This window comes from Lepeophtheirus salmonis, chromosome Z (genome assembly GCF_016086655.4).
Source record: "Lepeophtheirus salmonis chromosome Z, UVic_Lsal_1.4, whole genome shotgun sequence".
Classification (NCBI taxonomy): Eukaryota; Metazoa; Arthropoda; class Copepoda; order Siphonostomatoida; family Caligidae; genus Lepeophtheirus; species Lepeophtheirus salmonis.
Genome location: NC_092584.1, coordinates 16,228,712 through 16,300,800, shown reverse-complemented (window position 1 = coordinate 16,300,800; position 72,089 = coordinate 16,228,712). Strand labels below are relative to the sequence as shown.

The 72,089-nt window shown below is 31.7% G+C and overlaps 2 protein-coding genes and 2 long non-coding RNA genes across 4 annotated transcripts in view; 3 read left to right on the top strand and 1 right to left on the bottom strand.

Moving 5' to 3' along the window:
- Window positions 1-26,280: 26,280 nt before the first annotated feature.
- LOC121131329 (uncharacterized) lies at window positions 26,281-33,200 on the bottom strand. The gene is made up of 3 exons (XM_040726808.2): window positions 33,195-33,200; window positions 32,406-33,128; window positions 26,281-26,301 (listed from the first exon to the last, which is right to left on the bottom strand). The coding sequence occupies exons 1-3, from the start codon at window positions 33,198-33,200 to the stop codon at window positions 26,281-26,283; spliced, it is 750 nt and encodes a 249-aa protein (XP_040582742.2).
- A 13,990-nt stretch (window positions 33,201-47,190) lies between these two features.
- Window positions 47,191-47,983, top strand: LOC121131327 (uncharacterized). The gene is made up of 3 exons (XR_005869024.2): window positions 47,191-47,272; window positions 47,333-47,624; window positions 47,677-47,983. It is a non-coding gene; the product is annotated as an uncharacterized lncRNA (long non-coding RNA).
- A 997-nt stretch (window positions 47,984-48,980) lies between these two features.
- Window positions 48,981-52,407, top strand: LOC121131328 (uncharacterized). The gene is made up of 6 exons (XR_005869025.2): window positions 48,981-49,071; window positions 49,142-49,360; window positions 49,420-49,812; window positions 49,878-51,829; window positions 51,901-52,131; window positions 52,195-52,407. It is a non-coding gene; the product is annotated as an uncharacterized lncRNA (long non-coding RNA).
- Window positions 52,408-70,391: 17,984 nt separating this feature from the next.
- Window positions 70,392-72,089, top strand: part of LOC121131326 (protein timeless) — a 3,130-nt gene continuing 1,432 nt past the window's right edge. The window contains exons 1-2 of the mRNA XM_040726807.2: window positions 70,392-70,529; window positions 71,775-72,028. Coding sequence (XP_040582741.2) covers window positions 71,775-72,028 — 254 coding nt within the window. The 5' untranslated portion in view covers window positions 70,392-70,529. The remainder of the gene's footprint in view (window positions 70,530-71,774; window positions 72,029-72,089) is intronic.

Genomic DNA, 72,089 nt, shown 5'->3' with positions numbered 1-72,089 from the left:
AACATCGCACTCGTTCCCTATCGATGATAAAAAAAATACATCTGGGACGGTTCATTCTCCTATAAGGAGTAGAGTACAATCAAAGGTTTCCGAATCCTCAACTCAGGCATAATAGTCTTAGTTTGTATTTCTAAATCTATCAGTATGAATATCTCTGAATCAAAAACAGACCAGAATCACGGATTTTTATTTGGATTTTTATCCAATGATTTTAAATCGAATATGTGTATTAAAAGAATACTTTTTTAAACACTAGAGGTGGAAAAGATAAGAAATCGAGGCATGCATTAATGACCTATTTTCTGTCTTTGGATCCAGATTATTTGTCTTCAGGACATAAAATCAAAAGTTTCATCTTCTTGCAATCCAAATTATCCTCTCTGCCTTCCAAAAAAAGTTGCATACCTTTTTTACTGGAGGAGATAACGACAATAAAAATGTTTTGACTCTAATCACAAAAAAAAAAGTTTAATATGTTATTTTGTTAAAGGGTTACTCCGGCAAGAGGGATTGGAATAAAATATGTATGAGCATGAATGGAGTGACTTTTTCTGTAATTAATGCATTCGTACAAACGAGCTATCTACTCCTTTTTTCCAATATATTATCAATATTCAAATGAAAGACCCGTTTCTCTTCATATTGATTTGGGACTTGAACGTTGACCTTGATGGGTTGACAAATCAATATCCAAATTCAAAAGTCTTGGGCGAGCTTTATGTGGGGGTTAAATTAGTGGACATCTTTTAAAAAAAAAGGCACTGTCCGGAAGATAAAGTATCCTGGCAAGGAAAAAAAAATCTTATCGGATTGACCTGCCGTTAATGTCCTACAACCTTAAAAAAATGTAGACAGAGCAATGTATATACTTGAGAATAGCAGAAATAGCCAAGAAGGAGATGTGAGTGATTCAGACAGAAGACTTAAAAATTTGCCACAACAAAAAAAAAATACTCAGCTCCCGGTATAAAAAAGATTATTATTAATGGCAAAGTAATTACAAAGCCTAAAGATAATTTGATTATTTTTTCATTCGGGTTTTCAATCAATAGTCAAAATTGAGAAGGTTTTTTCCCCTAAAAGACGTGGAATGATAACGTCTATTCAGTGGGAAATATTAAGAATTTCGTCATGATAATATTAAGAATTTCGTCATGGAAAAGCTTAAAGCTAACAAGGTGGTTTCCCTAAATTGAGTTTCTGGAGAGCTTTTTAACATGTGCCCAGATGAACTACGCTTGTTCTGTATAGAATGGTTTGTAAGATGGAAAACACGCGTAGAATGCCTTGATCATTCTCAAAAGGAAGAACAGCTTTGATTCCTATAAAAGGAAATGGGGCAGACTTCAATCACTAGAGGCCTATTTACATATTGAATACCTCTCAGAGAGTTTTATCTGGAGTTTTGTCTTTGTAAATGGAGCCCATATTAAATAAAATATTGGAATGACTCAAAAAGGCTTTTCAAGAAAAGGAAAATTAATTTTGCTTTATTAAACTCTAAGGTACATATTAATTGATGGAAAGCTTACATCCAATGAGCCAATATACCCTTACAAACGAACTTATATAAATTTTTATGGGATCCGCTACTAGATATATCAACCCTCCTTGAAAATCACAAATGCTGATGACACGTCCTGGATCCTGGCTACAAAATAGGTGAAATTCTATCCATTGGTATCACTCGAACAGGAAATCTAATAAAGTCAATCCTCAGAAGCTTTAGGATTTATAATCCGGACTCTTGATTGCTAGTATTTATATTGGTTTCAAAAATAACTTTTATAGATCTTATTTATTGAGGATGTTTTTTATTATTATTGATAGGCTTCATTTTTTTTTAAATTTAAACCAATGACACTTAACTTCCTTACACTAGAGTACACTGGTTTTTTTTTTTTTTTATTTGGACTTTTCAAAAGTTCTTATATGAAGCAATAACTTTTAAACGATAATGTTTATTTATGTATATTTATTAACGTGATTGCTTTGTACATACATGTAAGAACTGTTAATAATAAAGAAAATTAACAACTATCCCTTAGGAGAGAGAAACTTTATTGAAGAATCTTAATCATTCTTTAATAGAAATAGTAAAAGATCTTGACTTTTCATGGAGCTCTGTTTCTGTATATCACATTCTCACATCACTAATTTTCCTTATTAAACAGAAAAAAGGCCAGAAACCATATGTTAGTTAGCCAAATAAGTTAACCACACCAACTTCTTTTACGTTCTCCTTCAATATTACCATCATATTTCTTTCTTCACAGTGTTTACAGAATATTTTAATTCAATATTGAATAATAATATTTAGGTGTCGTTAAAGAATTACAAAAAAATTAGATTTGAAGGAGATGAATAAATATCTTTGATGAAGCTTTTTCTTTTGATTTCAGTGAAGCCAATAGTTTCAATTTTTATTTTATAAAACAAAGTAATTTGATTTCTTCGACAGAAAATCCGCCTCTCCAAGTCAATATTGTTGACAATTTTTTTTTTTGTTTTTTTTTGCAATGACGTATGTCGTATGTTTATTTGATCTTTTCACATTATGAACACAAAGAAACAGAAAGGGAAAAGTTAGATAATGTTTATTTACAAATATCGATAAACCACTTGAATGAGGATTTTTTACTCCCATTGACATGTAACTTTGAAAAAGAAATTGATCAATGTAATATTGTGCATTCCCCTTTATTCTATAAATAATCTATTAACGCATTTCAGGTATATTACCTACACTTACTTTGATCAATTATCAAAATATTGATTTTTTTTTTTAAATGTGGATTTCATGTTGATGAGCATCAAGGCTTGTACATTGAATATTCCTAAGTACAACTACAAGAATGTCATCTATATTTATAATTATATAGATTTATATTTATGTGATAATATAAATGTAATGATCGGGAATCATTTCTTCTACTGCATATGGGCACTTTTCTACTTAGATCCAGTAAACATCAAAAACTACTCCTTCATTAAAAAATTACCATATAACAGACTCTATTTTTCAACATGGAAGGTAAAGTTTCATAAGATCATATTCCATTACTATTAAAACGTTACCTGCTGAAAAAATTCCAGTAATAGATAGCTTCTTGAATGAGATCAAATTAATAACTTTAAGTTACATGGGGGATTTCAAAGGAAAAAATGGTGTAACGTATGACTTTTACGACAATATTGATAAAACAATCATTAGCATCATGGTTACACTATTCAACAAAATGTAACATAGAGGTACATCTTAGTCTACTATAATATAACATTATATTTCCATGTCCTTTGATAGAAACAACTAGGCAGGGGTTTCAATAGGATGTAAGCTGGAGGGGCTGTAGCCTCCCCAAATTAAAATAATGTTGCTTTTTACCAAAGATGTAATATTTCCATTTTTTTTTAAATTTAATTTTCTGAAAACAGCTACAGATTTTTAAAATTTTTTCAAAATATTTAATTTTTTGAAAAATACTACGGATTTAAAAGAAATTGTAGTTCACAATTCAAAAAACGAATTATTGCACTAATGGAAAAAGGGAGAACTCATATTGAATGTGAATTAAAAAAAGGAATTAGGAAGAGGATTAGCGAGTTACTCTTAGTATGGATCTCCATCATGGTTGAAGAAGGAACACATTTATAATTATAATAGTCAAAGGGATGAACGAACTTTTCAAGTTTTGTTACATCCTGGAGTTATTTAAAGCATTAATAAAATAATTCAAAATAAAAGGTATAACAAAGGTACGCCCCATAATATTTAATATTTGTGATTATTCCTTGTCATGGCTTGACTCTATATTTTACATACATAAGTTTAAGGAGAGTTCTTCATGTTGGCCTTTTAACCCTAAACAAGGGAAAAAACTTCCTCATTACTTCTGGTACTCCCTCATAATAGATATATTAATGTTAGTATCATTAATTGATTAGTTCAATACATAATTGTTGAAAAAAATTTATATTGCTATTCACAAATATTAAATTTTTTCGCTAATTTCGCCTAAAAATGTTTTCATCTTGACCATAACATTTTCTAGAAAAAACATAATTATTTAATTAGGGGCTTGGGCGGAATCAATAAACGCTCCAGCCTACCTCGTACGGACGCCCTTGGACATATAAAGGCTTGTTCTGTTAAAATTTGACACGGTTAAGTCAATCCAACTCAGAATAATTGAAGCACACTTTTTTGACCACATTCGAATGATAGAATGACATTATTATGTGACGTAATTTGGATGAAACTTATGAGTTGATTTCGATGCCCCTGAATTATTTTAGGGCAAAGACGGTTTTGGAACTGGATCCAAAGTACAAGATACACTATAAGTAAATAATCTAAAAAGATCTGATACCCGAATCGGCTTTAGGTACCCAAACTTTTACTGATATTAAAAAGCTTATAATATTGCTACATTAAATCCTAGAAAAAAATATTCATAATCTATATCGAACATAGATGTATTATATATTGATTTGTGATTATGGTAATATCTACATAAAAGTTTGCTTCGCCTGGTTATTTCACACTGCGTTGCCTCATGCACGAACCCATAAATATACACTTTATTTGGCTGTCAGCTGTAGATGTTTTTTCCTCTTCTCTTTTTAATAGTGTTCTTAATTAATCGGAATCAATAATTGGAGAAGAGTCTTTTTTTGTGGAATCGGAATGAGTTTTGGGAAAATCATATTTAATTTGCGATACTGAGTCTTATTTAAAACAAAGTATTTAACTATTTATTACATTTAAAATATTATGAAGAAAATAAGCCCCCTCCAAATTAAGGAATTTTTGCTTTTTTATAAAAAAAAAATTAATATCGTTATTTTGTTTCCAAAAACTTTAAATTTTCAAATTTTTTTCCCAAAAAACTATTTTTCTGTGAATATCCAAGTATTTTTGAATTTTTTATCCGAAACGTTAATATTTGATTTTTTTTTTTTTCAAGAGATGGGATTTTTTAAATTTTTTCCAAAAATTTATGTTATATAAAAAGCTGTAGATTTAAAAAAAATTTAAATATAACATTTTGTCTATTAAAAATTTTTTTTTACAAAAAAAATCCAAAAACCCAAAAAAGAATCCTGTTGACGTCCTAATTGCAAAATAGTATTTTTAAATTATTATTTGAAATATTAAAGAATTGGAATTAGATTTTTTTTATCATCCTATCACTAATATTGATTTGTTCCATACAATTATGTCTTTTTATGCTGTGAACAATTAACAACTATTATTGAATAATAATTCCACAATTGGAAAAATTGGTAAATTATCAACTGATTTTGAACCTTTTGCCTGTATCATTTCCTTTTAATATTTGTGTGGTCTGTCAACATGAAAACAATCATAAACACATATCACTTATTTACTTTCAATACATCCCTAAATTTCATAAATATATTTGAGTCAACTATAGATATTCAATAATTTTTGCTACAGTTTAGAAATTTTATTTCAAATCAAATCTATCAATTTCTCATTTCTATATTCTGACAATTGGTTTTAGGTACTTTAAGTGAAAGGGGTTAAGAAGAATGATTTGTCGATATAAATTGAAGATAATTCGTCAAAGAATACAAATGTACTTTATGCTCAATTTCGAGAAAAACACTCAAGGTGACATTTCAAGGGTATTCATAGGGCTGCCCCCAAATTACTGAATTTTTCCTTACAAACATAACATTCCCCAAAGGATAACACCATTTTTTCAAACTGGCACATACATAATCTCCGTTGCAACTAGCCAATTACATTGCTCTACCCACGGAATTCTATACACATCGAAGACTCTCGCTATTAACGTTCCCTTTTAGGTTAGGTGCTTTATTTTTTGATTTAGTTTATTATATTTTTCTTATACACAACAATGAAATTTGGTATTATTATTCATTTCTATAATTTGGATTGAATCCATGATTATTGACTCCATATCACGGAATATCCTAAGAATCGTGAAGCCAATATTTTGTAGACTGGAATTAAAGTAAGTTAGTAATAAAATTGATGTAATTTGATTAAATTGACTCAATAATTACTTTTTTAAACGATTATATTAATGATAATAAATAATAGAAGAGATTTGGTCGTAGTTAAATAATATATATTGATTAATATACTTATTGAATTTGAAATCATGTTTCGGATCTTTTTTCTTAATGTGCACTAAATACTCGTCACATTGGATCTAAAAAAGAACCAAAGGCCCCTGCTGTGTCTTTATACTCGTCCCTTATGTTGAAAGCTTAAAAAGTGCATGGCTTAGAGCAATTCCTAGGCCAGTTGGTGGAGTCAAGCACCTTCTATTAATTTACGAGTTTGCTATCTTCATTTTCAAGACGATGATTTTGTCAGAGAAATTCAAGATTGAGCTCTGGAAGAGTAAAAGAACAACAGTTAAAATCGGTGGATCTTATCTCCTGTAATAGAGGAGTCCTTTATTGTGCAGATGCCCTTCATATCAAGGTATGCGATAGTGACTTCTGATCTCGTGAATATTTGCATCTGTAGTCAAGAATAGAAATGTAATTTCTTACATGAACAATCCACTTTTGTCCTTTGAAAATCTTATATTAATTGGAGGAGAGTTCTGAAAATTAAGTCCATATTAATCGAATTATTCCATATTAAGTAACAAACCAAGCACGCATGATATAGAGCATCAAAGGTGACCCCTCCCCACCAACCAATTAAAGCAAGTTGTGGCCCGGTATAGTTTAGCTATCTCTCTGATACCTGTCTTTTTGATAAGGAAACAAAAATTAAACTATGTAATGAATTCGAACCAGAGACAAAATAGGTAATCAAATTTGAAAAACAAAAATATACCAACAAGGCAACTACTCGAATAGAAGGGGCCCTAATCACTTCTCCGTTAGTAATTATCATTATACATGATGTATTAATCATAATGGAAAATACTCATGGATTCACGAAAAACCATAATATGAGACACAAACAAATATCCATTATTACTACAACAGAAAAAAACATCATTTAAGGCTTTTTATAGTAATAAATATTCCATATTTTAAGTTCAAAAATCATACGGAACATGAATTTCAATCAAAAATAAACAATAACAATATTTATGCCTTATTTATTTATAAATTAAGGTGAAATATCTTTTAGGAAAAATGTCCAAAGGCTAAATGGGCTAAGACAAAATAACATGAGCTAAAATTATTCTAAGTCAAAATTACCGATTGCCAAATTTTATGTCTAATAAGAAAGCTTTTAATAGTCAACAAAATTCAAGCAAAGAAGTTGTTAACTGATAATTCTTATTCTTTAACTCGTGTTAAAGTTGAATTGTGAGATATGCAAAACCTACGATTTCTTTAAATTAAATGAACAAATTTGTAACATTATATTTTTTCCGTGAATGGACTTTTACCTAAAACCTTTTTGCTAAAGGATAATTTGCCGAATAAAATTTTACTGAATTTACATTTTTTTTTCTCTTTTCCCCAGCAAAGTTTTCATTTCATGAATATTTGCGTTTACTATAATAAAAAACCCATAATTAAACATTATGGTTCAAAATTAATATCCTTAAAATATAATTTCATTATTCATAACAAAAACTAAGTAAAATGCTCATTGAAAAAAAATAAAAAAAAACTAATTTAAACTTCAATAATACAACATAATTAATCTATAATTAATTAAACACTATAATCTAAAATTATCATCCTTAAATGTAATCTCATTATTCATAAGAAAAATTAAGTAAAATGCTCAATGAAAAAAGTAAAAACGATCAAAACTTCAATAATATAGAATAACATAGAACATCCTCTAACGCAGTAAGTGGTATGACTGCCCCTAAGGGGCGTTAAGGAGACAAATGGGGACAGTCAGAAATCTTCTACTCCAGGCATTAATGAAAATTTAGAGTGCAATTATTTATTTAGTAAACGACACTTAGTCGTATTTAACAAAACTACGAACTCAAATTTTATTTTATTTTCTGAAGTAGCTCAATTTACAAGTTGATATCATCCATGCTTCAATATCTTTTTATAAATTAGTAGAGTTAAGTTATGAAGCTGACCTTTGGTTCGGTTTCTGAATTACCTTTTAAGAATGTTAGGTTATATTTTTTACCGTTATTATGTCTCAGAACTCATCGAAGAAAAAAGTGTAGACAGTAATCTGTGGAATGTTTGAAATTTGCCTTTGTTACTTTTCCTTAGAATGTTCAAAAGCCAATGTGTCTCATTTGTGAGACAAAAGTCTCTAACAAGGCGATGAAGCCATCAAGCCTCACTGCACACTTATATAAAATGCATTCAGAAAAAGAGAACAATGATTTGCTCTTACTTACAAGCTTTAAAACACAATTTAAAGTGGAGGAGATCCATTGTTTCACTTATGACGAAACAAGAACAAAAAGTTGATGATAAACTCGTTTGTTGTTTGTTCTTACAATATTGCCAAACTAATTGGTAAATCAGGCAAGCTACATTTAATTGGAGAGCAGCTTCTTTAACCTGTTGTAAGAGAAGTCTTGCGCACTTTAGTTCTTCTCATACTATTTTTAAATCTATTCCTCTTGGTGATGATACGGTTGGAAAAATAATTTCATGAAATGGCTCAAGATATTGAAAAATGTTTGTGTGACATTCTGAAAAAACAAAGGTTTGGCTTGCAGCTGGATGAATTTACGCTACCAGGCAAAGAAGCACTGCTCTTAGGGTACAGTCATTTTATTAAAAACAATAAAGTAGTGCAAGAATTACTGTTTGCTAAGAAATTGGATACATTCAGTCGAGGGTGTCTATTTCTAAAGTTGTTGAAGAATTTTTTAAAGAAAATGACATACCTATGAAAAACATCATTGCGTATGGTGCTCCATCATTAATAGGAAAGTATATGGATGTTCTTTCTTATTTGAAAAAGGTAGTACTTGATTTTTTTACTATACATTGTGTAATTCATCGGCAGCATTTCGTTGCCAAAAACTTGAGTTGTCGTCTTCATAATTATCTCAGTATTGTTGTTAAATCGGTAAATAAGGTCAAGAGCCCACTCCTAAATTCTTGAATATTTTGTTAATTGTGTGGCGATAGTTTGACCGTCTTCTTCTACTTACTGAAGTTAAATGGTTATCTAAAAGAAACTGTTTAAAACGGTTTTAATTTTTTTTCGACACAGTCGTGCAATTTTTACGGGAAAAGAAATGCAGTGATTTGAGTGATGGTCTCTTGGCATGCAAAACAGATATTCCGGATCTAAATGATTTATTCTGCAAATTTAATTATATAAATTTGCAATAACAAGAAGATAATATAAGCCTAATTAAGGCAAAATATAAGGTCTATACTTTCATAAAAAACTGTGTTTCTTCCGAGAAAACATTGGTCGTCAGAATATGTCTTATTTCCATGTCTTAAACTACTAACTGATGTCACTAACACTACTATAGATGATGATCTCTTGATATATTGTCATCATTTCAAATCTCTGCAGAAAGACAAGATTGAAAGATACCAAGATTTCCTAAATAAGGAAATACCAGACTGGGGCTAAATTCATCCTTTGATGTTTGTTAAAGTGACACTAATTTTGTAATTCAAGAAGATTTAATTGCTGTAAGAAACGATTTTGAATTGAAGCCTCTCTTCAATAAATCGTACACTGATTTTTGGTTGCAGAAATTGGAATTCCTGATAGATATCCAAACTTGTGGGAGGCCATTAAACTTTATTTCCTTGCTTGCCCATCCTCTTACATGGCTGAAAGGGGATTTAGTGCAGTTTCTATACTTTTTACAAACCAAAGATATTCCCTGTAAATTGTAAAAAGGGGAGGTTTGAGACTACTTCTAAGCAGCATAGACTCTAAAGTGAGTGAACTACTTAGAAAATACTAGTGACATTCATCCCATGAGAAATTTCAAATAAAAACTAATTTTCTTAAACACTTTTTAGTACAGCATTAAAATTCATTTATATGTATATATCTGACAATTTGTAATATACAGTTGTGTAATCATGAGGGTGATGAAAAATCATTCAATTATTCTCCCTATTTTTGGCTACAAAAATAATCTCTGACCTCTATCCATTATTATTGAACAAAACTGAAGATATATTTTATTGCTATTCCAACATCATATTTGGTAGAACGGGCCTTTAGTGGAGTTGTTTTGATTCTTTCAAAGCAAAGGATCAAATTTGGAATTATCGAACGTAACGTATCAATATACGTCTTCTTATTATTGAGTTTCAACCTACTGCGGAGAAACTAATATCCCAACACCAAGTGCACCAACCACATAAGTAGGAATTGTGAATACCTACTGATAATTTATTTTCCAAATTATATTTAATGTGTAGTTTTCATTTTGGAAGAAATGTGTTTATGGGGGGGAGGGTACAAAAAGTGTATATGGAAGCCAGGACAATTAAACCTATCTGAAAAAGTTTGAGAACCCCTGCTCTAAAGAATAACATCATTCACTAATGTGCCCTTGATATTGACGACGAATAATTAACTGAAAAGTATTTTCATACAAATTGGAAATCTGTGCAAAGTATTTTTATTAAATCGGATGTATAATTCTACGTAGCCCCATCGTATGGAGGTATTTTCAAAGAAAATGTAGCGTATCTTGCAACAACGGCTATAATTATAGATCTTATGTCATTAAGATTAACAACCTTGTATACCCGGTATATGTTCTGTCCTTTAAATGACTTATAATTACTAAGACACCCGTTTATTGCCTTTTGTATTTTGAGAAATTTCAGTTATTTGGAAGGAAACACCAAACAGAAAATATCCTTTAATTGCCTCTTTGTTTTAGTTCTCTATAAATATTTGATAAAGTACAATATGTAGACTCCTTAATTATTGAAAGAACTGAACAGTCAACAAAAGCGTGACTACCACTATTAAAAAATCGTCAACAGTCATTGCAAGCACTTGAAAACTTTAAAAGCTTTGCCGTTATCAAGAATTGACCCATAAATTTCCTCCCATCATTTACTTTAAAAGAGTGTACAATTTTCTTTTCCCAGGATTTATAAAAGTTGAGACCAGATATACAATGAACAAGTATTCCCTTAGCCTCATTGAAAAGATAAATTCTGTTGACCAATTTTAGGTAGCAAGGAGGCAGTGGGAGATGATATACATCCATGCTTTATAAAGGGAAAAAGAACTACCTGTATTAAAAATTGGGTTGCGTTTTAGTCATGGAGAGTAAGGATGTTTTCGTCTGTAGCGATTTTTGAAGCTGACTTGGTCACAAAGACTCTTAAAAAAAATGTTTTGTATGATGGTTTTGACGATTGTGTTATTTGATTTAAAACAATGAATATTTTCCCTGATTATTAGCTGAGCAGCTGCCCATTTCTTTGATAGATAGAATATGTGGTTATTGGATCAGTAACTGATAAACATTAAATCATTAGAAGCGTATAAAAAAATTCTCCATTCCTTGTAAGGTTTAGCAATAATATCTTTAAACATTTAGAGATAGATTTTGTTAAAAGATTAGATACTAAGACAAGTCCTCCACCTAATTGAAACCCTGGTCTCTTGAGGACGGGGATGTAACGTTTATCGAGCTATGTACCCAGCCTTTTATCCTCCTCAACTAATCCCTCCTCACCTACAGAAGGGGCAATATATATAATCTGAGGAATCAAATGGTTATTATAAAAATCAATTCTCTTTTGAAGATTAAATCTCCTCCGCTGGAGACACCGCTTACGGGCCCTCAAGTTGTCTTTTATATAATTAGAAGTAGCAGGCCCATCCCTTTTCCATTCAACGCCCAATATATCAACTGTGTTAACTGCTGCACATTCATTTATCCTCGAATCCAAAGAAGGATATCAGTGACCTATAGAGAGGGTAAAAGTTTTGTTGAAATTCATCCTCATTCCCAAAACCCTCGTGAACTTTTCGAAAGCAGAAAGTATCATTTCAACTCTCTTTTTCAATTGTTTACTAGAATTTCCTTCAACTATTTGCGTAATAAATCCACCAAGTTCCATATATCGCCAAATAGACACCTGAAACCGTGGATTCATGATTCAAATAAGGGTTTAAGTGCTCCATTGCAGTTAAAAAGGGGAGGGGGAAGCCGTACACCCTTGTTAGCAGCCTTTTTTCCAAGTTTATGGGATCAATCTGGATTCTATTCAACAAGATAGATGAAATCCCATTCTACGAAACTGCTCAGATAGGAAACGTTTTGGTAACTTTTTATTTTACGGCTCGTGGGATAAATGTAAGAATGATCCAATCAAAAGCTTTACAGAAATCTAGTGCAATAATTGCTCCAAACTTGTTCCTCAACTTTGTTGAGTTAATATCCCCCTGTATATTCCTGGAAATGTCTGCAATGTGGTTATTTTTTTGGTTGCTGACCTATCCACCGACTTAATAAAGGTTCGATTTGCTTAGCCAATACTTTGGCTAATATTATATGATTCGTTTATAATTTCATGGCCTTCAAGGCTTATTATTGTCCCATCCCCTTTTTAGGAATCAAAGATTTTCTACCCTGTCTAAGAACAGCTGTGAGATTCCCTTTTGTCACCATATCGGTTCCAAATCTCAATAGGTATGGAATAGTGTCCTTTGGGCATTTAATGTGTATCTTCCCTTTGAGATTACTTGGGCCTACTGCTTTATAATTTATATCATGGAGTATATTCTCCTCCATATATACTGAACAATTCCTCACTTTCTTTAGTCTAGAAATCCTTTTTTATCCTCCAACAATATTTTGGTAAAATTCATGGAAGTATTTGTGAATAAACTTTGGTTCAGAAAGTACTTCCCTTTTAGTTACTATTTTATAAAATCCTCTAGTAGATATTTCATTTGTTAATAATATACTTTTCAATCTTGTGTTGGGATTTCCTTTTCATCACAACTTTTTTCCTCATTTTTCCTTCAGGAATTCCTACAATGTTAAAAAAGTTCCCCCCGTTATGCCTTGCATAAACATGGAGCCTGTCTTCACTATGTCTTGAACATCCTCCTTTCCTCTTCTTATTGATCAAGGTAATGGTTGTATCTCGAATAAATTTTACACATATTCTACATAGTTTATTAGAGGATAATGTAGAGTCAAAATAAATCCTCTTTTAATTAATAATTATCTGAGTTTTATGATTCTGATTTTTTTGTTAGAAGGATTGGTATAAAATTACAAGTTGATCAATTTCTGGTCAGAACAAGATTCGAATCTGTAGGTTACTTTTTTGTAGTATTGTATAATACTCTTCGAGGGTAGGGTATGATCAATTCTTGAGAAACAGTCTCATTCACATCGGAGCTTACGGGTAGATCAACATTGTTCAGTTCATTGATTAATTTTGTAAGTACGGTAACATTTGAGCTAGATTTTTTTTTGCTTTTCAAGGGTTAAATTAATTATGGATTGAAAAAAGGGAACGACTTTTTATAAGGACCCTATGTGTTTATAATATCTAATTCCAAGTCGACTGTGTGGAAATACCTTGGTGCAATTTAGATCTAGCAAAATAGCTTGAGTAATTCAAAAAGAACATGAAATGCATCAAGAAGATGATACCTTAAACTTAATATCATGCAAGCATATTACATGGGGCCTTAGTGCTAGGATTCTTTTCATCATTTTGTGTCTGGGTTTACGATCCCATCTTTCTCCATAGTTAAGGAAGACTGTTCTTCGCATACCTGTATTCCTCTTAAGATCATAAAAAATGGGCTGATTATTCATTGAAGTCTTTGTGGCTATGTTGCGTATGTAAAAGTTAAGGGTTATGATATTTCATTTTTTCAAAAGAACCCCTTCTAATTATTTAGTGCTTTCAATGGTCGTTCCTGGAACAGGAGATGTTCTTTTATAAGTAGAACCAGACCTTATTTGACTGGATGTGATGTAGTCAGTAATATTGAATCTCTTCTTGTGTTTTTTTTTTGGATTCAGATGATCACTAGTTGGGCATTCTCCTGGCTGAATGTACATTTTGCATAAGCGCAATTTTTGCAAACATAAATTTTACAGAAATACCATTTACAACATTTGGCCGAAAAATGATATTTAATGTATATATATAAAATGATAGCTTGATAAATAGGTATTAATCATATGATGTATCTGTATACGACTATATATTAATACAGTTTGTTTGTTTCGTTCTTGTGTGCCCCCATACCAACATGAATAAGTAATGGACTAGTATGGCCAGTGGCTACGCTTTAAGTAACATAAATATTTAGGGCTAGTCAAGAATCATGACTGTAAAGACCTAAAGCACTTATAGAAAACCAATGAAATTTGATAAATTTACTTATGCATTAGTTTTAACTTTCAAATTTAATAAATTAATAGTACTTCATAAATAACACTTTTAATTTAAAAGCATTTAGAAAAAACAACTTTACAAACACTCTTAGATTATAAATAAGTTTTAAACAATACTATTTTGCTATCAAGGGCTTCCACAGGATTACATTTTAGGAAGGGGTAAAATGTTTAAGAAAAAATATTTCAAATATCTAATTTGATATTTGAAAGTTTTTCAACAATCCACACTTATTACCAAATAATTAAATTTTTTGGAAAAAAATTTCAAAAATATACTGCTTTCCTTGAAATATGAAATTTTCAAAAATCTACATCTGTTCACAAGAAATTAAATTTTTTCATAACTACATAGTTATTCACAGAAAATTAACTTTTTGGAAAAAAAAAATGAACAATTAAATTACATTTTTCGAAAAAAAAGAAGTTAAATACCACTAATGAATAAGAATAGGAATCTCAAATTAATTGATTAAATGCGATTAATTGTCCCATCACTGATACAAATATTTCTTTTTTTTTTAAGAAATATGTACAACAAGATGGTTCCTAATACTGGACCGAAAGTAATAAATAAATAACGAGACAGCCCTTACTAGAATGGGTATTAGATGACTATTGATTACTATCAATAGCATTAAAAGTTTGTTTTCTGTTGGATTCATGATGGAATTATGATCTTACTTCGTATTTTGTTTGTTTGTCAATTCATGAGTCTTTTCTAACAAGAATAATCCATCTAGTGTATTCATGATTACTAACGGATAAGAGGAGAAATGATGCATGAATCATTATATAGGGTTGTAGTATTTATATTCTTTGATAAATACCTCTTCATTTAGATAGTAAATAAAAAAAGCTACATATTCAAATGTCATTGTATCATATTAATGAAAATGACAAATAAGGATTATATTCTTTTTCGAATTGACATCTGAACCGTTTGGTAGAGGGCTATAAAAAAATCTATGGGGTTTGTTAAAAAAAATCATTGACTATTATTAATTACTTTACAGTGAGGATATTAAAGGGTTCCTGAATCTTTTTAAAATCAACAAAATAATTTTAAAATTCAAACTTCTGAAATTCAGCAACATGACTTTAAAATTCAAACTTTGGAATCCCTCTACAAATAGAAAACATTGGTAAAGAACATTATTTTCAAATGCCTATTAAGGTCAAAAAACTTTACACACATAATTTTTTCATTAAAATACCACAAAAGATCGAATTAAAAGCTCATCCAAAAAAATAAAACACAACCGTTTTTATGAAATTAAAACTGTACTTTATTAACTCAAAATGTAATATAACTATTGCTTAGAGCTTTCACAATCACAATATTTACGAGTTTTCTCATATTACTTTGAAAAGTGATTTAAAAAAATTGTAATTTGCAACAAAATTAATTTTTGTGGATGGTTCTGGGCCTGAAATTAAAAAATTATTGTTCTAGTGTGCCTAAAAAAAGCTATTGCATCCGAAAAGTTGGGCTTAATTGAATTTGATTTTAACAACTCTCATAGCTATAACCGATACTGAACTCTATGATCTAATATGATATTTCAATAAAGCAACACAACTTTCTTTAACATCGAGAGAATTGAATGAAGTTTCCAGGAATTACGGTGTACAGTACTACCAAAAAGTTGTTACTTTTAAATTCATGCAATTAAAAAAAAATCATAATAATATGACAAAGTACTTTCATAATTACAGAAGATTGGAGGTGCCAATATCAGATTATAATTTCTAACTTTAAATCAACAAATTGATTGTTATCTTTAGAAAATATTTTTGTAATTTTGAAGGCTATCTTGAGATTTCTAGTAAATGGTACAATTAAACAAAGCAACGGAGTTAAACAAAATTAAATTGGGCAAAAAACTAAATATAAATATATATATATATATGTTTCCCCATTTCAGTAATGTAAATCCAGAATTTATATGGAGATCCCCAAACACTTTTAGACTTCCGCGAACGTTTTACAAGTTTTTTTCTCTCTCTGTAAATGGGTATTTTGTAACATACATATACAAGGGTACCACATCAAGACATTGGAGTAAACTCAACAATGGCGTCTATATGGAAACCGATTCTCCATGCCTGCAAGTGTTTTAGGTGTGAAATTAACAATTCAACTCAGCTGAGAATAGACACCAACAGTTTGCATGAAAAAAACAAAAACAAAAACGACATACGAGATTGATAATGAAGATGGATAAGAACTCTTGTGATTTCTCGAGAACAATATAACAGAGTAAAGCTCCCAGGGCCAATAAACAGAATTTGTAAACACAGGCCATTCTTCCCAAGCACTGGTCGTTTTCACAGCCATTTCTATAATTATGTGGTCTTCTTCTCGTTGAAGTTCAAGTACTGGGCAGAATGCCGACCAGACACGAAATACACATATGAATAATTATGTAACCGTCATCGGACCAGCTACAGTTCTTTCCATCTTACCATTGTTATCTTGAGTTACTGCAGAGCACCCAGGACTACAGACCCGCAGGACATGTCAAAACTAATTAATATTCGGATATTGTTAGCAAATTTTTTTTTTTCATAAACATTTACAACACTTAATATCTTAGATAGACCTTTCTTTCCGTGATACAGTCATTTCGGCCCATCATTTTAAAGCTATATTCTTGAATGTTTTGATTTGAAAAATAGGAGGGAAACACGAGAGTTGAACCATTGTTCATATACTATACCTTATACGTACGATTGTTTGTATTTATGTAGGCACAGAGCTTCATTGTAATTCAACGTTTTGTTAATCGTGATGTTGAAATCCCTTCTTTTGATGATCATGATGGTCCAAAAGTACATTATGGTAATTATAATAATCTTTGCGGAAATAGAGATATTATGACTCAATACATCTTTAACATACTTTTATTTTGAGGCTTATGGTTTTTTTTAATACTACAGACTAGGAGTTTTCTACAGTTTTTGAGTGTAAGTCAAAATGAAGACGAATAGATTATCTTGCCGGCCAAACTAATCAAACCTCGGCATGAATTTGAATTCACAGTAAAAAATATAAACATGATAAAAGTCATTCACGTTTGAATTTTTTAATTGAAAAATTTCATATCTCAACGTGAGGATGCTGGCACTTAAAAAGCTTGTAACATCTATCTAGCATCCCTTCTCAGTTGACTGAATAAAGTTTCAGCCATTTTGGACTACATATATTTAATGACAGCTTCATACTCAATTGAGTTTATTCCACAAAATTACTCAGATTAACTCATTCAAATGACTGTTTCATAACAAAAGTGAGTACAAAATGTGAAAAACTTTCGTAAAATACCTCTAATGACTGTAATTTATTCGTGAATTCTGAGCTATCTTCTTAAAGTTCCAAGCCAGACTGGTTTTGCTAATCATCATTAACTCAACTAAGTGCTCATGAGTGAGAGTAGTTGGATATCTATTGTTTACCACATTATTCATCTCTGAGAAAACAGACTCGTATCTTTAATAGATATTCATATGCAATCGATGGTTGGATCAATTTTACTGGTGTGTATTTAAGCTTGGAGGTAATTTGGTGGAGTTAAAGGGTTGAAATGAAAAAAGAAGGATACATATTATCTAGAACGAGTAAAAACAATTGGTGGCAATTGCCTCCCGAGATTATTGAGTAGTCCATGTTAGTCTTGTCATAAAACAAAACATAATTTAGGGTAATTATACTTACATTTTTATTTAACTATTGTTGTTAAATAATTTTGACTGGGTGTCTGAAATACACATGTGACCACCCTGTTGAGAATCCCTGGCATAATGTAAGAATAATTACAAATTATTTCAAATTTAAATTAGTCTCAAGTGCGTGGCATTATATTCTGAGTACAGGTACAATTTGGCCAATAATCCCATCTTATATTTTAGAATTTTTTTACCGATATATAAATTTATTTATAAATTAGAAAATTTTACTGTTTTAAAAATGGAACATAAATTTACTTTGTAGGCGAAAATATTACATCATGATGCTTGTTTTTTTTTCTATGTATATGCTCAATATTTTGCAACTTTTCCGCCCAAAATAACAACAAAAAAAAAAAAAAGCGAAAATCAGTTGGATTGTTTTGTTGGTCACTAGGGCATTCAGATTTATTTATCAATTTTCTAATACAAATTACCTTAATTTAATAATTTAGCAAATAAAATATATCATTTAAAAAAAAAAACTACGCCCTCATTCTAATCACCATTGTTAATCATGCACTACAATACAAATTTACCTTTCGATCATCAAAAACAGTCGATAGCTTCATGAATATAAAATAATAATTATCAAATAATCCCATTTAAAGTCATAAAATACAATCTTAATAAAATACCATCAAAGTTATCGTCTCCTGTAATGTGCAATTTGTATATTTTATACTGTGCCTTTGTAATTATTGTGTCGATTTTTACGTCGTTTCCTGTTGGTAAAAAATCATTTTTCAAAAGTTTGAGGGAAATCCCCCTTCAATGATTGGTTTTGTACCCCCACTGTAGATTTCTGTTAATCTGCAGCATTCCAAGAGTATGCTGTCGATTGTTTCTCTTGTTAACCTGCAGAAAAAACAATTTACTCGTCCGTCGTGGTCGTATTTCCCGCCCGTTTCAAGAGAACCCAAAAGTACTCTGTTCTTAAACCATTTCTCAGGAACGGTTTGATATTTATTTTTAATGGATTTGATGCATTGCTGTGGAGTTCTTGGGATTTTGCGACGGCTTAAATGGGTAATGAAAGGCGTCAGTGTGTGTTGTGGTAGACATCTTCTCAGGTACCAGGTGGAAAAAATACAGATCTTGATTCTAAAAGGAAATATTGGTCGCTGTACTGGTAAAAAATGTCCTAAGACTGACCTATAGAAAGAGAAAACCATCTGATTTGCAAGAGAGTTTGACTCTTTTAAATCTGTTTGTAGTTTTACAGTTCTTTCACACATTAAAATTATTATTCAATATTTTTTGAAAAGTGTTCCCAGCTTAACAAGAGACAATTCAAATACAAGTAATTAACTTTCATGATGAGAGAAAAAGAACAAAGAATCTACAGCTGAGATCAAAACTCATTATACAGTGTCGGACCCATAACTTGCCAAAACATATATTCACGTTTTCCCCTCCGTTATTTTTAATCACAAGGTTTCCTTATACAACTTAACGAAAGTTGAAACCAATATAAACATGCTTTATCCCATGGTTCTCAGTGTAAAAATGTCGGAACAACAATAAAAAGGACGACGCGAGTACAATCTCCTCCGCTCCGTTGTTAGTGCCGAGAAGGCTGTAGAGACCGTTGGCTTCTCCATTCAGATTGCATACACCATCAAGAAGTTAATTACAATTGCATATGCCTTAGAATAGCCAACACTGTTAGAGCAACAAAATAGCTGACTTCCGGCTTGCCTACATGTGGCCTTCTCCCATCCCTGACCTAAATCCCTGGACTTTGCAGTTTGAGTGTATTGGAGAAGAATGTTCGTCGTATATTTTATCCGCATTTGTATTTCCTCTGAGTTGCCTTATGATAGCATGGTACACATTGAACACAGCCTTCATCCTCAAGAGCTATCAATATGTTTGCCACCGTGCTGAGGCTGTTATTGTTTTTGAAGGAGGACATACTGAATAAAAAATATAGCTAAATATAATATTTAGAGATATGAGAAATTGGTTTTCAGTTATCTTTTCTTGATTCGATAGAAATCACGTTTTTTCGTAATTAAGTCATGCTGCATACTCCAAGTTTTGGGTCCTCCATTTTATGTTACAAATGTAACACCGGGTCACACGTCACACTTTCTCTTTCTATCTAATTTTGTGGATTTATAAGACATTGCAAAGTAGACAATAAATATTGAATTATGTAGCGTAACCTACTGAATAATAAAAGAAAAAACAGGGAGCCTTATTTTGGATGTCATATTAGGGGGATTCAAAGTCCATCCGTGGATTTAGAATGAATTGGTTCACCTCTCAATGACTTATGTAAATTATACAAGAATTGCACGAAAATGAGCGTCGTTCTTTTTTATAAATCTGCAATATATAATAATTATCAAATGCAATTGAAAGACTTCCTTTTTGATTTGAATCATTGGCAAATTATTGCATTTTGCTTCTTCGACTATTATTTCTATTTTTAGATATACAAATGTTATCCGCAATAGATTGAATACAAGAATACATTATCTATATTTCCAATAGCATGAGTCGAAGGAAATAGTCAAAGAGCAAATCAAATGAAAATTATTTGAGATGTAATGCACATGATTGTAAGATTATATTTTGTAAAGAACTATGGAATGATAAATGTTTGGTCTGATTGATTATGTAAAGTCGTTTTGGGCAAGAATGGCGCCAAGTACATTTTTACTTGTACTTAAGTGTCTTTATGTCCTATAATTTAGTATATAGGGTGGGGATTTCAAATCCCGATAATTTAAGGAAAATGTACATTACATTACATTTTATTTCCCGAAATTAATTCAGCAATTTATAAATCATCGTCCATATGAAGTCAATTACTCAAACCAACCGACCCCTGCTTCAACTCAGCTTCCAACCTAGTCCTGAACCTGCCTTTTATTAGGACTCCCTTTTTCCATATTTTTCCTCCGGAATGAGTCAACAGTGTTAGCTACACGGGTATTGGACTCTCTCTCCAAGACACCGGCACATTGCTGTCTACGGGCTTCAGATGGGCATACTAAGAGGCCATATATAAACAGTTGATTTTTGCAACTTCGTAAACTCAAAAACCTCTATGGACGAGTGCACAGCACGGATGCACACAATAATGGCCGCACGACGTTCGTATACGGAGGACGTGTAAAGGATTTTTTATTATTTCTTGTACGGTTTTGTCAGCTGAATTTGATGAACACACTTTCATGAGCATAGATGTAAGGGTTGCCAAGATATATTTCCGTTAGTACAATAATTTGTTTTTGGATTTGTAGCTTTTTTTGTGGATTTTCAAATCTAGAACCCATACCTTAAAAAAAAAATTGAGACACGTGGAATCCATCTTTTTTTATGGAAAAATTAAATTATCAGCAAAAAATAGACCTTCCTCCGTAACTCAGAATTTTAAACTACTTTTATTTTATGTTTAAAGCCTGTAGTTATTTCCGTTTTTGAAATACATGCGTTCTTATCATTATTTTTCTTAGCCTTATATACGTCAGACACATATATATATTATTTAAGTACTATATAGGATCATTTTAATACAACGAAAGAATAATAATTGTCTTGTCTTTGTTAGGTCCATTGACTTTTCAGCCGACGTGTTACTCATAAGTCAAAAGTGCTACTTTTTAAAGTATCAGTGCTCGCCTTTCTTGAATACTTAAGTATCCAGCCTTCCCCCTGCAGTTGCCCCTATTATTATAATACTTGCCCACACTGAAGAGGTATACACATTAAAAAGATAATATAGACCATTGCCAATTTGATTTCTTGTTCCCTTTTTAGTCCAAGCCAAGCATGGCAACACTTTTCTTGTGATATATAAAACTGGGGCAAATCTATCTACAAAGTGAGACCAAAAAATATCTGGAAAGTTTTGTAATCACGGCCTGGAATGAATACATCAGTCTACAACAAAAACACAGATACATATATCGAAGAAGGAGCACTTTATAACTCCTATTGAGTGTCCGAAAGGGATAGCTAGTACCAATCAAAAAGTAGATAAGAATAACATGTTTCTTCATTATAATCCTAGCTGCCATGTAGAAGCCGTGGGTGATTCAAAGACTTGACGGGCTCTCCCTGTCTTCTTCTTCAAGATGGACAAGAATTCTGGATTCCTCTTTAAATTCTGCCGTCAACTTCTTCGAGGTCTTCTCCAGCATTCTTCATCTTAACCACCTTGAAACCAGGTTCCCGTAGTACTTTACAATGTCCATAATCCTTGCAACCACAACTTCAGCATCGAAGGGATCTAAGATGGCTGTCTTTTGGTCTTTTGATCACTTATGAGGACGAGATGACGAAATGTTTATTTTAGTTTGTTAATGGGCCATAGATGGCTAGTCCATAATGTCAAAAAATAATAACATCCCCTGCCTTCATTAATGACAAAATTAAAATCAATTAACAATCCACATTTTAATGTCCAAAAATGATGACTATCTAGAGTCTTACTATCTGAGATAAGGATTTTAAAAAAACACCCTGTTTCTATATTATTTTGGTTCTTAAAAGGCATTCACCAAGAATAATAGTAGCGTTTAGAGTATAATATATTCAAAAGTGTTTGTTCGATGTTAGCACCTACCATTTACATAAATGTCTGTATAGATACAAGTAGAGAATTCTTATTCAATTCGTTTGTATTCTATTGAGTTACATTTAAGGATATGTCACTAAGGTAGTAAAACTTAATTTATCTATTCAGATATTTAAGAACTTCAACCAAAGAAATAAACAATTTAAATATAGAAGTAATCTTCTTTGTATCTTTCAACATTTCCTTCAAAAAAAAGAGTGACAATTGCCAAAATCATTTTTAATGTTCCCCCGTGTTATTTTTATTGAATACTTGGGAAATAATTATTGCTATTTGTTTATTTGATCTAGGATTAGGAAAGTAAGACCTAATTTTTCTTCTTTTTTATATAGTGAAAACCTATTAAATTAATCAGTTTTGAGCTTGAATTCACAAGAGACCAACAGTTCGTTTGGCCATAAACGATATTTTTTGAAAGATATGTCTATAGTGGAAGAATCGAAAAACGCCGCGTACGTGGATAATAGCTGATACAAGTTGTAACTTGTATAAGAAGCCTGTTCAAATTGAGAGAAACTTTTAATTTTAACACACCATATGCGTTCATTTCCCTTTTCTAATTACTAAAGAAGGAATCTGTGTAAAGAAAAAACTAAGTAAATAAAAAAAGGAAAAAAGATTGATGTTTCTACACATTTTTTTTATTTATTCATTAATAAATAAGTTGTGGGATATTAACATCGCCCTCCAAACGAAAAATTATCCACTTTCTTCCGCGTGGATTAATTTGAAAATGCATAATTAAATAAATATATATATGAATTTAAATTTATTACAACTTCTTCCCTAAACTAATGCTATCTTAAATGTAGAAGGTCTTTATATCTGTAATTCATTGGAGAGGCAGCTGATATGAATGAGTGTCTCAATTCAGTAATACCATATGTCTTGCTCTCACCTTCTGGTTGTGCTCTTAGACACTACTATCTCTACTAATAAGTAAGGGGATAATTTTGGTAAGAATAGAAAAGCGTGCGAGGAGAAGAGAAGAAATATTTATGGCATCATTGATTAAATAATATACATCTTCTTCTATCAATCAAGAACGTTATCATTCCCGCCTTTATTATTCAATATTAATATAATATTAGATGCTGATAGTCGATAGAGAACTGAATAAAATGCCTAAAATAACGTTGCCTTCTGTCTGGATTTCTGAAAATGGAGGCCCAGGAATTTGGAAAATATTTACCAGATGACAAACAGATGGTTTGTCAGATTTGTCGATATAAATGTGCCTTTAGTCCCCTGTCTAGAATTACACGCCACTCATTTTACCCATCTCATATCAAGAGTATGGATATTCATCTAAAAAATTAAGTTAAAGATGAATACATCAAGTCAAACTATAACTCTGATCTCACAAAGATGCTTATTGCATGTAATATAACCTTATCCATTGCTAATCATCTACGTTCAAAAAATTTATGGAGAAATACACGGGTAAACCTATCCCTTCCCGAGGAACCATCATTAAATTAATGGAGGATGTTGGTACTGATATTTATAGAAATACATATAAAAATGTTTGGAGTCATCCACACCAAATGACGATCAAGTTATCAGTAAAAAGTTTAAAATATTTACTAATTTCGAAATTGAACTCTGAATTTTGTACTCTCTAACAGTAACTATTCCATTTTTTTTAAATCTAACCTTAAAATATGATTATATTTTAGCTAAACATATCAAGAATTACGATACATAACTCATTAAATAGCCAAAACAACTGCTTGAATGGTCACAACAACGGGGGTAGTAGCTTTGGATGGTTAGCAACTAGTTTGTCTGAGACTAGTTTCTTCACTTAAAGACTTGGGTATGATAATTAGGTTTTCCAATATTACATAGTCAATAAATATTACTTTTTTTTTATCACTTAAGGCTTAGCTATGGTTGATGGGCTACAAGAAATGGTGTTCAGAAAACTCATAAAAGGCAAAAACAACTGTTTAAATGGTCACAACAACAGGGGTAGCTACATTGAGTGTATCATTATAATTAGCAATTTTGTGTATCCTTCATGATATGTTGATATAAAAGTGTAAATAACGGGGAAAAAATATTTTTTCATGCTCTTGATAAGGAGTAATATCCCCAGACATTACTACATAATTAGCTTTTGCTCTAAATCTTTAAGATGGATTTATTTGTAACATTTTTTTTATTAGTATATTTATTGTCTAATTTTATGATTTTGACATTTACTTTGTTATTAATAATTAGTTGGATTTCATCGGTAGAGATATGTCTATCCCGTACACAATTATATATAGCAACTTCCACATGAAAAAGGGGTGATTATCTTTTTGATTAAACTCCACGTCTCGCTTGTGTTTGCAACCTAAAGTTATGACATATTTAACTGAATTCCGATGTCAGAACAAGAAAATATTATTTGGATCAATCTATTATTTCAATATTCTGTATTTATAATTTATTATTATTAATAGTTATATGATTTTAATTGTTTAATTTTGTATATTTAACTTAAATGTTTAATGGTTTATTTTTAGTATGTAGATTATATTCAATTAAAGCCTTCTTTTTAAACTTTGAGCTTCAAATATATTTCAAATACTCTACTTTGTCGTTTCATTAGTTATTATTCTGAGAATAAGGTTCATAATGAATTACAATTTCATGGAGTGTGACGTTTTCAAATCTACTGTAACGGATAAAAAACGTCGAAGTCAATTATACGTAGTATATCTTTATTAAACATTTTGCTATAAATACTTTTGTTATACCCTCAAAAATCATAATAAAGCAGGCGAGATTATGATAATCACATCAGTATTTTAAACAATGATACCATATGTCTTTTTTCCCCTCCTCCTTGCACGCGTTTTCTCGACAATATTATCTACTATACTAATAAGTAATAATGAGGTAAATCAAAATTCATAACCCACACGAACTAAGCAGATTTCTTCTCCGTGTAGACGCTTAACTTTTTAGTCCAAATAAAAAAACAATAACAGCGGTTTGAAAACGTTCCGTGGGGACAGAACCAATTGTGAAAAAAAAAAAACTCATAAAAATACTAAATTGTTGTAGCATGAGCACCATTGTATGGGAAAATAATTCAACTTGTTCATGGCTAAATAGCTAGAAAAACCATGTACCGATATCAGGGCGTTACCTCACTAACACCAAAATACTTTATGTATATTGTTGTTAGCATTTGAAGATGTTTCACTTGATACGTCATGGCTATTTTATAATGTATTCTTGTTTAAAAAATAATCGAATTAATAAGCTGTTTTATACTTTTGCTCCGTTTCCAAAAGGACAAGAATACAATTTCTTGTGGATCCCACATAAATTACCAGATAATTTTGGGGCATCTTACGTTCCGTTTTGGATAAAAGATTGCGTGATGCTATAAAAGTAACGATGTGATATACCTTATATTTATATTTGCTGTTGGAACTACTCAATAAATTATCCACTAGAAAGTAGTTGGTAATTAATTATTCAGTTCGATTCAAATTGGGAACCAATTCTTAAATTGAATGTGTTGTTTTATAGCCTGTTCCATTTTTAATCACTTAACCTCAAATAATATCAATAACTCACGAAAAGATTAACTCCCATTATTTTTCTTTCAAAACCCTATTAATCGTTTATTTTCCGATCCTGTAAAGGAATAAGTTTGTTAAAATAGTGAATATTTAATTGCTAACATTGTATCATTTATAGCTTTAACAAATGATAATACATGTAGGTACGGTCAACAATAAGTTGACTTATAATAACCATGTAAAATGCGCTCTTTACTTCTTTTGACCACCTATGAGCGATTTTTTATATTAAAAAAGTTGAAATATAATAATACAATCGTGTAAAGGATGGTGTCCTTGTCGGGCAGGCTTTGTACTCAACATTCAGCCAGAAGGGAAAATTGAACTGGTTGGCATCTGGCAATCATGGTTTCAACATTTTTTTAGGCTAGAATGGAACTCAGGTCTCCAAAAAATGACTCGTGTGTGCTGGTGCAGTATCTTGTTAAAACTCTTCTCGATTACCATACCGTCAATAATGGGCTTCTCGATATTGTATATAGCCTGTCTTCCCAAGTTTGAAAAGGTTTTATTTCTAAAACCTATTGAACTATTTGTTAGTCTGACAATAACATATTTGTCTTGTCCAACTCAGTGGTGTCTGCAGAATTATATATATATATATATATTTTTTTTCCGGGGGGGAAGATTAGTTTTATGATTTAAAAAAAAAATTGAATTCAATAGTTAAATTTTTTGCAAAAAAATTTCAAATATTCCATTAAAAAAAAAAAAAAAAAAAAAATCTCAAATCCATAGCAATTTTCCAAAAATTACTTTTTTGAAAATTCAAAAATCCATTGGTGTTCACAAAAAATTCAAATACAACAAAAAAAAATTATAAATCCATTTTCAAATACTATATTTGATAAAATATAAGCTAATCAAATACTCAAATTTTCGGGAAAAATTTCTAAAATCGAAAGCTATTGAAAAAATATATATTAAAAACAAAATCCTTAATTACTTTTTTTTTTTGAAGGGGGGGGGTCTATATCCCTCCTATCCATCCCTGTGCACTCCTTTGCAACTCTTCAACATTTAGTCGTTCTTAAAAAAACTACATTAATATTTAAGAGATCTGTTTATGAAAGTACCCCCCTACACTTTCATAAACAAAGGTTTAGGGTTAATTTTGTCTTTTGTTGATAGCCTCATGGATTTTCAAATATTGTTATACGACAATACAATTTTTCTAGGAAAAGTCTCAATTTAAATTCAAACCCTTTAGTTATAAACCATTAAATATATTATGTAGTTTTTAGTTTTTATTAGTTGTTTATAGAGCCGATTTTGCTACAACTTAGTAACACTGTTTATTTCAAAGACCTCCTGAACTATGTACCAATCAATCAATCAATCAATAATTCTTTAACATTATTAATAGAAAATCAACATATAATAACTTCAGTGACTACAAGTAAACATATAATTTTTTTAACAGTCGTCATGGTTACTTCAATTTTCTTCATCTAATGCATTGACTAAAGCCCATCAATAAAATAGTATTGTGTTGACCTTTATAATTGCAGTCCAGTTCAGTTCAGTTCGGACTAGTTCAGTCCCCTGTGGTCTTTAAGAGAAGGGAAAATATATCTCTTGTGACGTCATTGAAGTACTTCTTCCATAAGAATTCAGGGGCGTCCACACAGGGGTTCTGGAATAGCTTTAGTACCCCCCTTGCAAATTTTGAAAATTATATATTAAGGAGAAATTAGAAAAAAAATAAACCCCTTTAGTTATAAACCCTTACATATATTAAGCATATTTATCCATTTGTTGTAGAAACTAGCCGATCTTAGATTATTCGTTTGAATGTGTTTTTTTTTGTTAATATTTTAAAATTTTAATTTTTAGATTTGACTTGATACAAATTTCAAAAACCAAGTTTCCTCCAAAATATAATCTTGCCCCTTACCTTAATATAGTTTAGCTGTATGTCTAGAACAAAGAAGTTAGAACCGACACAATACTAATTAAAGGGTCGAATCAAGTAGACACACACATATTTAAATCCTTTGTTTTAATATCCTATATTTTCTACATCAATTAAAACTTCATAAATATACCTTATGGATTATAAATTATACATGGTTTGTTCCCGATTGTTTTGAGGGATTATCAAGCACTAATTATTACAGTCCGTTTGATGATGGTTAGTTTGTGGTTAGTTTACTTCAAAAGTATTGTGGTTTTTTAGCCATTTCATTTCCAATATTTATAGTAGACTAAGCGTTGGATATCCTTATAAATTGGTAATCACTTTTTTCATTTTTTAGATTAAATTGGGAACAGATCCATTCGGATATGAGTTTGTATGCTAAATAGTGTTGGATTTGAGAGTTCGTTCGAGTCGGAGTTTTCGAGAATTTCTACATATTCGTTAGTCAGAAGAATTACTGGTATGAGATTAGAATAGGAAAAACAGTTGTTGTATTTCACCTTTTTCTTATATATTCATTCTTTATCATACCATTTTTCTGATCACATCTCCCTCTAATAAATATTCTAGATTTTTCTCAGTACGGTTGTACAATCTAATTAATATTATTTGTGAAAATTTATTTATACGTTTGAATTGAAATTAATGGGATCTACATTTGGCATTTTTCTTATGTGTTAATATTTTCCCATTTGGATATTCTAGGCACATGCATTTTGATCCTCACTTCATGTTCTCTTCAAGGGATCTCGTCTCTGTATCTCTATCACATTAATATCAAATCTGTTTATAAAGTAGAGTTGTTGATATATAATCTGTATGGATAATTATATAATCTGGACCCTTGATATCTATATTATTTGTGAGCCTCTTTTGTCATTGAATAACAAGTGGAAGGGGATTATAGATTTTTAAGGATAATGTGCCTTTCTTTTCTTGATAGTTATATTTGCAATGCATATTCTATATTATTATTAAATGAGTCATTTCATTTTGTGTATGTTTAATAACTTACAATTCCTCAATTTATTCGTTTTATTTTATATTAATAACTTACATATACATCGAATCATTTTTCATTTTAAATTTCTCTGATTCTCTGCATATACTTTTATTAAAATTTATAATTAGTATAATTGTTTAATAATGCTGGATTTTAGAGCTCGTTCGAGTCAGAGTTTTTGAGAATTTCTACATATCATAGATAAAAATGGGATACCACATCTGTAATACGTAGTGTTGGATCGGTCCTAGGGGTGATTTCCTAATCAAATTCCTTTTCCCCAGGTTTCAGTATTTTTTTTTCAATCGGCCCGACCTTTTTTACCATTCAACAGTCATAGGGTCATGGCTGCCTTTATTTTCTTTACTTCTAGCAGGGATTGAGTAATATCAAAACAATAAAAATAATGAAAATAGCTTGAACGTACTGGGGATATTTTTATCAAGATAAAAAATTGGAGCCAAGGCAACATTTTTTAGTGACTCACTTTCATCCCATTAAAATATGTCCCTATAATATACCTGCCAAAATGTTTTAGTATGTGATATAAATCAAATTGCTTCAATATTAAAAACTATTTGGGCCTTTTATTTGACGTCATCAGTTCAATTTTTTCAAATACATAAATTCCTTATTTTTCTGTATACCTATATTACAATGATTAAAAAGACTTATAACTAATTAAGGTTTTTTTATTTTTTTAGAATTACATACAGAGCCTTTTATTGAAAAAAGATATATATTCTTTTAAAATTAAAATGAATCAGCGCATACTATTAACACTACGAAGGCAGTGCTCTGTTTCTTTAAGCCGAAACTTGAGTACTTACATGATACACTCCGAGAAATCAGCCATTACAAATTCCAAAGAAAAACCTATTTTTGTCGAAACTTTGGCGTGGTCCCTAGGGTAAACGTAGGCACTTACGCAGCTGATTTTCTTTTTTGCTTAAAAAATTGAATCAATTGACAAATTCGTTGTACCAAATATTTGCAAAAATTGAATCCCTTGATCAACATGGTTGCCAATGGGAGGCCTTAGTCGTCAGCAGGACTCAGTTACATGCCACAATTTAAAAAAAAATCAAATTATCTCAAAGACAATTTGAAGGACTTCATCTTACTGAACTTTTGGGTTTCTATTCGGACCTTAATAGATATTTTTTGTTGTTGGCGCGATCGAACAGCAGAAAAACTGAAAGCCCTGCAACACCAAAGACGAACTTATCAGTCTGATCAAGAAGGGATTCCAGGATTTGCCAATGGACCAATTGGTGAAGTTCTGCTTGCCCTTTCGGTCTCGATTTGAGACACTAATTGGGGATGGATGTGATTCAATTCAATAAATAAATTAGAATCAATCCAGCTTTCAGAATATGGTTTTATTTTTTTAAATCTGATTTAATTATTGCAGAAAAAGTTACGCTTGAAGAAAATATCATTTTTCCCGCTCAAATAGCTTGTTTTCCCTGTGCCACAACTCCTTCTTGAAACTTCAGGTATCTCATCTCTTTGAAAGAGGCTCTGTGATTTAAAATGTTTCATGTTTGTGGATATACAATTCAAACTCTGTATTCACCAGCAGTGGTATACCCTTCCCTGTTTTTGTTTATAGCAAAGTTGGTTCCCATCTATGACATCCCTGTAGACGGCAGGGATCTCATAGGACTCAGTGTTGTAGGGAGACTTGTGAGCGGGAGCTGGGTGATAAGGAGCAGGCTTGTGGACAACGGGAGTCTGGCGATAAGGAGCAGGGGGTGGGTGTTATGGAGCTGACTTGTCATAACAGAATCTGGGTGATAAGGAACAGGCTTTTAGTGACTAAAAACAAGAAATACCATTTCCTTTTATATCCTATGTTCAATAAACGTTTTTAAATCACATAACCTCTTTATTTTGATAAAGTAAATTTTTTTATGTTTGAAGTTTATTGACATGCAAAAGTTTTTAACAATAAATTGTCTATACAAGTATTACTTGTAGTCGTATGACAGAGTGGAAACGCTCATTCATATGTGTTTTCCTACTGTACTTTTTTTAAGATCCTTTTGAGCAATACTATAAAAGTATTAATCATAACTCCAATTTTTTCCAATTTTTATTTTTTTAGTTAAAGTTAAGTTGAATTTTCCAACAAAAAAAATCTTGGACAAGTTTGGGTAATTGTCAGAAAATTGTTTTTTATCGAACTCAAGTAATACTTTTAAGTATTTAATGCAGAATAATTGAAAATTTATTTTCGAGATTTTAATATATTTGCGACTAGATTTGGATTGAGTTATTTTTCCATGTTTTGATTCGCGTTTCAAATACAACTATATAAATAACTACGTTTTCTAAATTTATGCAAAATCAAAAAAGCTATCTGCTAAAAAAAAAAGAAATCGGTGAAAATTGCAATTTCGTTTATTTCAGGTGCAAAAAAATGCAATGATGAGACCTTCCTTAACCAGATTGGCATGGTGTGAATAATCCAAGAGAATTAAAATCAGAATTATCAGGATTTTTTCGACACATTCATATTATAATCATTAGTATATATAAGTATTTTCCGAATATTTTTTTAATTTTCTCAAGTAATTTGACAATTACCAATGTGATTTCCCTCTCTCCCCTCTTTCCCCGAACAACGCCGGATAATCCTTAGATAATAGCTTACATGATAGAAAAATATTTAAGGTATAATTTAAAAAAAGATGTAGTTAAAAAATGTGCAAGACTTTTGTTCCATTTTGTATTGATCCCATTTTTTATGTGGGTGTAGTAGTAAATAGTCAAGATTATCGTCATACTTTTTCCAAGATAGGTCCCAATTTCATGACTTCATGCCTCCTAAAAAGAAGATTGAGACAATCAAAGGAAAATACTTCTAACTTCATCATCCATATCAAGATTTGTTCGAATTTGGATTCCAAATTCTACGCAGGACAACAGGATGAGAAGTCATGCAAGAAAAACTACCATGCATCAAAAGGGAGTGGAGTGGACTCCTACTTTGGCATTGAGACACCAGGATCGAAATTATACAGCGATTCATTCACGATGAGTAGATAATTTCAATATTTCAAAATGGGCTCACTTAAAAAAAAGACAAAATGGAACAAAATACTTGGAGAATGTGTATCCCAGATAATTCAGAATTTAGATGACTGAGAAAAAGATTGATATCCGTTTTGGAGCCTGTGCGCAAACATAAATTCCTTTTTTGGCTTAAGATTATTTCTACAAAATTCACCCAATTGTTTCCCTGAGCTGGAGTGTAGGGATCATAGTGAGCTTCTCCCTCGTATCTGACATCAGCGACATATCCAGAGTAAGCATCATCGACCTTGTAGGAAACAATTTGGGTACGACCATCGGGAAGACCAACTCTGTATTCCCCAGCGGTGGAGTATCCGTCTCTGTTTTCGTTTTGAGCAAAGTTGGTTCCTGCATAGTCATCAGCGACGGCATATCCGTATTGGTAGACGGCAGGGGTCTCATAGGATTCAGCGTGGTAGGGAGACTTGTGAGCGGGAGCTGGGTGATAAGGAGCAGGGGCTGGGTGGTAAGGAGCAGGCTTGTGGACAACGGGAGCTGGGTGATAAGGAGCAGGGGCTGGGTGATAAGGAGCTGGGTGGTATGGAGCTGGCTTGTGCACAACGGGAGCTGGGTGATAAGGAGCTGGGTGGTAGGGAGCTGGCTTGTGAACGATGGGAGCTGGGTGATAAGGAGCTGGGTGATAGGGGGCAGGTTGGTAAGGAGCGTGGACTGGAACATGAGCTGGAGCATGGACAGCAGCAATGGGCTTGTGGTCAGCATGGTAGGGGTTGTGGACATCAGAGGGATCAGCAGCAGGTTGGCTAACTACGGAAGCATGATGAGCACCATGAGGTTTGTGGATGGAGGTGTGGACGGGAGCAGCATGTCCATGTTGGATGGTTTGATGGCTGGATTGATCAGCGGAGGCAAGAGCATATCATGGTTTTTTTTATGAGTTGTCGAATTGACTGTTGATTACTAGAGATGATTCTTTTGTATTTACCTTCATTTTAAACTGTGATTGTTTGATTCAGTGAGTTTGATAAACTGATGCTAAGATACCTCTTGTCTCTTTCTTATATATTGTACGCATTTTTTGTTTTGAAGAAAATTGTATTAAAAGAGCGTCAAACCACACCCTAGTTGATGGAGCAACAACATGCGTATGCGTACACGTGAAGACTAAAAAAATACCGATATTCTTAACCATGGATACAAACGGTGATAAATATGTAGGATTATTTATAACGATAATTACCACAATAAAATAATTATTATTTTTAAAATATGGGAGATAAAAGAATGATGAACCATTACTCGGAATTCAATCTTATTGTCAAATTTAGTGCAATTGTTTAAGATTCAATGGTAGATATTTTATGTCATTGAAAACCCACGCTCTACTAAAAAAAGGTATTCAATAATGAGTGAAGATGAATCTACAAAAAATGGATACACGACAAATTGAGAATTTTTACACACAAAATCATGAACTTGATTACGAATTTGAAAAGATGTCGTGCAATGAATATGATTTACTACAACTGGAGGATAAATACGTATTATAGTAAGGAGAGACTGAGAACAGTTGTAGCGCCAAATCATAAAATCAATCTTGAACAAAAATCAAGAAATTGAGAATATCCCAATGTTGTTGTGTTTTTTTCTTCACATGTAGATACAGTCAAATATTTTTTTAGTCATATTTCAATCAATTTTAGGCTCATTATTCAAATTTGAACTACCACACAAACCTAATTTGAAATAGCGTGACTGAATAAAACACATCAAAACCCATATAAAATAATTGGTATCTAACAATTATGTGTTTAAAGATATTGAGGTACATATGTAGACTGACAAAATGTATATACTAAATCCTAATTGGATTATTATTATAGCAATTTATAACTTTTTTTGAAATGTTTACATATAATCAAAGGAATTTGTAATGTTATGATTTTATTATTGTATACCCAGAGCCCTGTAAGAAGAGTTACGCCACAAGATGTCAGCGCCCTCTTGTGACAGATATCAAATTGCCCAAAAAGAACTTAATACAATAAATGAATACTAAAAAAATAGTTTGATTGAGCTTAGTTATTATGAAAAAATAGAATAATTACTTTAATAATAATTTCTTGAACTTACTTAATTTTGCATAGACATTTTTCGTCTTCCAAAAGTAGAAGAAGCTATTCTACTTTCTTTGATAATCGCATTTTGCATTCCTAAAATGCATGTGAATTCTTATACTAGACCATGTAAAAAAAAAAAAATTATGACATTTGGCAACATTTGACGACTTAATTAATAAAACCTCATCTTCAGTTATTGAGTTTACAATTTTTACCATTTTTTTGAATTGATTTATATAAGATTTGAATGTATCCTCTATTTTTGCAAATTGATCCAAACAGTTCTTGGCTCAATAGAATAATTGGAAAACATATAGTTCCTCAACAAATCTTAACTGAAGTGAACTCTTGATGGATTTATTAGATCAAAGACGGATTTTGGAATGTGAAGACTAGCAACATATATTTTCTATGGTTTGAATTATATACCAAAGAGTGGCGTATTTTTAAAGACTTACACTTTGATTCTGTGTCCCAAATTTTGACATCTTTCTCCTTCAACTTTTTCTTTAATTCCTTTATTTCAGCTTCAAGTTGGATTTGTATGTTGGCATTTATTTCCTTTAGATGTTATACCTCAGGAGAAATATCTGCAATACAACATACAGTTATTATTTTCTTAGGATACAGTAACTAATGGAAAAATTAAAAAATATATACATATATCATAATAAGAAGTTTCATCTTCTATTGTTGATGAAATTAGATTCATGTCCACTAAGTCTATATCTCTATTTTCGGAAGAAGGAGGTTCCAAATAAGGAGTAAAGTATGTATGATCCTGAAATTGTGGAGATCTTTTTTTACCTGAAATTCGAAATAGAGAAGGTGCATGAGATTTCCTAATTATTAAATTTTCTTAGCATCAGCATTGCTCTCCCGAATGAAAATGGGTTTGTTGGAGTTTTTAGTGAGCCTTGGGACTTTGGGGTTTAGATGTTTAAACAACATTGAAATAGCTTGAGAGTTGAAATTCCTAATTTCTTCAAAATGTTTAGAGCACAATCGAGAATTATATTATGGTTTCTAAGAATTTCATTTTTTGGACCCATTGCCTTCCAAGGAATCTGTCCCTTGGAAATGAAAAACGTGTCATCCCTCAGCTCAAGAACTATTTCTGTAACCCACGGCGCACAATAAGAGGTATTCTAAAAAAACCTATATCGCCTTTGTAAAGATTTGCACCTAAAATAAAGTATTAAATTTTGATTGTTTTGGGCCGTGAGTCAAACACATGCGGAAGTCAGCTATCGTCAAAGCGGATAGCCGGTGACGTAACTCTACTTATAGGTCTCTGTGTATGCCTATCTAAAACTACAGATATCAATTGATGAACCAAAGTGTTGTTCTACTAACGATTAAAGTGCACACACTATAGTTTGGTCAGCTGTTGATTTTCCTACTATTCTTAGCATTAATTTTACTTTAAACGTGGATTTGTTGAGCACCAATTAGGGATTGTAAAGATGAGAAGAGATCCTTACTATTAACATGTTGTTACGTCGTTAACACAAAAAACACCTATGGATTTTGTTGTCTGCTCTCGATTCCCTTCTCTGACTTGATACGTCATGTCTATTTCCTAATTTATTCTTTTTGATAAACAAAGGAAGTTATAAGTTATATACTTATTCTTCGTTTTTAAAAGGAGAGGAATACAATTTTTTGTTAGAATAAAAGGTTATAAGATTTAAATCTTATTCAATTTATAAATGTTAAAAATATTATATTAAATTGTAGAGAAATAATATGAACATGATTTCTGGGAGTACTTCAGAAATAGATAGCAGTTGGTGTTTATTGACTTATTCGACAAACCACCAGATGTTTTTCGGGCTATTTTTTTGTTGCTTTTTGAAGGAAAGGTTGCATGATACACTGAATCTAACAAAGTTTTAAATAAAGATGAAAGTATATTCATGTGACGTCACCATTGTTGATGATGACCACTTTTTTTTAACCTCTATTTAGACAGCAAATAAATTATAAAAATTAGAATTATCTAAAATTCTCTCGTGAAGATACATTTACCAAAATATAATTAAACATTTTAGTTTAAAATTTATTTACCAAATTAAGGATTACATATAGAAAATAACCATATATCTAATCTAATAACATTTGTCTCTGAAATCAATAAAATACAACTACAGGAGCGGGGATCAAATTGTCGCCAAAATATTTTTCTACAAAAAACACCACAAAATATACATTTTTTAACTTTTTTATTGAAAATCAAAACTATGACGAGCATATAGGTATAGAGTAGCCATTAATTATAATCACCGTTGGCATCAAACATGATCAATACGGTCTGGCATCAAACTCAATACGGCCTCTGAAGGCTCAGGCTCTTCTGACCATCTCATTGTCCATGTTGCCGAATATCACCTTGATGGAGTCCATCAGGCTGGCCTTGGTGCTACGGGGATGTATGTTGGTATATTTCTCGACATAGCCCCAGACAAAATAGTCCAAAGGATTAAGGTCAGGAGAGTTAGGAGGCCACAAATCCTTGGTTACGACATCATAACAGTTCTGCATGGAGATTTTGGACATATGGCAGGGTGCTGAGTCCTGTTGCCACACCCAGGGCCTGTCTCCGGCCTTCATGGACCTGGTAGGGTCATCCTCAACCATCTTCTTCAACTTTTCCACAAAGTTGGTGTCCCTCACCTTCCTGTCGGCGCCCTCCTCCTTGGGTGCCCTCTTTATGGTGGCATCAACATCCCAGGTGTCCTCTAGCTTCTTACGGATATTCTGAACAGTCCGTGAATTCACTCCTAAGGTCGAAGCAATCGTTGAAAGATTTCACCTTCATTATTAACCATTTGATGATTAACCATTATTAACCAATGTCATGACTACGGCGGACCTCGAAAGCTCCTCGTTCCACTTATAGCTCTTTATCTCCTCATATGATGACGGCATGATGCTAACTGAACTACGTATCGTCAGCTGACAAGAATAGCTTTCGTATTTGGTAACCAGTTTTTATTTGATAATGTCGTCTTCAAGTTATCAAGGTTTAAAGTAGGCGACAATCTGATCCCCGCTCCCTGTATATAACATTAAGAAAAAATTACTTTTAAACGAACAAATGCCTCTTTTTTTTTGCTCTTTCTAAAAAGTTTGAGTAATTTCTGCAAAGTTCGAAAATGTATTAACACGTTTGACGAATGATATCCCATGCCCAGTCCCAAGCAACCTCAATTGTCCAAGAGATCTTCAATTGGAACACATTATATCTTGCCACCGCCGAAATTAAAATAGCACGAGTATCCTCCGGAGCCAAAGGTTCCTTTACAGTTATATTCTTTGCAAGGTAGCTCTTAACAATTAATAAAGCATTTCCTATTGATCCAGCTTTAGGATTAATTTCTTTATTTTTTGATTACACGGTGAATATAATTATTGGAAAAGTATATTTCCCGGTAAAAAAAAACAAGAAAAAAAACAAACCCCAAAGTAATACCAATATCATATATTGTTAGTCGATTTTTTGTAAGGATCTTCCATTTCAAAGATAAAGGGTAGAGTAAATTTTTGAAAAAAGTATTTTTCCTTTTTCTAATGAATGAATAATTTCGGTGGTCGTTCCAAAATCGTCATTGGGAGTCGCTTTCCGAAGAAAACACAGAGTTTGTGTTGCAGCAAGCGAAGGGAAAAAGTCGTTGATATATCAATTTATAAGATCCGTTCCAAGCATAACATATTCATAGTGTGGACTTGAAGTTATCACATATCTCCCCTCCATGTTGGGATTTCTTCGTCTCTTTAATGCTGAAAAATGTTCTTCCAATATAACATCCTCCACCAAAATTGGAAAAGTGATAGCCTCATACAAAACATTTGGAATGACAAAGTGTTATAAAGGTCTATTCTTCATTGAAAGTTATAATTGCGCCAGACTTTGATAAAAATATGGGCTCAATTTTTTAGTTCCAGACAGTTTAATTATAAAGGACCAGAACTCACCCATTTAATTACTAAAACTGTTATTGTTTCTTTGGTAGAACGATATGTGATTTTCAAACCTTTTCCCGGATGGTATAAGCCAATCGGGAGAATGAAAGTCTTTGATTTATTGATTTTCAATCCCAACTTTTTTTCGAACGTTGTAAAATAAGATAAGACAGTTTCTATTATTCTTTGTACTTGAGCTTCCGAGTTAGCTTCTATCATCACGGTCATATCATCAGCATAAAGATCTATAAAATGTTTGATATATCCAAAACTAGATATTTATTTTTTCATGGCGGTTCTTAGGTCTTCCATTGCAGTTACATAGAGTAAGGGGGCGGAAGGACAACAATCCTGACAACTTTTACTCGAGAAAAGGGGTCTTCTCTCTTTACTTCCAACCATTACTGTCCCCGTAGCTAGCAATGCCCTGACAGAGTTCAAACAGGGCTAGTATGTAGTTTTTTTACCGATCTCAAAATGTCAAAATAAGAAAGGAAATCGAGTGCTTTTGAAAAAAAACCCGCTACTTTTCCCAATCTTATATTCTCTTTATTACTGAGTAATTATTTTGTTTGTAAGATTTTTAATCCTTCAAATGTGATGATTGTCATTTTCTATTTCAGCTCTGCTTCTAACTCGGCGATTTCTGCAATTCAGAAGGAGTTATAAAACTCAAAAGTTATATTCCGTTGAAAAAGAAGAAGTTTGTGAGAAGTTTCGAGTACAAAAATAACCACTATCATCTTGTGATTCTATATTATCATCAACAATGTAACTTTCTTGAGTCCCACTATCAACTAACTGTAACAGCAATGTAACACTACCAGCTTGTTTCTGACGGGATTTTATCTCCTTGACAGATAAAAACTCACAAGTTTTTTAATTTAAAAAATTAAATGTTATTTATATATAATATATTACTATATTTAATATAGTGTGTAAACATATCACAAAATTGGTTTTATCTGTTTTTTCTTGATTCGATAAGGATCCCTTATTTTGTAATTTGGTTCCACTCAGAAGAGAAAACCAAACCATCTTCTGAGTTTTGAAATCATCCACGACTTGTAGTAGCCAACATAGTCTGTTTTTTCCTTGCAAGCAAACCTATAATGGCCTAATATAAAACAATTTTTCCACATTGCCACATCTGTTCGAGGAACTCTAACGATTAAATCTCCGCCCCTAAAGGAATCAAAGAAGTGACGCTCCTTGGATTTCCCTGTACATTGATGATTAAATCTGAACTCTTACAATTCCAATACTGAAACCTTGAGTCATTAAACATGACTTTTCAGTAGTGGATGAATTTCCAATGCGAAAAGAATTGACCTCACAAAAAGTTTAAAGTATAGATCGCAATGCCTTCTCACACATAGCCGTACTTGAGTTTGATGTCAAAGACTCCATCTCTCTCAAGGATGAGTTTGTAGTAATCCAACGGAACTTTGAACAGATTTTTATTTTCGTCTTTTAGATGAATCTTAACCGGTAATATAATCTTGTTCGTGATTCTCTCCATTGTAATTTTTCCTAAATTTATGATGAAATAACGATGAGTTCTGTCCCAATTAATACTGTGGACTTCACTTGGATTGAAATTCAAAACCACAGTTGCAATTAAAACAAGATTTTCTGGATCCATTTGGTTTTAACTTAACGGACATCTTTTAACAATTCTCGGAGCAAATAGACCGAAGTTTCTAATATAAAGATATAAATTCAAAAGACGATCATATGTCCTTTTTTAAATTTATTCGACAGCTCCGTAATATGACTTTAAATATTGACCACTTTCATTATTTACGTTAGTTTTCTTTATGTTTGTGTTTACAACACTTCTATAAGACGTTGTTTTCAATTGATTTGCCGTTACCTTATTAACAACAGGGATTCTAATTAAGGAATCAAGGAAAACTGCGTCCTTGTATTTATCCTCAAGAAAAGGGTTTTACTCCAAGAAAAACTGTATTCTTGGGAGTAAGTGAGCCAATATTTTTATCTATAACAGCTGACAAGGTAATCAAAGAAAAATCCCACTAAATGTCACTAATATACAAATATAATATGGACAACGATGATGAGGGAGATTAAAAAAAAACAGATGACGATATATAAATAATACTTATTCACCTATAAAGAGAAGGAACGTCGAAGCTACTCGCGAGTTGCTAAACCAGAATTAAATAAAATAGGAAGATGTCAGCTATTGTAACGCTGAGAACAATTCTTTACTATTAAATAACGAATAAAGTGAGTTTACATGTCGTTGGTATTGTTGATGTTGGCTATTTTGAGGGCTGACTACCAAAGTTTTATAAAAATAAGAAGACTTTTTTCATTAATATTAAGGAAACTAGTATAATATTGTATTCAAAAGGGGGCACATACATCAAAGAAGAACCAAAACTTCTGCAACAGCAGTATGGCTGACTTTTGAACTGCCTCCATGCTGCCCTCTTTCAGACCTGACCTAAACCTCTTGATTTTTCCAATTACATATGTCTTTGAGAAGAACTTCTTCCGTACCTCTCATTCAAATTTGGATTCACTCCGAGCTTCCATATGACAGGGTGGTACACTATGGATACTCCCTTCACCGTTACGAGCTGCCAATGTGATCACTGCGATATCAAAGCTTTTGAAGAAGGACAAATTGAATAACACATATATAGCTTAATAAGTGCTTTAACATATCACAAAATTGGGGTTATCTGTCTTTTCTTGATTCCATCAGAATCACTTATTTTGTAATTGATGTATGCTAGCACAGGTACCTCCGCAGGGTTATATATATATTTCTATTATTGAGAGGGAGGAGGTTTGGTTTTTGGAATTGTTTGACAGAAAATCCTATAATTAAACTTTGGATTTGTAAAATTTAAAAGAATTATATTTACTGCAACGAAAAATCATTATTAATAAAAGTTTACATTTCAAAATATAGAACTTTTGAACTAAAACTGATGTTGTATACAAGTAGATGTAACTATTGAAGTAAAATATTTATAACTATATTTTTTAAAAGTTAATAATATGGATTGGACACTACTGCAGCTAATGGTCAATATAAAATAGTCACAATTTCTTTGAAGTATTGCAACTCTGCATTGCAGATAGGATTGTGAAGGCCATAGAACATCGCGGAGTACTCAATAAATTCATAGCACATTCCCGTTAGTATATTTTTGCGTAAAAAATATGGAAAGATATTAAATTTGTGTAAAAAAAAGTTTGTTGAATAAAAATATCCATCTTTGGTTACCCACAAAAAATTATTAAACATATTAGGCCAACGATATGTAAAAAAATAAATAATTGTTAAAACAAATTTGAACCATTCCAAAACCCATTTTGAATATTGAGTTGACCAACCAATTGTAATAAGTGTATTTTTTCTTAAACGACCCAGATATAACTAATTATAACATCTTCATCAATCATATATCTTATAGACATTAGATGCTCTCAATTATGTGTATACTCATACTTCCAATTCTATATTCCAAAACAAAAAAGTAATGACTTCAGGCTAACAACGAATATTTACAATTTATTAATATTATATTTTAAATATACTATTATTAACTAAAAAATTGTGAAGTTGGGTTAGCAGATCTATCATACGTATATATATTTATAGTTTGTAACGGACAAATACACTGTAATTTATATTTTAAGAATTTTGCAAGTCATAATTTTCAAACCTTAACAACTCTCCTGTTCAAAATAAAAAGGTTCTGGGATTATATATATGCCTTGTTTGTAGTAATGAAAACGCCTTGATAAATTAAACGTCTTTTCTTCACTGATATAAAAATAACGTATTTATTTTGTTGACAGCTGTCCATGCCCTTGTCTCAGTGGATAAGTCTTGACTACTTCAAAATTAATTTCTTTGATAAATAAACTTAATTTAAAGAGGATCAAAAGGCGGGTGGCTAGGATATCCAAATAGAAAAATATAAACTCCAAGGGAAAATGGATGAATGCAGATACAATTAATTGCAATCCAGGTGAAGGTGGAACTTTTTTAAGGTATTTGACTTAAAAGTTATTATTTCTACCTTCAAGAAAATAACCATTCTAACTATAAACTAGAATATATTCGTGTATTAATAAAAAATTAATACATTTGAGTCACAAGTGTTGAAAGTAGAAACTAGAATAAAATAAAATAATATTCTACGAATTCTAGCATTAATAAATAGCTATTAACAATAGTTTAGTTATTTTAGTAATAAATTATGTGAGGTGATAAGATGAATGGCTTAGAGTCCTTCGAGAATTATCGGCTTTGAGAGCTCTACAACTTGTCCTTTAAGGGAGCGAATGAGCTTTTTGACCATACCAAGAGTAATTTTAGAGAAGAACTCTGCTAGTCAACTGACCCCTACAAGTACTGTATGGTTTTTTTTCCTACTGCCGGAGGATAACTACTTGAATATAAGTATCTGTGGTCTCTATATTTGGAGTAGTTCAATTCTAAAATTCACCAAGAGATCCTTCAAGAGGATCAATTCAGTCTTTTTTTCTCTCGCGAGGCTTCAAACTTCAAGCTCCATCCTTAAATCCTTTATCCAATAATTTGTTGGGGGTTTCCCAGAGGTGGAGGAATTGATGGAAATTCATGAAGTTAAAACGGAAGTTGGGACAGCTCAATACTGGACTGCAAAGGGAATGATCTCTTTTTTAGACAAAAAAGAGGGGAAATATATTGTTTTATGTAAACTTTTATTTACTCACAAGTTTATATTCATTCATGCGGAAATACTCACTTCAAGCATGTATCGCCATCAGAGAGGATCTTCTCATGAAAAATTCGACCCCTAGATGTAAAACTAATTAGTATCCAAGGATAATATAAAATAATTGAAACAATATATCGACAATTATAATCGATTTTTAAGTGGTTTGTTATTAATAATATGTTCCTTTAGTTTTTATTAACATCAATATCTTGTTCATGGCCATTGAATGTCTCTAATAGTAATTTGTATGCCCATGAAAACATCATACGGTCACATGTATCGCAAGCTCCCAGTATAACAGCACATTTAAGGTCAATTTTCCCGGGGAAAATTATTTATACATAGACTCTAAGAGAACATTTGTGTATAACCCAATTATCAAATTCCATTGGAAAACTTGATACCAAAAGCAAGGTTCCAGAAGATTCATTGACAATAATGAGAGCGAGTGGACCGCTTCAAGAAAATACAGAGGTCAAAATTCATTAATCTAGGAAAATTGAGTCCTTAATATTATAAATTATATTTTGAAGTACATTGAAACTACACAGCCTGCAAGTACGATGTTGAAACGTTGCCTTCGGTTCTCCATATTTCATCTCAGTAGGTATACAATCGTAATTTTTAAAGATGCTACTACCAAACTTGCTCTTAATTTGAGCAAAAGTTATGCCTTTAGGCATAGAGATGTGTAATATTATTCTTCTTGTTCGAAACTCCGATTCAAAAAGGAGATGCCAAACCTGGACGTTGATGCTTCACTATAAATTTATAAATATGGATTGAATTCCCGGAGGATCAGTGAGCAGAAGTCTTTTTAATTTTACCATCATTTTAGTTAACTCAGACTCTAAGATGATAATCTGATTGATGGTTTATAAAGAGCATTATTTTCGTTCCCTTCAAAATGAGTATTCGAATCATCAAAAAGATGGTCTGCTCTCTTGGCGGGCAAGCTGAAGAACTTACAGACTAAAGCAGTATCCGAAGACTCCGATACGTTATATTTATCATCTGTCATATTTAATTTATAATTAAAAAGTAAAATAGTTAACTCAATATAACGTTATAAAGCCTAGAATATCAATATGAATATCGATAAACATAAAACAAGTGTTATTTTCTTCTTCAGTATAAATAAAAAAGTGACTTAATAGGAAAAGCTACATCCTGCGTAAAAAAGATCAGGTCTTTAAAATTAGAGTATGTTTATTTTACAAAAATTCAAAACAAATCATAACATTGGAAAAATTAACTGTAAAAAGGCGGATACGAACAACGAGGAAAATATTTTTTTCTTCATTTTTCCCTCTTTGTAACTAAAAATAAATGAGAAAGCAACCATAGAAAAGTTGAGGCTCTTCTATATCCCAGCACCACAAGAAAAGACTCACACACTCTCTTCCAATAAGTAAACCCTCTTTATTATGAAACGTAGTATGGTTTTTACAGCCAGAGCGTTTGATGGTTGGTTATAATATACATTTATACGTTGCATTTTTGTAAAGAATGTGTTCTTGTTAGATAATCCAAAGTTCATTGGTTTTTTTTTATCAAACAAAAGTCCATAACTTTATACGTCAAATCCTTGTAAAACATTTAAATCAAAGGTGAGCTTATAGACTATCAACTACTTTTATTCTGAAATACATAGGTATGGTATGAGCAAGGTTGAGCGGGTTATTATACATCTGGAATAGTAGAAAGGGGCGAGGTAGATTATGGATCCAGGTACGCTACTAAGCTTGTCGGTGCCCTATAATATTTTTAAATTAGGGATTCTGAAGCTTTACTATGCCAAGGCCCATGGCCTTAATACATCTTTAGTTGAGTCCCGCCGTATACGAAACATACGTACTACGTATTTGTAGACTGAGAGCAATCCTCAACTCTTCATCTTCCTTCAACCCCTGTCTATTCTCCCTAACATCCACACATTGAAAACCATTGTCTTGAGAAACCTTAGTTTTCAGGGCCCTGCTGGAACTTGGGGCACTATGCACTCTGTATATAAGGTAGCTACTATCCTGTTTATATGGTATATAATTTCCTGGGTCTAAATTTTCTAGTAACGCGTCCTGTTTTATGTGCCTGTTACCAAACTGAGCCTGTATAAAAAATATCTGAGAGCGAAGACCAGGACTGAGACAGATCAAGCTGAACCGAGGCCGAAACCGTTGAAATGAAAGAAGCGAGACGTGTACCGATAGAACCGCTGAGCCTCAACCGGGCACAACCTTGTATATGACTCATTTAATGGATTATATACACTTTTTTTCTCCATCCAATTGGAAGAACATTTGATATATCCAATAATCTATTATTAAAAAACTTAGAAATATATTTTAAGATACGTAACTCAATCTAGCTCTGAGCTCTTTTACCTGAAGACTTTGATCAAAAATTGCCTACAAGATTGTAGTTCACTGAACATTCATCTGATAGATGCATATATTTCACGACAGACATTCGAATGGAATAATTAGTGCTAATCTTTAGGACTGATATACAAGAGCATCGACACAACGCTACATATTATCCTTCTGTTAAAATCGTCATAGGTTGCAAACTGCCAAGAATCACAATATCTTAAGCTGTCATGTAAAAAAACTTACCAATACTTTTGAGCTTTTCCTATATTCTTTTTGTTCAAAGTGAATGCCAAATTTGTATATCTATTTCAGATGGAATGGGCAGCTATTTCTCCTTCCAGCGACATGGAAGTCCTGGGTCTGGGCTACCTTATTGGAGACAAATATCATTTGTCAAATGATTCACGAGATAACTTAGAAAACACATTTAGGTAACTTTGTGACTCTCCGTCAAGGAAAAAAAACCAAACAAATGATCATATTTGAAAACTCTATGGATACAGATATCATTCTGTTCATCAGTGCACATGTTGAAAAAAATGAATCTACTTATAAGGCTATGATAAAATGAGTAGGGCTAACATTTTTTGGCTATTATGAAAACAAGAAGTTGAAATTCCATTTATTACATCACCCACTTTTTGAGTATAATAAAAGCTCAAAACATTTGCAAACCATACCTAAAAAATATCACCATTTTTACATTCTTCTTTTAGAGATGTTAACATACCCACATCTTATTAAGTTATGAACAAAAAAAAGGAAAGAGAATACGCAACAACCGCTAATTTTTTTTCCTTATTTTGTAATCCGATGAAAAGATAGACAACAGATAGTATATTTGATCGTAGCACAATTGTCCAATTGGAAGATTGCCAACATCGTATGAAGTATATATGCAGAATGTCTTGCTCAGTGCTGCAAATAATTGCCGGTTACCGGTCAATGAGCAACGGAAATTTACTTGTTGATCCTGTCATATCCTTTATACCTTGATCATCATGACTTAAAAGCAAATATAGACAAATATTCTTATTCAGGAATGGGCTACACGCTACAAATTAATCATTGAAATATATCTTTTTAATTGAACAATTATAACTGGTGTAGTGTCGGATAATAGCATTGTCGTCAGCAAGTGATGTTACTGGTCTGATTCGGGTACTATCAAATCAACTATTGTTTGTCTTTTTTTTGTGAGTGCTTCCCATTTTTACTCCAGTTGAAACGTGTGATATATTATTGTTAGATGTGGAATTTATCTTTATTTCTCTCATCTTATAGCGGATTGCACCTTAAACGTATTAAAATATGCTTAAATAAGACATGCTATGTTTCCAATTGATAGTGTATTGTCTGAGCTCCCAATAACAAATGAGGACTACGTTGATGTCGTTATTAATTCCTACGGTTCTAATCTACGAGTATATAGCTATGAATTGATACACTTTTTAGATGAAGTTAAAAATAAGTTGTTCATGAACAATCTTTTAGTACGCAAAACAATACCTCCTGCTCATTATACTTTAAAAGAAGTACGCATTTTATACATAAATTATAACTTTGATGGTTATCAAGACAGGCTTCTAATTTCTATATATATGATTTGTCATACAACACAAATGAGTCAAATATTATAGAACATATATTCCGATAAATTATTAATATTTTGAACATATTAGAGACTTCAGATATTATATCTGATCAATCCGTTTCATCCTAATCCCATTCCTCAACAACTGTTTCATCTGCCCCAAGTCAACGTCTGAATCAAATAATTTGGAACTTTTTCGCTGCAAATCTAGATAAGTTCATTTTATTAGCTATTGAAGAAGACACTCTCTCAAATCAATGGTAATCATTCAAAGATTTAGTATTCAGTATTAACCATATTTTATTTTTACTTTTTAACAGGAGTGCTGAAATTTTGGAGATCATTACTGAGATATTCACGGATCAAAGGGTGTATCATCTAACAAAGTATTCTTAGAAAGTAGTTGGAAAATCCTGATTTGGATTACAACTCAGAGGACAATGATAGTTTCGTCATTTACGCAAGCTGACACCTCTATGATCAAGTACTCTTTGACGTCATACAAGAGAGTAAGTTAACATGCTCTACTTGTTCAAGATAGGCACACTTCATGGAACATGCCGGTTTACGGACTATGGTGAACTTAGTTTAATTGTGGTGATCCTTCTCAATGTAATCTCTGTCCATTTTATCATCAATTATATATTAAAATTATTTCTTGGAGACTTCCTTAAAATGGACCTCTCAACATACGTCACTACCAAGGAAAAATTCGAATTTCTCAAGAAATCTTGTGGAGAATGCACTTCAGCTATGACTAAACTTAGTGATCATTTAAAAACGGCTATTGATTCATGCAGGGAATCCCCTTCATCAGGACGATTTGAAATTGTCCAACAAGCTGTTAACTGATTAAAAGAAGCTCGTTATACAGTTTACAAACGTTATATCACATTATATGAGATTTGTTCCGACTCTTTAAAGGATAAATCACTTTCAATGTCATCGAAGAAACAATATATTTCTTGATATTCAAAAAAATAAAAATTGACAATCAATGCATACCACTTCAGATTTATCACGCGTAAATACAAATCCAACAATTAAGATGTTCAAAGCTGCTAAAGCAACCCCATGATCAAAAATAATATCTTCATCTTACTGTGGTAAATCTTTCCCATTTGAAGTTATACCTTATACCAGTGCAACTTAATTCATTTTTGATCTCAAAAATTCTCCAGGATAATAAGATAGTTTTTTTGGAAGATCGTGATGTCATAATTCTAGCAGACGCTAGTAAAACAATGCTAGCTGAAGGCAAAATTCGGCACTTATGAGCCCGAAATTAAAGATATTATAACGTCAGCATTTTCCAAGGATATTCTACTTTCATGGCATGATATAATTAAACTTTGTATGATAAATTCTAAATTTAACAATAAATAGAAACATTACCAAGATTTTGAGTCTTTAAATTAAAAAATAAATCTCTAGCCCTCCAATGAAACTCGAGAATGACAACATAGAATTTATACAATTTCAAACTAAAACTAACTTCAAAACAAATCTTATTACATTTATGAGACCAATCCTTATCAGTAAATTTTTTCAATCAGACATAATTAGACGTGTCGACAAACCCGTCCATCATTGTGCTTATGGACATTATGTACTGAAGTCAAGCGTGAAAGTTTGTCTCGCTACAGATTTTATAAGCCAGAACAAATATCTAAAACAACATTGCTACCCGTTCACAAGCCAAAAATCTATCGTTTAATGTCTAGACCGTTTTTCATCTGTTTTTGCAGTAGCTAATCAAACTCATGGATATTACCAACTACTGCTTGATGAAGAAAGTTATTATTTAACTACATTTATCATGCAGTTTTGGGTATCAGTGCTATTTCTGATGAATGTAATATTCGTGCGGAGTTTGTACAAGTTTTTGTTTGTCAAGAAAATTATATATGATTATCTGAATTTATATTTTCTAGTACAAGTGTACCTCAACATAAAAAAAACCTATTCGATCTCATGTATCAGCTTCAGAAAAGCAAAAATTTGAAGGAAAGAGATCTAGAAAATAAGATTTAATTCAAAGAAGAAACGCAGAGAACAGGTTAGTCAATATTCATTGAACCATCTTTGTTTTTTTAATCACTTGCATAAATCATTTTGTTTGTTCTTAGTCAATGGTTGATGATGAAGATGTCTCAAGACTTTTAACAGAGTGTACTATTTCTTTCATTATGCGTGGCTATGGAAATCTCATTCAGAATTTAAGATTAAAATCAATGACTGAAAAACCGTTGTCCACGTTTACAAACATGAATTCCCGTTTCCTATGGTTAATAAATTTCTTTATGAGATTTGTAGATTATTTGGAAGTAGAATTAGGAAGTGATTGAGTATGTACTTTTTTTCAATGGCCTTGTAAGCTTGATAACTTATTTATATTTCATTTCAGACCAGTGTTTCCTCCAGAGATCATTTCTTATATTGTATTTGAAGGTTTAAGAACATCTTGAGACTTAATCGAAATCACACATGTATAATGATAGTATTGTCAACATGCAAGGGCGTTGTCTTCACTTGGTTGTTTCTGCAATAAAGCATATTTTAATCAGCATTGATTCGATGAAAATAATGCTCTGAAACGCGTTCTAAAATATATAACATATTTTTGTTATTTAGGGAAATGAGCAATTAGAGACGACTCCATACTCTATTGATTTGGAAAATCAGTTTCTTATCAGACCAATTAGTTCAAAAAGGATTTCATCATGCGCAACCATAAGCTACTTGTAATCTTTGAAAAAGTTCAGTCATCGTACAACTTTATAAAGGAACACTTGGAACAGTGAGCATATCTATATGAATACAGTATGGAACTTAAAACTAATTAATCATGTTTTTAAATGACAGATATGCCACGGTAGAGGTCATGAGACAATATGGTTATTGCCTAGAAACATTTGAAAGCAATACAGTATCATTAAACGAAGCTATTTTTACGATGATGCACCCTTTTTACGGGGATTTAAATGCACATGAAGCTCTTTTTATACCTCAAACCCTGAAAAGAAACTCGTTGTTAGGGATCACTGGTCAGATTTAATTAAATATGTGATACAAAGGTTCATAAATGCCTCACATATATTTCATAAAATAAGTAATAGGAGAAGATCAAAGCATTCGGTAAAGAATACCAAATGGTCAAGTACAACTTATACCTTTAATACTAGAATAACGGAACAACAAGGGTATCATTTTTTATACCCATTTAGGATTCAATGAAATATTGTGAGAAACTTCTTGATTGTATTTGATTTTAGAAGTTCTTGAATTGTCATAAATAATTTTATAACCCCTAAAAACCAAAATTAAAATTAGTGATCGTTTGGTTGATAAATACATACGTGGGTATCATTTTTGATAGCCAATCATTTGAAATAATCTTTTTGTTATAAAACTGTTTATGAACAAACTCATGCAATGGGTAATTTAAGAAAGGAATCTTTTACTTTCCTGGTATAAATGTAACATATATTTTCCTGAACTAACTATTCTGATTCCACCTAGCCGACTGATTCAGTTGCTCAAGAAAATTGGAGATCAATCTCTTTCGGAATTTAATGCCTCGCGACTCATATAAGGAATTATTGTGACTTATCCTCTTTGATATTTGTTCCACAACATCAAAAAGAACCAAAACGACAATTTCGACCTTGATTTCAATGTTATGAGATGGATTATTCGAAAATTATAAGTTAGCATACAGGCTAGGTAAAAATATTAACATTGATGAGCAACTATTCACAACAAAAGCTAAATATCTATTTACTCTATATATGTCCAAGAAGCCAGATAAATTTGATTTTATATTTTGGTTAGCAGTATTTTAGTAACTATGAATCGTTCTTGCAAGTAAATACCTCCTGATCAAAAGGCTACCCAAAGAGAACTAAATTTAAGATTTTTTTGTAAATAGTCGCAATAGATTAATTTTGGGCTCCGTTCACAAAAATATGTGTGAATGTTTTAGAACGACAAAAGACGTAATCAGAATCAATTCAGAATTATAATTAATCTGAGAATGGTTTTACTATTCTAGATCAAATGGCAAGACTTTATTCAACCAAAATTTATTTTTGTCGACGGCTTTTACAAGTTTTTTATAATACTTTTGGAATTTGCTTATATAAATGCTGTTATCTTGTGCAAACAAGTGACTGGTAAACCATTAGATTAGAAATTTAGCAACCCCGAATAGCTAAAATATTAAAAAATAAATGAGTATCATTTTTTATATCCACCAGCATCTTCACCATCCGTTGTTCTAGTGTTAAAGAATAATCAAAAATTAAATAACCATTAATGCTGATATTTGAAATGTAAAAAGTGCAAAGATCCTTTTGGACCCATAATCGAAATGTAGAAAGAAGCAGATTACGAAACAATGACACAACAGTCTTTTCTTCAAGCATTGTTGTCGTATAGAATTATAATTCCTGCTCAATATTGTCAAATAACTAATGTAAAACGGACTTTAACTATAATTTATACATCGAATAACACAACATAGACCCTTATTACTGAGCTTGGCTCACAAGGAGGAGAGTCAGAGAGTGGCACAGATAATTCGCCTATCCCGGATGAAAACCTGGAGTTTTCTGCTCCATCACTCTCAGAAAAAGTATATGTGGATGAAATTGAAGATCTCAAGGATTTATTATTGAGTCAAGGGAAGAAATATCTTATTGATTGGCTTCAAGAGGAAATTTTTAATGGTATACTTGTCAAAACTCATGCAAAATCCAAAAGTTCGGTCGAATGGAAAGAAGGAGTTTTAGAGTCCATTCCTTACTACTCAGTCTGTAAGTATTCCTTCATGACCTCATTTCATTATACAAAAGACGTTTGTAATATTTATTTTTTATCTGTTTAGTTTGGAATGAGGGCACTCTATTGGTTCCTTGGAGCATAAAAGAAGAATCTGGACTAAAAACGAATAATTTAATAATGCTTCTCAAGAAAATCGGGACCTTTTTACCTGCAGAGAAAGATAAACATTTTCCTAGGATACCATTCGACTGGTCAATTGATCATCTGCGAAATATTTATAGAACACTTTTTCTAGTCGACATAAAGAAGTACATTTGGATTGAAATTTTGCAAAGTAATAATATTTTGATTTAGATCTTTCTGGATATTAACAGATTCTTATTCATTCATTTTCTAGGCCCAAACTTCAAAATATAAAAATAAGGAACGAGGGTCATCTATAAACCTAATTTTCCTTCATTTGTCACCATCAAGCCATATTTGTAATTTCATATTTTTCTCTTATTAAAAAAAATATTACTAACTTTGTTATTTTTACATTTTTTTAATGTTCTTGTCCTTAATCATAAAGTAAGTCATGTATTCAAATAAAAAAAAGGAACAAATGCCATCTATAAACTTAATTTATTGTTGTTGTTTTTTTTTGGTTTTTTTCAGTTTATTGTTAATAGAAAGTTAATGTGTACAAAACTATGTTAATAATCAAATACACTAATTGTTATTTGTCTAGAATCTTGATCTTTTAGTAAATCTGAGCTTTTGATGATTCAGTTCTTTTAGTGAATCCGTTCTTTTAAAAGTTTAGTTTTTTTGATCATTCGTTCTTCTGATGATTCAGTTAAATTAATAGTAGAATTCGCCTTACACAGTTTAAATCCTTCATCTAAAATATCATATCCCGAATGGCTACCATTTCTTTAAATTATTAACCTCACAATGGATGCAAGCAAATAAATAATTCATAATAACTACCACATAACAAGGATATTGTCATTAACAATATGTCAGTGATCAAGACAAAATTATTGCTATCTATCAACAAAGAAAACCCCATATTTACATACTACGTACATTTATTTCCTCCAGAGGTTGTTACCACTTGTGTTTCATACATATAAATCTTTTGCAGGATTTTTAAAATACTTTGGCTTGCAATGTTTACAAGTTCCGCATTTTTTCATCTCCTTTTTCACATTTGGTATGTGAAAATCATACCATTCGCATGAAAAACACATGTTCTTTCTTTTTCCATGTGATTTAAATACACATCAGTTGGATTTGTATCCCTCTAGGAAAAGTAGATTTGAAGGTGAATATGTGATAGTTCTTTATTCCTTTTAGAGGAAAGAAATACTCGTCTAAAATTTTTTCTCCAATTATAACACTGTACTTGTGGGCATTCACTCTTCTTAGAGGATATAAAATTGAATGCTTTGACGACAACTTCCACCAAATCTTCCATACATTTTTTTTTTTTTTTTTTTTTTGACTATTATAAGATTTAGAAATTACGCCAATGCTACGGTCTGTCAAAAAATGATTTTCAAAAATAAAGTGTATAGAAACTCATCAAATGCACCACAAATAACCAGTTATCCTACAAAAGCCGTAATTATATCACTTTTATTCTGGCCTCAATAAAGGAAATTAATTGTTAAAAACTTTTGATCTTATTATAGCTTTCTTACCAACAATTATGACATTGAATTTCCAGACGTAGAACACCACTTATACGCTACAATGTATGATATAAGATAGATGCCACACAATTTGTGCCTTTTTTAATAGTTTTCCAAAAATAGCAAAAAATTTACAGCCTCTTCAAAAATATAAATATTGTATGTTTCTTTACCTTCAAATTTATAACTTTTTTTAATTTAGGTTAACTGCATATAGAGAAATGAAATGCATTTCCTATTTGCATTGATTTAGTTTCAGAATAGTCCATAGCTAATAACGTAAGAGGTTCTTGATAGTTTTTGGGGTATTCAAGCCTCCTATTGTAATCTCTGCATTCACTTTGGACATGGTACATGTGCTCCTTAATCCCATCGTTCATATTTAATGTCCAATCAACCCAACGAGGTCAATTCTTGAGGATGAGAATAACAAATATTGCACACATCGCTTTGCTGTCCCATAATTCTCAATTGGGACATAGAGTCTTCCAATTCAATATTTGATTGATTTATTTTTTTCAAAAAATTTAATTTAATCTTTGGTAAAAAACAATGGATTTATAAACTTTTCTGCAAAAATTTGATATTTGAAATTTTTTTGAGCAGCTGTGGATTTAATTTTTTTTTGGACAAAGCTTAATTTTTCTAGAATAAATAGGAATGTTTGAAATTATAGGCCAAAAATTAAATTTTTTGCAGAATTTATTAATTATTTTCTATTTTTGTTGAATAGTTGCAGATTTTTGAAATTAAATTCTCTAAATAATAAAGGCAGTTCTTGAGAATGATTATAACAAATATTGCGATCATTGTATTGGTGTTCCTTAACTTTTGGGTTATTCAACCCTCCTATTGTAATCTCTGCATTCACTTTGGACATGATGCATGTGTTCCTTAATACCGTCGTTAATATTTTATGTCCAATCAACCCAACCATTTTTTTATTGAATATTTCTTTTTTTCTAAATAGTTGTGGATTTTTGAAATTTTTTCCCCCCCAAAAAATTAATTGTAGGATTTATTTTCAAAGAAAAATTTCAAAAACAAAGCCATTTCACCAAAAATAAAAAAAATCATGCGGACGCCCCTGTTACTGTAGCTAAAAATGTTTTTTTATGCTAAATTAATATTTACCAAGTGGTACATTACTCAAAAAAGTTTGAGAATCCCTGTTCTAGGTTATATTGTACGTTTACTTACTAAATTTCAGACTAATTTGTTCGAGTATTTTGGATTCTAGGTGTCCAATGAATATATATATTTAAGATATGATAAAATGTTTCGGGGGAAGTAAAAAACATTTAGAGGGCCCCCCCCCAAAAAAAAGTGGGTAGTGATTCCACTACTTACGATTATATAGGGTACCAATTGCATATATGTGAAATCAAGGCTAATAGAAATACAAGGTTATACCATAACGCGTGAATGATTAATGTTTGACTTCCACTATATTTTTTAATATTGACGTCATAGTGTATGAGTGGTTGCGTGCGTTGTGTAAATCTGTTTTTCTTGCCTAGCAGTCGGAATGCTGTATCAAATTGAAAATTCTATAATAAAACTTTGGTGAGCTACAGTCAACAGATGCTAGATAGATGTGACTAGCCTTTATGTACGTGTGCACCCATTTTCACGTAGAGGTGGAATTTTTTTGAGCACTCAAAGAAACTGCAAATCAAATTGATAACTCTGACAATTTTGCAAAATGTTTTGGAGAAGGACAGCTTAGTCATTTGTTAAAGTGTTGTTGCACGCATGTATTTTATCCATGTTTTAAACCTCCACATATTATAGATTCAAAATCAAGTCATACTCTTTTAAAAAAAAAAAAAAAATGGCTCAAGTCGTTTAAATAGCTTGTAATCATTATATGTTTAAATTGAAAAGTTTGGTATTCCAAGTATCTCTTCATAATTTGTTAAATAGATATGAAAAAAATGTATATAACCCTTCCCTCCCCCCTCCTTTTCAATTACGTAGCTTTTGAGGAAGTCAACACACTGGTTAAACAGACGTGTTTTACATAATATAACAGTCATATATTAATGTTAGACTATTTAAATAAAATAATAATATGTAGATAATAACCAAAGTCATGTAAAGGAGTGTTGTAGAAACGTTAATATACATTATATACCTATTTTGGGAATGTTGTGGTTCCTGAGTATGGATAGTTGTGGTTTATAGATATGTATATAAGAAATAGGATGATGAGAATTTGACCACCATAATCAGAGAGAAGGATATTTGCGTTTTGTAATCATTTGAATAACTGAAACAGTATCATTACAAATTGCAAAAAAGTTAGGAACTACGTTTTTTTATGTTGTTGTTTTTCAGGTTAACATCAAATATTTAAGAAAAGTTTTTTTTAAAGTACAGGATGAAACCATAAAATTGAGCCCCTAAAGAAAACAGAGCACTATTGATTTATTTTTAAACTTTGATTGAAAGAATCAACTCAGATAAATTGATTATGTATGTTGACATACCAGAGTTGTTTGAAAAGTCCCTGCAATGTCCAACAGATGGCACTACTGACGCTTATCCAGGTTTAGTCAGTAGTATCTCTGGGAAGAACACACAGCAACTTTCAGCCAGATCAGTCTATTTCTTTCAGTTTGATGTTCGTTTGAATCGAGAAATCTATTGGAAAAATTATGGTGACTATCTTTTGGATTTGTAAGGAAATAATCCTCATCGAATATCTGGAAAAGGGTAAAACTATTACAGGTTCATATTATTCATCGTTATTGGACCGTTTGAAAACCAAACTGGAAGAAAAACGCCAATGATTGGCCCACAAAAAAAGAAGTCATTTTGCATCACGACTATGCAAAATCTTAGACCTCAGCAGATGTAGTCGCAAAATTAATGGAAATAGTGTTCCAAATCAAGATGCCAACATCCCCTGAAATCCCATGTACTTTTCTTTCATCCATCACCATATTATGGATTTTACCAATGTCATCTGAAGTAGTAACTTCAACGTTTTGAAATCACTGATAAACTGTTCTAATCGAAGGTGCAGATTCCCCATAATGATTATCAAGCTTCTTTTCAATATCCCGAGGCGTTTTGCTTTTAATAAAGTAATGTTTAATCAACACAATGAATTTTGTTTCGTCCATTTTTTGAAAATCACTCCACTTCCTCCATTTAAACGAGAAAGAAATAGACCAATCCGGCTGTAACTAGGCGGTTGTTCTTCCAAGAGATGCTACTAATTCAACAGAGCTAAACGATACTTGGCGGGTGGCAGCGAATTCAACATTCAGCCTATTTCGAATTATTTGAGTAATACTTTGTGATTATTTCATCCCAATATTTCATTTACATATTTCATAGACAAATATCGTTTCAATTGTTCTAGGAACCATGAGTTATAAAGGTTGGTTATTCAACTAGGTATATGAAGACTCATATCAAAGTTTAATTTGTGAAAAATATGTTTTTGTATATTTAAGTTCATTGCAGTACTTGAGGAAAAAATAAATCGTTAAAGACTACTGGTCTGGTTTAGAATTAGAGACAGTGTAAGAAGTAAGTTGAAAATTAATCAATACAGCCTTTTATTAATAGAGAAATATATTTGCAAGCAAAGGGAAACAAATTAAATATTATTACAGACTGAGAGAAACGAATTTACAGGCTACGACTTCCGTAACAGTTATTCCAGAATGTAATTATATTGCCATGGTTCATGATACAAGAAAGATACCTGATGAGTCTAAGCCAATGAGGAGCGATCCACTTTACTGCAGGGATCATCCCTAAGTTCACGAATGAACTTTGAGCATTCCTCTCCCCTGATACTCGATAAAAGTTGAACTTATAAGCTCTTCAATATAATGATTCATTTCAATATCCTCCATTGTGGTAATTGTCTCAATAACTAAAAAGAGTTGAAATCTTTCTACTCATACTTCATCTATAATATAAAATTGGCGTCGCTTTGCTGATTATCGAAAGGTTGTCAGGATTAAATTACAACTTTCTTCTTACACTGTTTTAAATTTTAAGATAGAAAGATATATCATATGACGTGTGGGGAAAGTTGTTAATCATGGTCATAAATGATTTTTAAGGAGTGTTTTTGTTTAGAAGTTTTGTTGAGCGCGCCTTTTTGATAACAATTACTTCTTTGATACGGTTAGTATATATATGGACAAAGTATAATAATTGTACACTATGTACAAATTACATCCCTGTATAATATTTCCGTTATTTTTGAGTTTTTTGTTGTCATATTTGAAGAAACCCCCATAAAAATAAATGATTCAGAATGAAGATTTAAAATTCTTAATAACTCTATCAAGTCGGAAAAATCAAAGAACCCTAAGCTGCTAGTAGTTTGAAAGATCTAATTAAATAATGGTCACAGATCATTCAAAAAATATACACACAAATACATAAAAAAATGCAGACTCTTCATACAAATTTTATTAGTGAAGAAATTCATAAATACTCTGAATTCCTTTTAAAATTTGTCTAAGGAATTTTGACTTCCTCTTCTTTTGTTCACGTCAATTAGCTAGTAGATATCCATATAGACATGTATCAAAGAATCTGCCCCTCCCCACTCCTACCTATATAGAATTATTAACTCTCTGTCATTATCTTTTTGTAGCGTTAGCACAAAAAGCAAGCTGGAATGATTTTTCTCAAAATGGAGTGTGGATTAAATTTGTATTCTTCGACGAATATTCGTCAATTTCTAATGGAATCCTTGCATTATAATGAATTATATCTTGTATTCAATATGTACGCCTTCACAAAGAATAGCTGCTCCGACTCGAGAGGTGTGGCAGACATTCTTCTCCAAGATGGGCCAAACTGCAAGGTCGAAAGGGTTGAGATCAAGGCTGGAGGAGGGCAACATGAAGATAGGGCAGGAGTTACTACAGAAGTTTTGGTTCTTCTTCCCTGTAAACATCTTCCAACAACATACCGTTTCCTTAATTGACCCCTTGATGTTGTAGCCAGTTCCGCTGGAGATACCAATGGTTTTTGCAGCCTTCTTGGCTGCAAAAACCGGCGCAGAGAATATGGCAACCATGTTTTTTTTTTATTAGTTCTCTAGCATTTTTACAGATAGAGACAACGTATAAAAACTATAGTTGTTGTTCTTTCTGTTTCAGCTGTCGATTGGTCGTAATTAGAAATAAGATGGATAGAATTGTAATTGAATGCCACTCTGTATATATGACTTGTCAACACAAAGACAAGCTACAACGATTTTTCTCGAAATTGAGTCTGGATTAAATTCCTCCATTTCTATCAAACAATTTATTTCGATTAAATCCGTTGTGTGTGCCACAACTTGTACATAAATTAGCAAAAATTGATTGTCACGATAAAACAAACAGAAATAGATATAGAGGGAATGTCAGTGGACTTGAGAGATGGATTTAGAAATACATTTGATGACAAAATCCCCTGGCAGGTTGTCCCATGCAGCCACTATGGAGGACTTCAGTAAATCCACATTTGTATGTGAGGTTATGCTGGTTTCCCTCTCAAAATTGCCCCATATAGAAAAGTCCAGTGAGTTCAAATCTGGTGAGGAAAGAGACTATATCTCTTCGGACCAGAATTGAGCCATGTTATCTGTGCAGAACTTTCGGCACTTTGTGAAAGTGTGAGAGGGGGCACCGTCTTCAGTCCACACGTAGTTACCCTTTGGGTAGTTGGTCTTCAACCATGGTAAGAGAGTGTGCCTAAGCCCCGGTTAGAATGCCTCCCGAGCGATTTTCTGTCCAGCTTTGAAAAGGAACGGAGGCTACAACGCCAAGGACATTGTTTGGGCTGGATATTTGATGTGTTTGTCCCGTTGGACCTCTTCTTTTGTTTTTGCGTGCCAGCAGTCGTTCCAGCAGTTGTGGAATTGATCAACTGATAAAATTTTCTTGATTTTCACAATTGACCCATTTTTTTAATCTATGGATAATTTACTTTGCCCCTCTCGAGCCTCCTGGCTTTCATGCCCTCGTCAAAAGGTGTCTGGGGGTGTATGTGAAAGAAACTAATCCCAAGTTACTTTACAGTCCTCCTGATGGTCCCATGAGCCACAAAGATATTGTTGGCGAGGTGATTTATCGACTTTGTGGGCTCCTCCTTTATATTCTTCTTCAAACATAACAAGAACTTCGTATCCCTCTTTCAATTATGCCCTCCACTTTTTGACATTCTGGAAAGGTCTTTGTTTTTTTGATATTGACCAACTAAAAAATATGAGGCTCCTTAAACATTTAACAATGTCCGTAATCTTCATCACATCAACTCCAGCACCTAGGATATCTGAGATGTGCTGCCTTTTTGCTTGTTCTTCGCTCATGATGAGGAAATTAATACATGATTAGTATAGTTTGTTTATCTAAAAAGGAAGACAGAAACAGAATATCAAAAAATAATCACGAAACCTTTTCATAGTAATGAGAAAATATACATTAATTAACTATCCACGTTTTGCTGCCCTACTCTGTATTTTATTTTAAAGGGGTCTTATGGGGGCCAATATAAGTCTCTTTAATCAAACGTAGGTTCTAAACTATACTTAAGAAATTTGGGTATCTTTACTTATCCCAGAAATATTAATAATAAGCCTATAATTGACTAAAATCTCTCTACGAAATAGTGAGCCGTATGATTTTAATAAATAAATTGGGACTTTTTCTAATTATGGTTTTTGGTTCAAGATTGTTTTTATGTTGATACACCATATAACTAACTAGCTACATTTCATTATAAGTTTATTTGTTTCAAAATTCAAATTTAAATCACAAGGAGTGTCAAACATTTACTTACAATATTGCATGTCATTTTGCCCGTATAGATATAGTCTATATGTAAATATATCAAGTTGGGCGTCTCGAACCATTTGCAAAAAAAAAAAAAAAAAAAAAAAAAACCTCGAAATATATTCAAAGAGATACAACGGAAATCCCTTTCCTTAGAATAAGGAACTAACGTATGCACTTCATATGATAAAACCTTCAGGTCAAGGCGTTGGTCTCTCCCGCCTTGTTTTTTTGTCGTCGTTTCCTATATAAAAAAAACCACAGTTTGTTTATGGGTACATACCTATTTTTCTATTAAACAACAATAACAAGAACATGGGTGAGTTGTGTGTACGCATTGAAGCATAGTCTTCCTACAGCCATATACGTAAAACATCACATTCAATCATTGAAGAGAAGGATACGCGCACGTTTCCTAACGGGGCGTTGTCTCCATCTACTAAAAATAAGTAAATGGTTGTCTCAACGGGTTCACATATGTACGTACATGTTACTTTACTTACAACCTATGTTATTTTGTCGGTCTGTTGTATCTTTGCTTGGCATGAAACTCACAAATTGTCCATTATTATCTCATTTCTACCGTCCATTAATTGTTCTACTTAAATATATATATATATGTACTTAAGGAACCTATGTTCAAATATTTATACCATGTTGAATATGGTATTATTATTATGTACGCTCATAAAAAAGTTTTTTGTCTGGTTTTAGTCACATTATTTCCATAATTATCATCTAGACTGAATAGCGGTAGTACTAGGCATTGCCTAGATTTAACAGTAGTCGTCAAACAGACAAAAAACAGACGTACCGGAGCTCTGATATTAGGGATGTCACAGCCTATTTTAAGCTCGACAATAAATATTATCATATTGATAACCCGGTATATGTGTGTGACTGTATATATTCAAATGATAAAAGTAACAACTCAGTTAATAGAGGCGTCTGCAGTATTATAATATCAAATTTTTTGGAAAAAATTCAACAAACTCATGGCTATTTACAAAAATATGAAATTCCTAAACGTCTGAGTATAGCCTTGAAATGACTCCATAAAGACTCAGTCGTCTGAGCATAAGCTCCAATTAATGGATCCATAAAATTATACTTAATCATAACAGTAAAGTGTACCATATCTAACTCCTTCCCAAGGTTGCCATTTGCTTCCCCATTGTCAGAAATGCCAATTGTTCCGAGTAAAACGTAAAAACTTATTTGAAGAATTATGATAAATATAATTAGATATATATTAAGACTTCATTTAGGTTACAAACAAATAATCAAGTTCGAACAGGGGACAAACTTATAAACTGTAAACTAAGCGTCAATATGAATAAATTGGATTTGTTCATATCTTTTAAATAAGTAACTTTATTTAAATTACATTATTTACTATTATTGTTTAGTTGCTAGGTATAGAAATATACATTAAAAGCTCTTATGATTGTATAATCCTACTTGTAAACTTTTCCAATAATTATGATGGATAAAAGCAGCATGGTGAAATCAAAGGATAATCAATGTATCTAGTATAATATTAAGACTATCTATTAGGTAAGAAATGACCATGATAATAGCTCAGGCTAAAAATAATTCAATTAGGCTTTAAATTCACTCTTATCCGATTTTTTATCGATGTCCAAGAAGAAAGAGACCAGAACAAATTTGCTAGGTAATTTGTTAGGTATAGAAATATACATTAAAAGCTCTTATGATTGTATAATCCTACTTGTAAACTTTTCCAATAATTATGATCGATAAAAGCATGGTGAAATCAAAGGATAATTAATGTATCTAGTATTATATTAAGACTTTCTATTAGGTAACAAATGGCCATGATAATAACTCAGGCTAAAAATACTTTTATTAGGCCTTGAATTCACTCTTATCCGATTTCATAAATGTTTCCAGAAGAAAAACTCCTCGGGGGCATCCCTCAGTCAACGGATGGAGTCCCCTCCTCCGAATACTTCATAAAACCCCCATTTACAATTTATTCCACACAATGAGACCTTCCATCTAATTTTGCGACCCTTCGAAGTGCTAATTATCCGAATAACTCGAAAAGTAGAGATCCTTCTTCTCTCCCTCAGCCAATATATTCTTTTCTTCACTTCACGTCCCTCCGCTTGATGTACCAAAGTTATTACCATATTATGAAAAGGTTGCAATAATTGAATTTCAACTATCCTCTGTCGCAACTCCGATTTTGAGATAGAAAGAGAACGTAATACGTGCGGACAAACTTCTACAAAGTATGCATAAAAAAATACTCTTTAGGTTTAAACAAAAATGGTATTGAAATCCTAATAACTGTAGGGTGCAGAAGTAACATTAATCTAAAAAAATTAATCAATTTGATTGTTTAATTCAAATATTTTCTTATTGGGACAACAATTCAGAGAGTTTTCTTTAAAACTCGCTAATTTGGGGGAGTTGCTCTATTGAGGAAGGATTAACTTACATTTGCGAGTGTGCAAAATTAAATTTATTTATTTGGTACTTATCAGATAACTAGTAGAGGGCTACATTGAACTACCGATAGTACCCGATATTGCCCGTCGTAATTAGGTGTCGTTTAAAAGACAGTTTTACTTAACGGCTTAGAAGATAACTCCCCAATAGAACCCCAGGTTACTCGCCATTTGTCAGGAGTACATTGACATGTAGCTAATCACTACTTACATCAATGCAAAAGTCTTTTGCATTGATGTAAAATGTGATCTGCTCTCCATAATGAAAAAATGGTAACAAGAGTTTGAAAAAAAAAAATGAAAAATTATGTGATGAATCATGAGCCAGGGAGTACTTTAGTCTGTAAAGCACTGTCTAACAAAAGCAACACTCCCTGTTTAAACGCTCAATGTCACAATGTTAAAAAATTCATATAATTAACCTTTTCCCCGTTCTTTGTTCGTCTTTAAGTGCTTTACTAGGAATGTGAATATTAGCTAAATTGTCTGAATATTACTAAGAACACAATATGAATCCTCAAATTAATTAATAGGAGCAATAGATATCATTGTACGTACATTAGGGATTGAAGAACAGAAAAACATTGCTCAAAAAGCATATATTTGCTCTATTAATATACAAAATCACTTCCAAGGAAAGTTTCAGTATTACTCTCAATTTTTAATGAACACATTCAGACGTAGTTACTCACTACATAGATTTATAGATGTTTTCTCTTCAAAAATTAAAGAAAAATAATAATAGCTTGAGAAAATAAAGAAAACTTTGCATGTTTAAACAACAGTAAAAATTTATTGAAAAGGTGATAAACTGTAGCATGCAAAAGTTAACTGAATCCAGTGACTTTTCATCCCTATATGAAACATGGTTTTAATACAGAATTACAATTGAGCCTCTGTTAGAGAAGTCGGCATATAAACATGATATCTATTCCCATAGACATAATTATTTAAAAAGAAGGGATATGAGTACAAATTTTGGCATTCGTAGATCCCCAATATTATTATTTTAGTATAAAGAAACTTCCTCTAATATTATCCTGTTTGCACAACAATTCTGAATCTCTTCTGTACCACTTACTAACTCGGGTGAGCGTTTTTTTGTTAGTTACTTGACCGGGAAAGGGTTCACACGTATTTGTGAGTGGTTGAGGTTTAATTTATTTAACCGGTATTGATATGATACCTAGTTTAGATATAATTATAACGCAATTTATGACGCCAGAGGGGCTCAAAGTTTCAAATTGTGTCTTTAATATAATGTCTTGTGTATATATATGTCCAATTTATTAGAAGAAGCAAATCTATTATGAAGCAAATTATTTTTTTATTTTGTGATTAATTCATTGCTGGCTTCATCAAAGACTAAACCATTCATTTGAGGAACTTTCAAAAAAGTATATTCTTAATGAAAATACCATGTATGTACATAATATGTAATTAAATATTTTGTTTGTGGAGGAGTGGTTCTATTAAATTACTTAAATAAGCCTCATCTTTAACTTCACTCAAAGGTCAGTTATCTTATTTTTTGATGGAAAAAAATAATAAGACGTTCATTTTAAAAGTATTAATGAAAATGCAACTTTGGACTCTTAAATTCAATTGACTACAAATGCATTAACTTCAACGGAAGTCACAAAACCGTTTGGATACTTACAATTTAAGTGTTCATAAATAATTACGGGATTTGCCAAAAGGAACAAAAAAAATATTGAATAGACAATGGAAGTTAGTTAATGTAGAGCTGATGGCAATATTGAAGCAAAAAAATAATAGTTCCAATCATTAATTTTGTCAGTCATCATTAAATATTAAAGATGTTTTGTCTTTTTGGCCATCAAATTTTGAACAGATTTTTTGTTCTTTGATTATAATTAACTAATAAATTGTATTGGTTTACGTCATATCATCTTTAGTAATTCATTCTTTTAATTGGGAATCGAATTTTTTTTTTTTTTCAAAAGAAGCAATTTGACTAAAAAAAATGGAATTAAACCCACAGTACTACAAACGATATTCTTACAAATATATTGTCTATCAGGCCCAGACTTGCAATTGAGTCCTTATCTTAGATCAAGCGTTTCTTCAATCTGTACACAAGGGCCTTAAACACGTCTTCAGTCCTTTACTTTGTGGACATTTGCCAAGAAGTGTGTTTTATGTTCCTTTAATGATCAGATGGAGTCAAACTGGTTCAGTATAAGTAAACATTAAAGTATTACATTTACTTCATCGGACCTAGGAATCTTCTTTGAAGATCAAATACATAAAGTATATTTCTGGAATAGAGAGTAAATATAAACAAAGAATGAATGTAGAAGAAAAGAGATCGAGGGAGAAGAGAAGAAAATGAAAATATATTTTCATTCAGTCAAAAATAGCCTCTTAATGATCTGAGAGATTCCAAAAAATACCGTACGAACATTTTTGGTTATTTTATATGTCTACTTGCTAAATTTCAGACTCATTTGTTCCACCCTTTTGGATTTCATTTGTGATAACCATTGTGTGCCATTATAAACCCCAAAGATACACTAATGAATTAAACGAGCCACAAACAAACCTCAAAACTACCATTACTACCCATGATAACCACAGATATTATAATTAAAATAATGTATAAGGTTCTGAAAACCCCTAGATAATTACCTTAATCCATTGATCATAAAAGGGTTTTAATTCTTATAAAACTTCCGCTCAGTTTCCCATAATGCCCAACATCATATACAATGCTATCACAAAAAAGAACATAATCCACATATTAAATTAAGTCGTACCTTACAAGATTTATTGAGCATTTAAGTTTGATGCTCTATGACGTCAAGTTACAACCTTCAATATTTTAATGGGAGTTACATCATACCCACCTTATGTTTCACTTATAATGAAATACTGGATATTAAAATATATTATTGAATATCATCACAGTATATGTTAAAAAGAAAAGAAACAAAAACTCAGTGTCTTAACTCTGACAATTAGAAGAATGTCTTGGAGGAGAGCAGCTTAGCTATCATGACGTTTCAAGGATCAGATGTGGCCAAAGAGTAAAGGGAGAAAAAAATAAACAAACTCATTGGCTAGAATTACTCCGATGTCAATCCTCAATCCTACTCTGAGTTCAACAGGGACTTTGGATTAAATATTCTTCAACAAATCAACTCTCCGTCTATTATGACCACATACGAATGTTCAATCAGGATTCAAATATAATTGAATGTAGTAGGAAGATAAGTTAACGACTCAAGAGTTAAGTAATAATCGCAACACCTTAAGAAAAGACAATTGAATTCTAAGTTACTTGAAGATACTTTGTGAAACACCATGATAGCCTACCTGCTCTTACCTCAAGCATTCATCAAATTGTCAGGGTTGCCATGTTCATTTTTGGCTTATTATCTTTTTTCATAGGAAAAATCCATACGACTACCAATCCTCCGTATAAATAATCTCAATTGTATTAACCCATTTACAATGGATATATTCAATGTTTCTGTAGTTATTTACAAGCAACAATATGTGGGTAGGTGGACAGAAAAGTAATTTAATCCGCATGACTGATAACATTAATACTTGTGTAGATATACTTGATCTAAATGGGATCTGATAGTACAATTTACTTGATTCATTATACTCTGTGTAACAATAGATCATCCCTAAAATCAGTAATTATAAAAACTACTTATAGAACTGATTTTAGTTCTTGTATCAACTGTTCCTTTTCAATCTTTCCTTTAACACAATGTACATAATCCTAAAAACTCATTTTCCAATACTCATTATATACAACGTTCTTGATTGCATAAGTACTATTTTGTACTAAAAATTGGGTAAGAAAGACACAGATCTCCAGCGTAATAGAGGAACGCGATTAGAATCGCTAAAATTTAAGTGATGATACATTAAGAACCAGGAACCCTCAGAACAAAGAACCACATACACCCCAGAATCATCCTTTAATGATCCCATACATACATAAATAGTCAAGATATATATAGCTTCAAAATATTTAAATATATCCTTAGAGGAACATATTTATATAAATATGTAACATAATCATCCTGGATGTCTCGACACGTGTAAGTATTTAAATTTATGCTCATTAATAATTATTATACATGTAATTATGGAGTAATCATTTTGGTGTTGTGTCAGTCTGTATGCACTAAAAGTTAAATCTTCCAGAAGTCGAATTGTGCATACATATTATGCAAAAATCATCCAAAATCACTCATATTTATTTTTTCAGTGTGACATGCAAAGATCTTATGCAAATAATATCGTTCAGCTAACGTCACATCTCTACTCTGTTCTAATAAATAATGAAAAAAAAAAAAATTGTTTCAATAATTATTTGCATGCATTTTATAATTGTGATAATTATTTGTTGAAGTTATCATAGATAACAGACTGTTGTTAAAGTAAATTGAATTGCACTTGGAATATGTTAACTAAAATTTAAAGATTATTTTTGTACATTGCGTTTAAAAAAGGTGCAGAAAATCTGTAATTCAAATAATTAAACAGACCTTTCAAATGATGTCACATTAGTTGGGGTCAGACTTCTAGTTGACCCTTAAGATCCGGATGAATTTGATCTTGTACTATTAACGTAATCAAAGTTTAATTGAATTCTCTGAACATATTTTAGGATCTATCTAGGAGTAACTTGAGTCGAGAGAGAAAGCTTTTAAACACTATAAATTGCAACATTTCTGGCCAAAATGGTCTAATTCCGATGAGGCTATAGCCTAAAATATATTTTTCCCGTGTATGTTTAAAAGGCAATTTATTAAAGTTTACATTGAATATAACTGTTAAAGTCCTGGTTGATCAATAAACAAATTGAAGATGCTTAATTCGATTTGTTCAGATTTTCTTATAGTAGATTGAGATCGGAAATAATTAATCTCAAATATATGTAGGTATAACTACAGTCACAAAATTTACATTACAGTTATGTAATATGTAGTTCAAATTATTGTGACAAATGATCAAAAAAATTCCATGATGGAAACTATTGTTAGAACTTTCCAGTGATTAAAATTGCAACGGTATCTTCGAAATAAGCATACGTTGATTCACAAACACGTATCCTTGTTTTTTATTCAATATCTTGTTCTCCTTCTTCCGTAAGAACAAAGCATCCACAGTAACTTTCCATAAAGGAATCGCAGCTACGGGATCTCCTGGCTTGAATCCTCCATCTAATTTAAAAGATATTACTATGTTTCCTGAACTATTACATTAATACAATTAACAAACATTGTAGCAACAGTTCTTGAGATTAATTCTCTAAACCCTTTGCCGTTGAGGGTTTTCATAACTTAAAGACGCGAGACAGATTCACAAACTGTCATTTATATATAACGGACAGTAACCCGCCATAAAGATACATTCAAATAGATATTTGATGATGAGTACTATTTCCTCAGCATAAAGTTAATATATGTACAAACCAAAGACTGATAAGTAAAGAGATTTACCTTTCTTACCCCATCTACTAATTGTGTATGTACAATTTCTTACTCAGAGAAGTGTTTCTCAGTTTCCTGAACAAACAATGCTGGAGGGTCAATACGTATGTAACCTTTGCCTTATGATGGATGATTGGTCCTTCTCTTCATGACCAATACTAACAGTCGAAGCTAGCTTTATGATTTTATTAGGAATGAGTTCTAAGGCAATGAATGCAGGGATCAGGAGACTGAGATAATGAGCTTATGAAATCTCGTCCAAAGAACATCCGCCGTGTTCTATTGGGTAGAAAAAAATTATTCAACACGGTGCTCCCGTCTGATATATATTGGCCTGCAGAAGTAATCCCTGCAATACTGGGGAACTCACTCCTACTGTTCAGTCGAGGATTATAATTAAGTTGTTTGTTTGAATATAGTAATGGGAGGACATTCTAAATGTCATTCTCTTGCATCCCCCAATACTCAAACTTCCTTTAAATAATATATACTCTCGCTTATCATCTTTGAACAAGGGCATATATCTTAACAGATGGATTGTTTTTATGGGGAGGATATTGATATCCCAGGCCTTCAATTTCTCCTATCTAGTAAGTGGTGTATTACATAAAAATCTGACGCTTTTTTATATACTCCATAAATTTTTGCAAATCATTTCTTCTCCCAGTATCGGCACTGCAGCTAGAAACTTCAATACCTTGAAGTGAGAAAGACTTAACAAACCATAACTCCCTAAGACCATCATATGTATTAAGATAGTCGTCACAGTTGGATAACATCTTAGTCTTCTAGATGTTGAGGGAGACACCCGATTTTTTTTAATATCCTGATTGGCTTCAATGGCATGGGAGATATTTATATTTTTTTTTCTGGGTTCCGTTAGAAATAAGATAAGATTTTCCACATATGATAAGCACTTCAGTGACTTTTCCTTTATTTTCAGACCTTCAAGGCCGGAGTTGTAGCTGATAATATCCTTCAATCCAATCATTGAGATTAGAAAGAGGGATCGTAAATCTCCTTGTCAAGCTCCACATTGAATGCAAAACATAGAATGAACACCGAGATTATCAATCCTCGATAATGAGTTCCTACGGATGGCCAAGAACATGATAACATACCCATCCGGCAGTTTCTTCTAAAAAAGTTTTTATGATTTCCATAGAAATAATGCTTTATACGAAGAAAAGCTCTTCGTCAACAAACTTTTGTGAGACAGTATCGAATGCCGTTTCGAAGTTGACAAAAAAATGTAACGTACTTGAATGATGCCCATAAGTCTATGCCATCATTTTTAGGGCCCTGTATATTCTCTATCAGGCTTGACGACATCAATCCTTTCTGATCCGTTGATATGATGTATGGGATAATCCGGGAAAGTCTTCGATTCAATATTCAGGTATTCAAGAGTCTGTAATTTTTAATGTCACTTGTTCTTCTTTATGACTAAAAGTTATAGATCTAGTGCTCATGAAGGACAACCCCCTTATGAATACTTCCTTAAAAAATCCTTTGCGGTTTCTAAAAAGTAAATTTTAAAAACTTTTGAAAAATTCAAAATGCAACCCTGATGGTCCAGGGCATGGAGAAATAAATATAGAGAGGCATCAATATATTAGCGATGACAATTTGGCATTTTGTGGCAGATTTATAATTAAAAAGTGTAATAATTAACTTTATAAAGACTAGAATATCAATATGAGTATTAAATATAAATACTTAGATATACATAAAATGCGTCTGATCTTCTTGAGTATAAATAAATCAATGAGCGACATCTTGTGGGGAAAAAAACAACTGATGATACAATTTCCTCAGGCTAACGGTTGCCTTTCTCTTCTTAGTTTAAAGCTTTCGGGTAGACTAATTATAAAATCAGTCCTGGAACGGATCTAACACTTCTTATAGTATAAAGATTTGAAATTAGAGTATTTTTATTTTTCAAAAATTCAAAACAAAAGATAATAGTTCAAGAAATAAATATCATAAAGGAATTCCAAAAAAGGAGTAAAATAAATTTTTGATGGACTCCCTTATTGAAAGATAAACATAAATGAGAAAGCAATAATAGAAAAGCCGAGGGTCTACCATATTACAAACCATAAGAGAAAACTCACACACTCTCTTCAAATGCGATAAGTAAAACCTTTTTATTATTAAAAATAGTATTCTTTCGACAGCCAAAGCGTTTGATTGTTCTATAAAATATACATTGCCTCTACATAAAGAATTGGTTCTTATTGGATCATCCTAAGTACTTTTCTCGCCAAATCGTTGTAACCCAATTAAATCGAAGGTGAGTTTTTAACATATCGACTGCTTTATTTTGAAATACAAATGTATGGAATAGACCCTAGTTATTTCATAGAAAATATACATTTTTTTCTCCATCCGATTGGAATAACATTTGATATATGAAATAACCTATTATTAAGAAATTTAAAAATAAAATTTCAGATCTGTAACTCAATCCAGCTTTGAACTCTTTTTCATGATGACTTTGATCAAAAATCGCATAAAAGAACTTTTCCGTTCTGAATTCTAGTTCTCTTGCAACTCATCTCATAGATGCATATGTTACTATCTAACAGCCTATATTATTGTTATTAAAGCTGTAAAAAACCGAAAAATACCATATTAAAACCTTCAACTGCAATCGGACTGCTCTTTAAAAACTGTTTTATTTGAATCAAGTTTTTAGAGTATAATTACGATTCAAAGGCATATTTCGACGTTAAATAACTATATAGATGAAAGTTACATGTAAAAACAATTGATGAAAAACATTGCAACATTCAAACTAAATTATTTATGAAGTTATCTTGAATACTGTTCCTACCATATGTGTCTAATCATACAAAATTTAGGAAAAAGAAGGATTGTGTTTGAAAGTTAATTTTTCCTCCAGCTAAAAGTAAATAATAAATCTTATAGTACAACTTCAAAGATTTCCAGTAAAAAGTAAAGGTCAATTATGATTGATTATTTCAGTTTAATTGTCAATTTTCTGCCGGATTTTTTTAATGAATAATAAGATTACATTACAAGTTGTTCCGAAATTAAGTATATTTAGGCTGGGAAGTAATTAGGAGGGATTGAAATCACACAACCTGATTTTGATGTGATGAAACCTTTTATGGATAAATCTTTGATGTTTGGAATGATTTGGAGACAAGTCAAGGAACAAAGGGAAGTAACTTGATATAGCTATATGGAGATTACGTTTTTAGAACAAGTATAGGTCTTCAATAAAACAACATCTATAATCTAGAAAATATTTTATAACCATATGAAAACCAAAAATAATACATTCAAGACTCCAGTTTAAAAAATATGAATATATAGGGATATTTTTTAGAACTGAGATGTATGAAGAACGACCTAACACTCATTATATATTACCGTCCTGTGAAAATCGACCTAGGTCGCCATCACCAATCACAATATTTTAAGCTGTCATCTAAAAAAAATATACTTTTTTGAGTTTTTTCTATATTATTTTTTGTTCAAAGTGAATGACAAATTTTTATATCTATTTCAGATGGACTGGGCAGCTATTTCTCCTTCCAGTGACATGGAAGTCCTGGAGCTGGGCTGCTTTATTGGAGACAAATATCATCTGTCAGATGATGCACAAGAGAAATTAGAAAACATATGTAGGAAACTTTGTGACTCTGAGTCAAGCAAAAAAATTAGACAAATGATCATGTTTAGAAACTCTATGGATACGGATATCATTCCCGTCATCAATGCACATGTTGAAGATAATCTATATATTTATGAGGCTATGATAAAGTGAGTAGGGCTAACATTTTTTCCCACTTTTTTGAGCATAATAAAATTCATGTACACTTGC

What these genes read in the sequence shown, in the direction of transcription:
- LOC121131329 (XM_040726808.2), bottom strand. An exon ending in CAGCTCAGGGAAACAATTGG is followed by an intron (nt 26,302 to 32,405) that starts GTGAATTTTGTA and finishes ATTCCTTTACAG; the next exon opens with GATCGGAAAATAAACGATTA.